This window comes from Pistacia vera, unplaced genomic scaffold (genome assembly GCF_008641045.1).
Source record: "Pistacia vera cultivar Batoury unplaced genomic scaffold, PisVer_v2 Contig345, whole genome shotgun sequence".
NCBI lineage: Eukaryota > Viridiplantae > Streptophyta > Magnoliopsida > Sapindales > Anacardiaceae > Pistacia > Pistacia vera.
Genome location: NW_022196163.1, coordinates 59,652 through 130,443, shown reverse-complemented (window position 1 = coordinate 130,443; position 70,792 = coordinate 59,652). Strand labels below are relative to the sequence as shown.

General features: G+C 35.9%; 8 protein-coding genes and 2 pseudogenes across 11 annotated transcripts; 3 read left to right on the top strand and 7 right to left on the bottom strand.

Moving 5' to 3' along the window:
* Window positions 1-511: 511 nt before the first annotated feature.
* Window positions 512-1,656, bottom strand: LOC116138954 (protein FAR1-RELATED SEQUENCE 5-like). Its single transcript, XM_031424631.1, has 2 exons — window positions 1,597-1,656; window positions 512-1,477 (listed from the first exon to the last, which is right to left on the bottom strand). The coding sequence occupies exons 1-2, from the start codon at window positions 1,654-1,656 to the stop codon at window positions 512-514; spliced, it is 1,026 nt and encodes a 341-aa protein (XP_031280491.1).
* Window positions 1,657-25,439: 23,783 nt separating this feature from the next.
* On the bottom strand, window positions 25,440-28,981 carry LOC116138989 (calcium-dependent protein kinase 26-like). Its single transcript, XM_031424666.1, has 5 exons — window positions 28,828-28,981; window positions 27,491-28,289; window positions 27,094-27,390; window positions 26,067-26,483; window positions 25,440-25,983 (listed from the first exon to the last, which is right to left on the bottom strand). Exons 2-5 carry the CDS (start codon window positions 28,077-28,079, stop codon window positions 25,712-25,714), a joined length of 1,575 nt encoding a protein of 524 aa, XP_031280526.1. The 5' UTR covers window positions 28,080-28,289; window positions 28,828-28,981; the 3' UTR covers window positions 25,440-25,711.
* Window positions 28,982-30,363: 1,382 nt separating this feature from the next.
* On the top strand, window positions 30,364-32,378 carry LOC116138979 (ycf20-like protein). 4 transcript variants are annotated; one of them, XM_031424652.1, is made up of 2 exons: window positions 30,364-30,512; window positions 30,991-32,376. In XM_031424652.1, the coding sequence occupies exon 2, from the start codon at window positions 31,032-31,034 to the stop codon at window positions 31,497-31,499; it is 468 nt and encodes a 155-aa protein (XP_031280512.1). In that variant the 5' UTR covers window positions 30,364-30,512; window positions 30,991-31,031; the 3' UTR covers window positions 31,500-32,376. The 4 variants fall into 4 exon arrangements, with proteins under 4 accessions (XP_031280512.1, XP_031280514.1, XP_031280516.1 ...); XM_031424654.1 differs by having other exon boundaries at window positions 30,368-30,512; window positions 30,996-32,377; XM_031424656.1 differs by having other exon boundaries at window positions 30,373-30,508; window positions 30,996-32,378.
* Window positions 32,379-35,342: 2,964 nt separating this feature from the next.
* LOC116138953 lies at window positions 35,343-36,208 on the bottom strand (annotated as a pseudogene).
* A 4,407-nt stretch (window positions 36,209-40,615) lies between these two features.
* On the bottom strand, window positions 40,616-42,887 carry LOC116138976 (annotated as a pseudogene).
* A 6,535-nt stretch (window positions 42,888-49,422) lies between these two features.
* Window positions 49,423-53,952, top strand: LOC116138983 (zinc finger CCCH domain-containing protein 48-like). The gene is made up of 9 exons (XM_031424660.1): window positions 49,423-50,169; window positions 50,273-50,368; window positions 50,488-50,577; window positions 50,683-50,784; window positions 51,264-51,410; window positions 51,564-51,683; window positions 51,773-51,832; window positions 53,288-53,385; window positions 53,513-53,952. The coding sequence occupies exons 1-9, from the start codon at window positions 49,789-49,791 to the stop codon at window positions 53,652-53,654; spliced, it is 1,236 nt and encodes a 411-aa protein (XP_031280520.1). The 5' UTR covers window positions 49,423-49,788; the 3' UTR covers window positions 53,655-53,952.
* A 690-nt stretch (window positions 53,953-54,642) lies between these two features.
* On the bottom strand, window positions 54,643-57,195 carry LOC116138987 (sorbitol dehydrogenase). Its single transcript, XM_031424662.1, has 6 exons — window positions 57,021-57,195; window positions 56,802-56,869; window positions 56,264-56,500; window positions 55,360-55,650; window positions 55,064-55,248; window positions 54,643-54,978 (listed from the first exon to the last, which is right to left on the bottom strand). The coding sequence occupies exons 1-6, from the start codon at window positions 57,136-57,138 to the stop codon at window positions 54,786-54,788; spliced, it is 1,092 nt and encodes a 363-aa protein (XP_031280522.1). The 5' UTR covers window positions 57,139-57,195; the 3' UTR covers window positions 54,643-54,785.
* Window positions 57,196-57,617: 422 nt separating this feature from the next.
* On the top strand, window positions 57,618-59,626 carry LOC116138984 (L-idonate 5-dehydrogenase-like). Its single transcript, XM_031424661.1, has 6 exons — window positions 57,618-58,081; window positions 58,223-58,290; window positions 58,400-58,636; window positions 58,732-59,022; window positions 59,120-59,307; window positions 59,407-59,626. Exons 1-6 carry the CDS (start codon window positions 57,964-57,966, stop codon window positions 59,597-59,599), a joined length of 1,095 nt encoding a protein of 364 aa, XP_031280521.1. The 5' UTR covers window positions 57,618-57,963; the 3' UTR covers window positions 59,600-59,626.
* Window positions 59,627-60,736: 1,110 nt separating this feature from the next.
* On the bottom strand, window positions 60,737-62,722 carry LOC116138993 (pentatricopeptide repeat-containing protein At2g22410, mitochondrial-like). Its single transcript, XM_031424670.1, has one exon. It carries the CDS (start codon window positions 62,717-62,719, stop codon window positions 60,914-60,916), a length of 1,806 nt encoding a protein of 601 aa, XP_031280530.1. The 5' UTR covers window positions 62,720-62,722; the 3' UTR covers window positions 60,737-60,913.
* Window positions 62,723-66,193: 3,471 nt separating this feature from the next.
* Window positions 66,194-67,816, bottom strand: LOC116138950 (UDP-glycosyltransferase 76B1-like). The gene is made up of 2 exons (XM_031424629.1): window positions 67,318-67,816; window positions 66,194-67,071 (listed from the first exon to the last, which is right to left on the bottom strand). The coding sequence occupies exons 1-2, from the start codon at window positions 67,814-67,816 to the stop codon at window positions 66,194-66,196; spliced, it is 1,377 nt and encodes a 458-aa protein (XP_031280489.1).
* Between the last annotated feature and the right edge of the window lie 2,976 nt (window positions 67,817-70,792).

Below are 70,792 nucleotides of genomic sequence, written 5' to 3'. Positions count from 1 at the left end.
ATATTTCACAATAGAGCTTAGCGGTAATCTCTTGTTGAAACTCTTTGAATTTCGCAATGGTAAATGCATCTTGAAATTGTTTCTCAATACCATAACTGCTTATGCAAGGGATCCATGATTTGAAAGATATAAAATTAGCCTCCGTTTCTTTCTCCACTTTATCATGCAATGCATTCTCATACTGTTCCACAAACTGTTTTAAGGTGGTTTTTGAATTGACATATCCATCAAAGAATGCATGCATATTTTCACTACGTTGAGTGGTAGACATACTTGCCCAGAAAGTATCTTTTACAAATGTTGGCACCCAACGTCGTCTTTCATTATACAATCCAAGTAACCATTCATTGGCTTGAAGGTTGTGTTCTTCAATGAACCTATTCCAGCGTTCTTCAAACTCCTCATGTGTCAATGAATCATACACTACATTTTCTAAAGAAAACTTAATAGAATCATATTGGGTATAACCTTTTAACTTTTCAGGCAATTTCTTCATTATATGCCACAAACATTATCTATGTCGTGTACCCAGGAACACAATCTCAATCGCATTTTGCATTGCCTTATCTTGATCAATGATTATTGCCTTTGGAGCACAATTCATCATACTTGCAAGCCAAGATTGAAAAAGCCATACAAATGTCTTTGTGTCCTCGTTAGAGATTAACCCACAACCAAACAATGTTGAATGTCCCTGATGATCAACACCAACAAAAGCTGCAAACGGCATATCATACTTATTGGTCAAATATGTAGTGTCGAATGTCACAACGTCACCGAATTCTTTAAATGCAGCCCCACTTCTTGCATCCACCCATAGAACATTCTTTAATCGACCCTCTTCATCTAAATCCATTATGTAGAAGAAATTTGAATTTTCATTTTGCATTTTCAAAAAATATTTTTGAATTGCAGAAGCATCTCCAACACCAAGTCGTAGCCTCCTAACTTTTTCAATGTAGTTTCTACAATCTTTCTGTAGAAAAGGAAAATTCTCAGGACCACCAGCTTCTACTACAAAGGAATTGAAATTTTTATTGGGTCTGATTCCAGCCCTATCGTTTACTTCGAGTTTCCTTTTGACGTATGGTTTTATTATTCGATTGGCCTTGAAAAATCTAGTTTTGCTAGGACTGCTGAGTTCATGGTTATGATCAAGGACAACTGAACATATTTGCCAACTTCCATCAGAACGTAAAGCTGCACCAATCCGGGCCTTACAATCAGTTTTCGTCACCGGATGCATTTTAAAGGCATTTCTAGAGATACATGTCGACTTCCCACTACAAGCACAAGAAAGTGTTACGTATTTCAACTTTCCATCATCTCCTTTGTTTGAAGATCTTATAATAGCTTCAAAACCCATTTTATTCCCATAGCTTCTATAGTATTGGAAAAGTCTATCAAATGAATCAAAATTCATTCCAGGCTTAAGCTCCAATTCCTCTTCTACATTTCTTGCATCTTCTATTTCTTCCTAATTAGATATTATAATAGCCAGAATTAGAATATAATAATACTTAACAAAAAGGTAGAAATAATACCATAAAAAAATTATTATATTAATCAATAAAAAGAGATTACAAAGAAAATTACCTCAACGGCATTGAATTGAGAAGAAGAGTTCTCTGATTTAGTTTTACTGCATTCTTCCATCTTTGGTACTATGATGTTAACAGATTACCCTAAATAAAATACAAAAAAACAAAAACTCTATGTTATAAATATGATTCATTAATTCAATTAAAAAATAATAATATTAGTACTTCATTGATCTTCTAGAGCAAAACCACATTCAACTCAATTCCTAGAGCAAAAGCAATTTTAGTTTCTAAAACATTCTACCCAATGCCACCACTTTAAACAACTTTTATTATTTTGTCCTAATTAAGATTGGATCATGTAACTTGTCCAAAATATAACTACCAATGGAGATCAATTCACCAATTTTAATGTTATCAGATACCATTTCACCAACAAGATATTCGAAAAGTTAAGAATGATTTTGATCCAAGTGAATCAATTCTTCTTGTGAAATAAAAGACATACAACATACTTAAAAAACATTCGATCTAACTTGCACAAATCTGATACAAAAAGTCCTCCGACGAATAGCTAAACTCATACATTGACTTTGCAAAAGAAAACTAGAAATTAACTACATAAACACAATGGCTTCCCCAACTATTCTGATTGAAATTCCACTACAAAAGTCTCTTTCTCGGCCTAATTTGTGGGATTTGAACTCTTTCTCTTTTTTTTTTCTTACCTAGCTGGTGTAATTAAAAAACCCCTTTGTTCATAGGAATTACAGAAAGCTTTTGAGGATTGTTCCTAGGAAGCGAAGCAACCTCTTCTTTTTGTTTTCTCCTAGGTTTCCTTTTCCCTCCTCGAATCTCTCAATCAGAAGCTGGAGAGGAGAGATGGCATATAAGAAGTGGAACTCACTCGAATAGAGAGAATGTAGGCTCACTCACAGGTCAGGGGCTAGTACAGCAAACAGGGGTTTCAATTCCCACAGAGCAAGTGGGAAATCAAAAAGACCTGCGAACTAAAGACTTTCCGTGAGCATCAAACTCCTGTATGGTCTTTACCGCTTGGGAACCTCAACCTCACCTATCCCCTCGAAGCAGCTCTATGGCTCGCTTCAGGTATTACACTCGTTGGAGTTAAATTAAGCTTTAGAATATCTTGCACACCTACATTATTCCAAATAATGGCACAGCAGTGCCTTAGGTCTAAATCAAATGCTATTTCAACCAAGGGCTAAAGACCACTTACCATCCTTAATGCAACAAAGAATCTTTCTCCATATCAACGTCCAAGTTCCAACCTCTAAGTTAAGAAATAAGTTAGCTCCAAACCAGAAAATGTCCAAAACATTTTATTGAAGGAAAATGAAGATTATCTCTCAGCAGCTTCTAGAGAACAAGGCGATGGAGAAGAGCGCGAAGATGAAGACAACGATGGAGATGGAGAAGAGCGATGAAGATGAAGAGGGTGACAGAGATGGTAAAGAGCATTGTCAACAACGGTGATGGAGAAGAGCGCGAAAGAGAAAGCGTGGAGAAGAAGATTGAAATATTCAAATAATAAAATATTTAACGATGACATGGCAAGTGATGACGTGTCAGATGATGTGGCATTGCCACGTCACCTGCCATGTCACTTTGTAAAGTCTCTTTGTATTTGCCTTTGTAAGAGTAGTGTTATTGATACTGAAATGTGATGATAATATATACTGAAAACATTCAGAATAAGAATAAGATACATTTACGTTATTATTATGAATTCAAAACCCTACAACCAACAGCCTACTCTTACCCAACCAGCAACAAATATAATAAAAACAAAACAATTGAATCAGCATACAGCTCAACTGCATTAGTCAGAAATGAACCACAACGCGAATAATATCTACTGAATACAAATGTATATGCTTTAACTGGTTAACAATATCAAATCTCTCCCAACGAAACATGTTCATCATTTACATCCTCCTGCCAAGTACATAAATTATTATTTCCTGCGAGATTCTAAACCGGACCAGTGGACAACTGTCAATGTTTAATAACCACCAGTTAACACATGTTATAAAAAACTTAAGGTTTTTTACGATTATAAAACATACATAACACATACCTGAGTAGCAACAACATCATTTGACAATACTTGAGTTCCCGGTAAACTTTTAGTAATGTTGTCTTGCTCTGTCGATGATTCTTTCCCTATAAAGTAGCACAACACATTAATAATCAAGTAAATATTATTATAAACTTCAAATAAGTAAATAATGTTTCAAAAACAAATATCATGTAAGAATAGGTGTATAACTCATACCAATTATTTGTTTTCGCAATTTTTTATTTTTTGCTCTACGTACAATTTTGTCAACCTTCGATTACTTTCTTTTGCATGGAGGATGACCTTTGCTGTGAACTACCAATGGACTAATAATTAGACTATTCCCCTCTTTGGGAGGACTGTCCCCCTCTTTACTACCAAGCCCCCCCTCACCTTCCTTCTGCTCCAACTTATTTCTCATGCTAGTCATTGATTCCATCAATATGTTACAGTCTTCCTCATTGTTTGATGTCATATCGGCTACTATCAGCATTTGATTAGACAGCTTCTCAAAATGTTGTCCTTCAACGTTTGTGCTCCATCTATTATAACTTACCTTGATTTTCATATGGCATCTTTTTATGTTTTTCCTCCAACGCCGTAGAATGTACTTATCTAATGTGTGAAATCCTTTTATGAATCAACACAATAATGGCATGTCTATATAAAATCCCTCTGAACTCAACCAATGAAAATTACAACGAATATCACATGAACTTTCTTCAAAGTATATCAAAAAGGGAACACGCCGATTACTACTCCAAACCAAACATCTTCTAAAACTTGATACTCCTCATACGAATCAGACTTTTTCATAATAGATAATTCACAATAAATCTTCCCCGCAATCTCTTCTTGAAACTCTTTAAATTTTGTAGTTGTGTATGCATTTTGAAATTGTTTCTCAATAGGGTAATTAGTTATGCATGGTATCCAAGACTTGAAAGATCTAAAATCAGCCTCCCTTTCCTTTTCCACTTTATCTCGCAATACATTATCATATTGTTCAACAAATTGTTTCAATGTTGTTTTGGAATTTACATATCTATCGAAAAATGCATGCATACTTTCACTATATTAGGTAGTAGATATATTTGCCTAGAAAGTATCTTTAAGAAATGCAGGCACCCAACGTACTCTTTCTTTATACAATCCACATAACCATTCATTCTCGTGAAGGTTATACACATCAATGAATTTGTTCCACCATTCTTCGAACTCTTCATGTGTCAATGAATCATACACAATATTTTGTATCGTAAACTTTATAGTTTCATATTCCTTATACCCTCTTAACTTCTCAGGTAGCTTCTTCATTATATGCCACAAACACCACCTATGTCTTGTACAAAGGAAAACAATCTCAATTGCATTTTGTATGGCCTTATCTTGATAAGTGATAATTCCATGAGGAGCAAAATTCATGCATTCAAGCCAAGAACAAAATAGCCATACAAATGTCTCTATGTCCTCATGTGAAATTAGCTCACAACCTAACAATGTCGCATGTCCATGATGATCAACCCCCACAGAAGCAGCAAATGGCATATCATACTTGTTCGTCAGATACGTTGTGTCAAAGGTCACAATGTCATCGAAATCTTTATATGCGGCCCTACATCTAGCATCAACCCATAGCACATTCTTTAATCGACTCTCTTCATCTACATCAATCATGTACCAAAAATTTGAATTCTCCTTTTGCATTTTCACAAAATACTCTAGTACTGCCGAAGCATCTCCAACTCCAAGTCGTAGACTTCTAACTTTTTCAATGTAGTTCCTTCAATCTTTTTGTAGAAACGTCAAATTCTCTACACCTCCTGCCTCAACTGAACATGACTGAAAATTTTTACACGGTCTAATCTCAACTTGATCATTAACTTCAAGCCTCCTTTTCACAGAAGGTTGTATCATTCGGTTTACCTTGAAATATCTTCTTTTCGTTGGACTTGTAAGATCATGGCTATGTTCAAGCACAACTGATTTAATTTCCCTTTTATATTCACCATTCAAAGCTGCGCTAATCCGATTCTTACATTCTGTTTTTTTTCAAGGTATTTCTGCATTTACTTCTCTCCTTCCTAGAATAAGAACACGCCACTGTCACGTATCTCATCTCCCTATCATCTCCTTTCTTTGACGTACGTATCATTGCTTCAAAACCCATTTTATTCCCATACCTTNATTGCAAGAAGTTTGTTGTCTCTCTTTTATTTAATGAAGTTCATCGTCCTGCAGATAATTTCCTGTCCGCTGCTTCACTGGTTGTCAGGTATCGAAGTACAGGATCAAGCCACCAATGAGCAACTTCAAAGACTATGGGCTGAAACCTTGAATTCTTTACAGAAGAGTAGGCCACCAATAATCTTCAATTCTGCCTTCCTCAAACTCCAGGCATGCCTCCTTGAGAAAGCGCTTGATCACCCAAGATATTCCATTTCAGAACCCACTGTTTCCTTTTGGAACTCCACATATGGTAAACAAGTGGAGTTGGATTACCCTCAAAACTTGCTTCACGTCTTAGACAAGCTCTCAAGAAGTGGAAGAATAAACCTCTACACAAGAAACCAACCATTGTTAAAGAGATGCCATTCTGGAATAGAAGACACTACAGCTTCACAGAAATACAAGGTGACTGCAACACATAACAGGAGCTCGAAAAGGGTAGAATTAATACAGGAAATGATAAATATAACTGACCACAGGGGTCAACTGTGCCCTAGTCCAAAAAGAAAGAGGTTGACACTCACTGAACATCAAAAGGAGGTAAGACGAGCACAACAGGGAAGGGAATGGGATTGTGGAGGACATGGTCCTGGAATTCGGACTTATACAAGTGTTGATTTTTCTCAAGGAAATGATGAATCACAAGAGACTCAAGACTATTAGAATTCTCAAAACATCATCGATGTAAATGTTCTTTTGTGGATGGTTATGCGGAAGTGTTGTATGTAAATCAGTAAATTAATAATATGAATTTTATGGCAGAATCAGGTGGCCCTACTTTCGAATGTAATGTCAGCCATAACCATCATCTTCAGTTATAGCAGGTCCCTCTGTGCATATTTTGATTATTTGAGCACTAACGTTTTGGTTGAGTTGAAGGGTCCCAAAAATTACCGGGAAAATCAATGCAAATCAAAAGCAATAACACTACTCTTACAAAGGCCAATACAAAGAAAGATTTTACAAAGTGACACGACAGGTGATGTGGCAATGCCACATCATCTGACACATCATCACTTGCCATGTCATCCATTTCAATATGTCAATCTTCTTCTCCACGCTTTCTCTTTCGCGCTCTTCTCCATCTCCTCTCTTCATCTTCATCGCTCTTCTCCATCTCCATCGTTGTCTTCATCTTCGCGCTCTTCTCCATCTCCTCTCTTCATCTTCATCGCTCTTCTCCATCTCCATCGCTGACTTCATCTTCGCGCTCTTCTCCATCTCTATCGCTCTCTTCATCTTCGCGCTCTTCTCCATCGCGTTGTTCTCTAGAAGCTGTTGAGAGGTAATCTTCATTTTCCTTCAATAAAATGTTTTGGACATTTTCTGGTTTGGAGCTAACTTATTTCTTAATCCTACCTACTCAGAGGTTGGAACTTGGACGTTGATATGGAGAAAGATTCTTTGTTGTATTAAGGACGGTAAGTGGTCTTTTGTCCTTGGTTGAAATAGCATTTGATTTAGACCTAAGGCAATGCTGTGCCATTATTTGGAATAATGTAGTTGTGCAAGATATTCTAAAGCTTGATTTAACTCCAGCGAGTGCAATACCTGAAGCGAGCCATAGAGCTGCTTCGAGGGGATAGGTGAGGTTGAGGTTCCCAAGCAGTAAAGACCATACAGAAGTTTGATGCTCACGGAAAGTTTTTAGTTCGCAGGTCTTTTTGATTTCCCACTTGCTCTGTGGGAATTGAAACCCCTGTTTGCTGTACTAGCCCCTGACCTGTGAGCGAGCCTACACTCTCTCTTATCGAGTGAGTTCCATTTCTTATATGCCATCTCTCCTCTCCAACTTCTGATTGAGAGATTTGAGGAGGGAAAAGGAAACCTAGGAGAAAAAAAAAGAAGAGGATTCTACATCCTAGGAACAATCCTCAAAAACTTTCTGTAATTCCTATGTACNCTTAAAACTCATCTTAATAACTTGTTAGAAGCAGTTTTCAGAATATCATCAACTCCTTGGCCTCTTTCATTGTCAAACCAGCCTGCACCAAGTCTTCCACATCCACTTCACTAATAAGCAGTGCTACAGGCACCGGAAATGGATATCGAAAATTTGCACCGAAACACGTGACCCTGACTCGGACGTCGCCACGTAGGAAACGATAAAAGATTTTCATAAATGGACGGGCATCCAACATTTTTGGATGGCCGTCCATACTTCGTGGATGGCCATTCATTCAGAATGGACGACGGGCCATAACAAATATTTAAAAATTAAATGGACCACCGTCCAAATACTAGGGACGAGCGTCCCTTTAATATCAACGACCATCCAAATTATATGGATGGCCATCCAAATAAGCACACTAGGTGGACATCTGTCCATCTAATGTGGACAGCTGTCCCTATAAAAGGGACGGGCGTCCATTTAGTGTTAAAATTATTAAAAAAGAAAAAGAAAAAACAATAGATGGACCCCAGTCCATCCAGTATGAACGGCTTATGGACGGCAGTCCATCTATTGTGGAAAGCCGTCCATTTTATATGGACGGTCGTCCACCATAGGTGGATTGTCGTCCATAAGAAATCCAAAATTTTGTTTTTAAAATAGAAAGAAAATTTTTTTATGGATGGACTGCCGTCCACAAAAAATCCAAAATGTTGTTTTTAAAATAAAAACCAAAAATTAGATGGACGGCAGTCTATCTGGTGTGGACGGCTGTCCATTCCACATTAGATGGACTGCCGTCCATAGTATGTTAAAAATTATAAAATTTATGTTGTATCTCCTAACTGTACATTTTGTTTAGGGATTTAAAAAAACTCGCAGAAGAAACGCCGAAGACCACCGCTGTTGAAGCCACAGTATCTGCCGCCGTTGAAGCCACAGTATCTGCCGCCGTTGAAGCCACATTATCTGCCGCCGTTATTCACTTCTTCATAGTCATCGTCTGAACTCCGATTGTGAGTATTTTCTTGTTTAGGATTATTTAAGAAATTTTTTACTTAATTTCTGATTCAATGAGGAAGAATTGAAAAATGTTTTGACATTGTGTTTACTGTGGTGTTTTATTGAGCCTATCACCTGAAAACTTGGCAATCCGTTATTTATGTTGAAGCATTGTTGGGTATTTGTCTCGGTATTGTATTGTTTCACATAAAATGGATGCTTTAGTGGGTGCTTTAGTGGCTGGTTGTTGTTGGTTTTTGTATGGTTCAGACGCTGGTGTATTGTTATTTGAAGCAGTGCTTCCAATGGTTAGATATTCTGATGTTAGAAGATAGTGTTCATAATAATATTTTCATGTTTCTTGACAATAAAAACATATGCATTTTTTGAGCCTTCAAACATATGCATTTTTTGGATGAAATAGTCAAAGAAATTGATCAAGACAACGTAAGTATTTATATGTACATTAGCCTTCAATAAGTATAGTTTACTACTTAACATTTGCTTTGCCTCTAGTCTGTTGTTTTCTTCTCATTTTAGCTTGGACTATATTTTTACCCATTGATTAAGTTGAGCCGTATAAAATTGTTAGTAAGGGAATTTTGGTGGAATATAAATTATAATTTAGGTTTAGTATTATATACGGGAATGAATTGTCGCAGCAACCCATCTTGTACATATTGTAACTTCTTACAGCCAGAAATATAGGTTTTCTGTGTTAGCTGCTAATTATTAGGTGAATAACAGATGCTTAAAAGCCAAATCATCCACTGATAAACTGCTGAGGTAAGAAGGCTAGCATGGAATGGTTTTACAATCATTGATAGGATTAGATCCTCTTATGGAAGGTTATCACATAGTTCAAGAATGTTTAACTGGGAGATATCTTTTCTCTATTAAAGTTTTGTGACTGTACTTAGATCATTTTGGTTCCTGAGATTGTTTTACTTGTGCAATATGTTTTGGTAGCAGTTGTAAGTCTTCAAAAAATAATCTTCAAAAAATAGCTCTTTGTTCTTGAATGGATGGTTATATCCTTAAAGATACATGAAGAAAAGAAAGACAAGTTGTCCTAAAGTTTCAAAAACTATAGAAGAGAAAAGTCAGCTCAAATCTATTGACATATGAAACCCTAGCCTAGAAATCAAGAAAAACCTTTTCCAATTAGGTTTTNGGATTTTTGAAGCCGAAAGAAAAAATCCCAAATGGGTTTTGAGTTTTTGTTTGAGCTTTGAAATAGATTTATCGTTTTTGTCTGTGAATGGGTCATGGGTGTTGTCTGTAATTTTAACAACTTAAAAATAAAACTTTTGAAATCTTACAAATTGACCCCCAAAGCTCGTTTAAGCTCGCGAGCTCAGCTTGGATCGAACTCGGCTCGTTACTGTTCACAAACTACTCGAGCTCGAGCTCGACTCAACTGGTTTTGAGTCGAACTCGAGCTTACGACGAGCCGAGCTCGAGTAGCTCGCGAGCTACTCGGCTCGCGTCTCATCCCTACTTGCAGCCCAACAAATATAGGTTCTTTCTCTTATTTTGTTTTGTATAGAGAGTCTTGGTGGCACTAGCGCAACATTGTTGTACATTTCCAATGCCTATTTAATAACATCTCATCACCTAATAAACTAATATTCTCATTTTTTTTCGTCTAACCTTTTTGATACATGTTGGTTCAAAGTACTAGGCAGAAGAAAACATTCCTGTAAGTCATGTCCAATTAACATAATTTTGTTGATGCATGTTGGTTCAAAGTAGTAGGTAGATTTATGAAGGCAGATTTATGTTTGGTAAAGTTGGTGATGATTGCAATAAGTTGAGTTTGGCAGAGTTAGGAATTTCATAATTGTATTCTTTGTTGCTGAGCTCACATTTGCGGGGCCTTATTGTGGGTTGTTGTGCATGTTTTGGTCTTTGGTTTCTGATCATGTGTGAGTATTGAAGCTCTGAGTTTTATGCTATTGAAACAGGCTAAAGTACTTACAGTTTGTCAATCGAGAAATGCAGATACCATATGCATTTCTCGATTGACAAACTGTAAGTACTTTAGTCTGTTTCAATAGCATAAAACTCAGAGCTTCAATAACATGAAATTGTTTGTGTCTGTTGTCATTATATTGAAAGACACAACACAAACACTTGAAATTGTAAACTCTGAAGAAGCAAACAAATATAAACTTCAAACATGATTTTTCATTATACTTGTCTTTTTTTAATATTTACAAAATTACTTATGAATATGTTTTTTCTAGGAAGTTGCTGGTTTTAGAAGAAAGTAGAAAATGGTAAGAGCAAAAAGCACAACCATTCCTCATGGAGGCACATCGTCATCTGGAGTCCAATTTCGACACGTGCAACATAAAAAGCAATACAAAGAGATGGCGAAAAGAGATATTTGTCTTGAAAGAAGTTTGGATTTAGGATTTATAACAAGTTTAGGTTTAGGTGATGAGATTAATGGTTGGATCTGTAATTTGAAATGGGACCAGTTGGTGAGTATTAGATATGACGGATATAAGCGTTTGATTTATGAGTTTTTTAGTAGTTTGGAAGTTGTGGAGACAGGTACTGATGATTTTCTGGCATATACAATGTTTTTTAGATTAAAGAATCAGAATTGTGTAGTGAGGCCACAGGACTTAGCAATCTAGATAGGGATTGATTTTGAAGGTTTGGATAACGTATCCAGAACGTGGGATTCCAAAAACTTGGACGGATGTTTCTGGAATAGGGGTTTATCATCCACATAGGTGTAAATATACAAAGTTAAAGAATCCTGCCATGAGAGTTTTTCACAGATTTCTGACATTCACATTTAATAGTAGGAAAGAGACAAATGGAAATGTGACAGTCAAGAATTTATTGTTGATGGAAGCAACAATAACAGGGAAGCAAGTAAATTTAGCAAAGTTATTGATTAAGAAGTTGGGAGAGATTAAAGCAGAAAAAGGAGAAATTTATTAGGAGATGCTTGTTACGCTATATGTGAGAAGTTGGGTTTAGAGATCACCCCTTCAGATAAAGCCAATAAGATAACATTTTCTGCAAATAATTTGTTGGGGGATGTCACATTGTGTAAAATGGGTTTGATTAAAAAGAATGTGTCAGGAGAATGGTTTCTGATTAGAGATGAAATGGAGGAAGAGGCAACGGTTCATGAAGGTGTCCCTGTTCCAGAAGGGGAAAGTGAAGAACGAGTCTATGTGCACAAAAGAAGAAGAACGAGCATTGAACCTGGATTTTCTCAGAATGTAGAAGAAATGTCTTCTCATACCTTAGATGAAATAGTAAGCAGATTTGATCGGATCGAAAGGTTTCAAGAGGAGAGTTTTTCACGTTTTGAGAGGAAAATGCAGGAACAATAGGATTAGTTGCAAAGTGATTTCAACTCGTTCGCATCAAGAATAGAAGAAACGGTTGACATCCTTGGGGAACGCATGATATAAATATCCAACATGATGAAGAAATTGTCACCAGCCTCTTCCTCCTCCAATCAGCCTCCACCCCTTATACTATGATGAAGAACTTCTCAACAACCTCCACCTTCTCATCATCCTTGGGGAACACACTATGAATGTTAATTGTCATTATGTGTAGTTCAAATACTAAACTGTATGTACGCAAATATGTTAATTAATAAAGTTTGATTTCACAAGATGTTCTCAATTAGCTGAACTTCTCTAATATCATATGAATGTTAATTCTCAGTATGAATGTTATGTACAAAGATTATATTTGCCATAGTATCATATCATTAATTATTGTTCAATAATATCTGAATGCTCATGTATATGTAATCCTAAACATACCAAAAGACATATCAAAATTAAAATCTCAAATGAAATGTAGAATAATATATACTGAAACAATAACACTACTCTTACAAAGAAGACTTTACAAAGTGACGTGGCAGGTGATGTGGGAATGCCACATAATCTGACACATCATCAATTACCACATCATCTGACACGTCATCAATTGCCACGTCATCATAAAATATTTTATCAAATATTTCAATCTTCTTTTCCACGCTTTCTCTTTCGCGCTCTTCTCCATCACCGTTTTTGGCACTGCTCTACTAACTGCTCTTCTCCATCTCCATCGCTCTTTTCATCTTCACGCTCTTCTCCGTCTTCTCTCTTCATCTTCATCGCTCTTCTCCATCTCCATCGCTGTCTTTATCTTCGTGCTCTTCTTCATCTCCATCGTTGTCTTCATCTTCGTGCTCTTCTCCATCGCCTTGTTCTCTAGAAGCTACTGAGAGGTAATCTTCATTTTCCTTCAATAAAATGTTTTGGACATTTTTTGGTGTGGAGCTAACTTATTTCTTAACTCAGAGGTTGGAACTTGGACGTTGATATGGAGAAAGATTCTTTGTTGCATTGAGGACGGTAAGTGGTCTTTTGCCCTTGGTTGAAATAGCATTTGATTTAGACCTAAGGCAGTGCTGTGCCATTATTGGGAATAATGTAGTTGTGCAAGATATTCTAGTATATTAATGTGGTATGAAAATGATTTCTGCATTGGGAAATATGATGTTATTTACCTCTCAATGACTCGAATCATTTACCATGACTGTTTGATCAATAAGTGGATTTATGCCTCTGGTAATGTTATAGGGTCCCATTGGAAAGTTGAGGAGCATTCAAGTAAAGTGGTGTGTAACCAAGAAAGGGTCTCCATTTTCCATCATGATTCTGCAGTTTTGGTTCATTACAGATTCCTGGATGACCTTTAGGTACAAGATTAGTTGCTTTAAGTTGTATTCTAGTTGTTTGGTGAGATCTATTGTATCTCAACATGATTGTTAAAGTTAAAAGTGAATTTCACTATGTGCCTACATAGAGAAGTCAAAATGCAGATATGTAATTTGGATTTTAGGCCTTGCTATGAGTATGAAACATTAACTCATTTATTGCATTGTTTTTTGGTCTTTATGTTTCATTTTTTTAGGTCTTTTGTAATTTAGCTACATCTAGTTTGATTAAAAGAAATGTCAGTTTACATTAGATGGCTTAATTATGTGGTTTCTGCAACGGTAATTGTATTGGTTGAACTTGAATGTGGTCTATTAATTGGTATTGAAATAAGATTTTTCCAACATTTTCATCAAGTCGTTGGTCCATTTTCCTGGGTTATTGCTTGTTTTGGTTGTTGTTGCGGCTTTTCATACTTGGTGTAGTGTTTTGGTTGTTGTTGGCTGTTCCTGATTGGCTGTATGAGAATGGGTGAAGTGGTTTTGAGCAGTGAAGAAACAATGGAAATGGAGTTGGAGACAGAGAAGAATGAGACTAAGAAGGATGGCTCATCTGAGGTGGTTAGGTGGGAAAGATTTCTGCCGAGGATGGTTCTTAGAGTTCTATTAGTAGAAGCAAATGATTATGCATGTCATATTATCTTTGCTCCTCTTATAAAATACAGTTACAAAGGTATTACTTTAGTGCATTCTTCATATTTAGTGATCTTAGTTTGGAATTTTATTGGTTTCTCGGATATATATTTAGCTTTTCTTGCTCCATTTCAGATTTTTGTTTTGTGGAACAGCTCATATATATGAGATGAATATATAGCTCTGTTGAATAGCTGACTCTTAATATCCTTGTTGAATGACAAGATTGAGTTATATTATTGATGCCACAACATAACTGGATTAGTAATTATCATTAGATGTGAATGTTTAAGCAACATAATGATTTAAGATTCACATGTAATGGTGATTATCTTTATGTAATTATATGATTTAAATGAAGGTAAATGATTAAAAGGTAACCCAGAAGACAAAATCAGATCTTCAATTCAATTACTGCAGGAATATTTGGTAACATATTCATAAGAAATACAAACTTCGTATACTTATTTGATAGAAACATAAATTACTAATGTACAAAAGTCTAAGTAGCTAGCTTTACAAAACTATCATGGTAATTCAAACTTCATTGAAATGGAACTGGAACACCTTGCTTTTTGTTGACAATGGCCATTGCCAAATACCGGATACCCATTCCAATAGGCGTTTGGTTATCAGGTCCTTCCCAGAAGGGAGCTTCACCGTCACCCACAAGATGCCAATATCCTGTCCTTAGAGACTCAACTTGCTCCTCTGTGCAGTTCTATAATAGTGCTTCCACTCGGAAATTTATTCCAAGAGAACCAAGAAACTGGGACTGATTAATCGGACCTTGGACAGACACATTCTCTGACAACATGTTGGAAAACAATGATAATTTATCTTCATTACTCGCTTTCATGTTTTAAGTACTTCAATAAGTAAAAATAAAATTAAGAATTTGACAAACCCAAATGACAAGGTTCTGCACCTGAGGCTTACTCATCAGAATGCTTGACGAAAGCAAAATCAACATATGCACTGAGATCAGCAGTCCCAGGATTATCAAATATGTTGACAAATTTATGTTTCCGAATTGCCTGCAATATTGGGTCATTAGGAAGAAAATTGATAAGTGGAAAAAAAAAAAAAAAAGGAACAGGACTTTATATTTGCAAGTTGTCTAACGGATCAAGATTGACACTAAAGTAAATAATCTTAACTTACAAGTTTTCAGCAGAACAATGATGAGGTTTATATTCCTCATGAAACAAGAAAGGTACACAAATATAACTATTTTCTTTTTTCTTTTTTTTTCAACACAACTATTTACCTATACCCATAATGTGATGATTTCAAAACATTTGCATGTTGTAACTGGGATTATTAATTGGTTTATTTATCATCTGGGGCAGTTAAGTCCAACATTAAAGTGCCTGTCGGCTTGCTTTCATGGGGAAAAAGATTAAAAGATAGCAACATACTTCCTGATGGAACCTACTCCAGTGCAGCATGCCATGATACAGGTGCTCCTGCCAATGTGCTAACAGTCCTCTTTTCAACATTTTCACTGGTACTATCCTCATCCATGCACTTCAAGTTCTGATGCTGAAGCTTCTATAATGTTGGACTACATTCTATCAAATGTACGTGCAATGATTCAGTAAAACTCTTAAACTTTGATGCACCCTGAAAGAAAAAGCTATTGTTAGAAAGAAGAGGAATATTAATGCAAAAGAATCCTAATCTTGTTAGAAAGAAGAGGAATAAAATAGTTAGCAATGACATGCAAGTTTCGGTCCAAAGGAAATGCTAATATGCAGTTCCAGAAGAAGCACCTTAAAATGATATATGTAACTGGTGTGGGAAATTATTCATGTGAGTCATCCAATTAATGCTAACTATTCTGACAATCAATAAATAATTAATTTGACTACTTGTGAAATTGTTCATTCTTTACCAATCCCTCTCACACAACTAGCAAGACCACCACTATGATAAGTGGCAATGATCACACCATAAAGACCTGCAAAACACTATAGAAAATGCAGCAACCAAGCTGCAATAACATAGAGAACTGCAAAAAACCAACCTCCCCTAGAAGAGCCTCATCACTAGTGCCAAATATCCCTGCAGTCACACAAACAAAAACACAAAGGTGTTGCATCACCAGACCCCTTCAGTATGCTATAACTGCTACTACGTTGCAACAGTCCTAAAACCTCCCCTGAAAACTTGTACAGAACTGAGCCAACTATAACCACATATAACAGGCCCGAGCTTGACAACAACACACAAATACAGCAGAAACAAAAAATGCAGCTTACAAGCTATAAATCCATCAAATTCTCCCAAAACTAGACTTCTCTACAAAACACTGCACATACAGCAAAAAAGGTGCAGTATTCAAGCTGCAGCAAAAACAGATATCAAAGGACACTAATCACGTATTGAAATCCCACATGCTTTGATATCCAACAATGCTACAGTTATATAACAAAAGCCATGTTATCTATCAATAAATAGAATAAAAATAAGAAAATAATCAACAAAATTGATAATTACTAAATTTTTACCTTCAACTTTTTTATCCTTTTCTTGTTTTTTATTTTACAAAGAATTTGTTCAACCTTCAACTGCTTTCTTTTTAATAGAGGACGACCTTTGCTGCGGACAGCCCGTGGACTAAGAATATTACAATTCCCTTCTTTGGAAGTACCATCAACACTTTCACAATTCATTCTACTATTAGCTGACATGTTTTCTCTTTTAACATTCCTGCCAACACCTTCATTCGACATCAATTTTTTCTTAAGATAATTGATCACTTCTATCACCATATTACAATCATCATCATTGTTTGATGCTAAGTCTGCTACAGTAGAAAATAAATTAGACAAGTGATCAAATCGTTGTCCTTCAAGATTGATGCTCAAATTATTATAACTTATTTTAACCCTGGTGTCACATCTATTTATATTTTTCCTCCATCGCCTTAAAATGTACTTTTCTGGTACATGAGAAATTTCCTTGTGAATTAACACCACAATTGCATGTCGACATAAGATTCCTTTAAACTCAAACAATTGACAATTGCAACGAACATCACAAGTTGCTTCATTAAAACATACCACAAAAGGGACACGACGATGAGTCCTGCCAACCCTAACATCTTATTTTATTATAAACTCCATATAGGAATCATTCTCTTTAAAAGAAGATATTTCACAATAGAGCTTAGCAGTAAGCTCTTGTTGAAACTCTTTGAATTTCGCAATGGTATATGCATCTTGAAATTGTTTCTCAATACCATAACTGCTTATGCAAGGGATCCATGATTTGAAAGATTTAAAATTAACCTCCGTTTCTTTCTCCACTTTATCACGCAATGCATTCTCATACTGTTCCACAAACTGTTTTAAGGTGGTTTTTGAATTGACATATCCATCAAAGAATGCATGCATACTTTCACTACGTTGAGTGGTAGACATACTTGCCTAGAAAGTATCTTTTACAAATGCTGGCACCCAAAGTTGTCTTTCATTATACAATCCAAGTAACCATTCATTGGCCTGAAGGTTGTGTTCTTCAATGAACCTATTCCAGCGTTCTTCAAACTCCTCATGTGTCAATGAATCATACACTGCATTTTCTAAAGAAAGCTTAATAGAATCATATTGGGTATAACCTTTTAACTTTTCAGGCAAAAATATGCCACAAACACCATCTAAGTCGTGTATCCAGGAACACAATCTCAATCGCATTTTGCATTGCCTTATCTTGATCAATGATTATTGCCGTTGGAGCATAATTCATCATACATGCAAGCCAAGATTGAAAAAGCCATACAAATGTCTTTGTGTCCTCGTTAGAGATTAACCCACAACCAAACAATGTTGAATGTCCATGATGATCAACACCAACAAAAGCTGCAAATGGCATATCATACTTATTGGTCAAATATGTAGTGTCGAATGTTACAACATCACCGAATTCTTTAAATGCAGCCTCACTTCTTGCATCCACCCATAGAACATTCTTTAATCGACCCTCTTCATCTAAATCCATTATGTAGAAGAAATTTGAATTCTCATTTTGCATATTCAAAAAATATTTTTGAATTGCAGAAGCATCTCCAACACCAAGTCGTAGCCTCCTAACTTTTTCAATGTAGTTTCTACAATCTTTTTGTAGAAAAGGAAAATTCTCAAGACCACCAGCTTCTACTACAAAGGAATTGAAATTTTTATTGGGTCTAATCCCAGCCCTATCGTTTACTTCGAGTTTCCTTTTGACGTATGGTTTTATTATTCGATTGGCCTTGAAAAATCTAGTTTTGCTAGGACTGCTGAGTTCATGGTTATGATCAAGGACAACTGAACATATTTGCCAACTTCCATCAGAACGTAAAGCTGCACCAATCTGGGCCTTACAATCAGTTTTCGTCACCGGATGCATTTTAAAGGCATTTCTAGAGATACAGGTCGACTTCCCACTACAAGCACAAGAAAGTGTTGCATATTTCAACTTTCCATCATCTCCTTTGTTTGAAGATCTTATAATAGCTTCAAAACCCATTTTATTCCCATAGCTTCTATAGTATTGGAAAAGTCTATCAAATGAATCAAAATTCATTCCAGGCTTAAGCTCTAATTCCTTTTTTACATTTCTTGCATCTTCTATTTCTTCCTAATTAGATATTATAATAGCCAGAATTAGAATATAATAATATTTAACAAAAAGGTAGAAATAATACCATAAAAAAATTATTATATTAATCAATAAAAAGAGATTACAAAGAAAATTACCTCAACGGTATTGAATTGAGAAGAAGGGTTCTCTGATTTAGTTCTACTGCATTCTTCCATCTTTGGTACTATGATGTTAACAAATTACCCTAAATAAAATGCAAAAAAACAAAACCTCTATGTTATAAATATGATTCATTAATTCAATTAAAAAATAATAATATTAGTACTTCATTGATCTTCTAGAGCAAAACCACATTCAACTCAATTCCTAGAGCAAAAGCAATTTCAGTTTCTAAAACATTCTATCCAATGCCACCACTTCAAACAACTTTTGTTATTCTGTCCTAATTAAGATTGAATCATGTAACTTGTCCAAAATATAACTACCAATGGAGATCAATTCACCAATTGTAATGTTATCAGATACCATTTCACCAACAAGATATTCGAAAAGTTAAGAATGATTTTGATCCAAGTGAATCAATTCTTCTTGTGAAATAAAAGACATACAACATACTTAAAAAACATTTGATCTAACTTGCACAAATCTGATACAAAAAGTCCTCCGACGAATAGCTAAACTCATACATCGACTTTGCAAAAGAAAACTAGAAATTAACTACATAAACACAATGGCTTCCCCAACTATTTTGATTGAAATTCCACTACAGAAGTCTCTTTCTCGGCCTAATTTGTGGGATTTGAACTCTTTATCTTTTTTTTTTTTACCTAGCTAGTGTAATTAAAAAACCCCTTTGTTCATAGGAATTACAAAAAGCTTTTGAGGATTGTTTGTAGGATGTAGAATCCTCTTCTTTTTGTTTTCTCCTAGGCTTCCTTTTCCCTCCTCGAATCTCTCAATCAGAAGCTAGAGAGGAGAGATGGCATATAAGATGAAATATTTCATTGAATAGAGAGAGTGTAGGCTCACTCACAGGTCACGGGCTAGTACAGCAAACAGGGGTTTCAATTCCCACAGAGCAAGTGGGAAATCAAAAAGACCTGCGAACTAAAGACTTTCCGTGAGCATCAAACTCCTGTATGGTCTTTACCGCTTGGGAACCTCAACCTTGCATATCCCCTCGAAACAGCTCTATGGCTTGCTTCAGATATTACACTCCAACGAGTTAAATCAAGCTTTAGAGTATCTTGCACAACTACATTATTCCAAATAATGGCAAAGCAGTGCCTTAGGTCTAAATCAAATGCTATTTCAACCAAGGGCAAAAGACCACTTACCATCCTTAATGCAACAAAGAATCTTTCTCCATATCAATGTCCAAGTTCTAACCTCTAAGTTAAGAAATTAGTTAGCTCCAAACCAGAAAATGTCCAAAACATTTTATTGAAGGAAAATGAAGATTATCTCTCAGCAGCTTCTAGAGAACAAGGCGATGGAGAAGAGCGCAAAGATGAAGACAGCGATGGAGATGGAGAAAAGCGATGAAGATGGAGAAGAGCAAATAGTAGAAGAGTGCGAAGACAGTGATGGAGATGGAGAAGAGCGATGAAGATGAAGAGAGGAGATGGAGAAGAGCGCGAAGATGAAGAGAGGAGATGGAGAAGAGTGCGAAGATGAAGAGAGCGATGGAGATGGAGATGGAGAAGAGCGATGAAGATGAAGAGAGTGATGGAGATGGAGAAGAGCAGTGCTAACAACAGTGATGTAGAAGAGCACGAAAGAAAAAGCATGGAGAAGAAGATTGAAATATTCAAATAATAAAATATTTAACGATGACGTGGCAAGTGATGACGTGTCAGATGATGTGGCATTGCCACGTCACCTATCACGTCATTTTGTAAAGTCTCTTTGTATTTGCCTTTGTAAGAGTAGTGTTATTGATACTGAAATGTGATGATAATATATATTGAAAACATTTAGAATAAGAATAAGATACATTTACGTTATTATTATGAATTCAAAACCCTACAACCAACAGCCTACTCTTACCTAACCAGCAACAAAAATAATAAAAACAAAACAACTGAATCAGCATACAGCTCAACTGCATTCGTCATAAATGAACCACAACGTGAAAAATATCTACCGAATACAAATGTATATGCTTTAACTGGTTAACAATATCAAATCTCTCCCAACAAAACATGTTCATCATTTACATCCTCCTGCCCAATACATAAATTATTATTTCCTGCGAGATCTGAACCGGACCAGTGGACAGCTGTCAATGTTTAATAACCACAATTTAACACATGTTATAGAAAACTTAAGGTTTTTTACAATTATACAACATACATAACACATACCTGAGTAGCAACAACATCATTTGACAACACTTGAATTCCCGGTACACTTTTAGCAATGTTGTCTTGCTCTGCCGATGATTCTTTCCCTATAAAGTAGCACAACACATTAATAATCAAGTAAATATTATTATAAACTTCAAATAAGTAAATAATGTTTCAAAAACAAATATCATGTAAGAATAGGTGTATAAGTCATACTAATTCTTTGTTTTCGCAATTTTTTATTTTTTGCCCTATGTACAATTTCGTCAACCTTCGATTGCTTTCTTTTGCATGGAGGATGACCTTTGCTATGAACTACCCGTGGACTAATAATTAGACTATTCCCCTCTTTGGGAGGATTGTCCCCCTCTTTACTACCAAGCCCTCCTTCACTTTCCTTCTGCTCCAGCTTATTTCTCATGCTAGTAATCAATTCCATCAACATGTTACAGTCTTCTTCATTGTTTAATGTCATATCGGCTACTGTCAACATTAGATTAGACAACTTCTCAAAACGTTGTCCTTCAACGTTTGTGCTCCATCTATTATAACTTACCTAGATTTTCGTATGGCATCTTTTTATGTTTTTCCTCAAACGCCGTAGAATGTACTTATCTAATGTGTGAAACCCCTTTATGAATCAACACAATAATAGCATGTCTGTATAAAATCCCTCTGAACTCAAACAAATGACAATTACAACGAATATCACATGAACTTTCTTCAAAGTATATCAGAAAGGGAACACGCCGATTATTACTCCAAACCAAACATCTTCTAAAACCTGATACTCCTCATACGAATCAGACTTTTTCATAAAAGATAATTCACAATAAATCTTCCCCGCAATCTCTTCTTGAAACTCTTTAAATTTTGCAGTTGTGTATGCATTTTGAAATTGTTTCTCAATAGGGTAATTAGTTATGCATGGTATCCAAGACTTGAAAAATCTAAAATCAGCCTTCCTTTCCTTTTCCACTTTATCTCGCAATGCATTATCATATTGTTCCACAAATTGTTTCAATGTTGTTTTGGAATTTACATATCCATCGAAAAATGCATGCATACTTTCACTACATTAGGTAGTAGACATACTTGCCTAGAAAGTATCTTTAAGAAATGCAGGCACCCAACGTACTCTTTCTTTATACAATCCAAATAACCATTCATTCTCGTGAAGGTTATACACATCAATGAATTTGTTCCACCGTTCTTCGAACTCTTCACGTGTCAACGAATCATACACAATATTTTGTAACGTAAACTTTATAGTTTCATATTCCTTATACCTTCTTAACTTCTCAGGCAGCTTCTTCATTATATACCACAAACACCACATATGTCTTATACAAAGGAAAACAATCTCAATTGCATTTTGCATGGCCTTATCTTGATAAGTGATAATTCCATTAGGAGCAAAATTCATGCATTCAAGCCAAGAACAAAATAGCCATACAAATGTCTCTGTGTCCTCATGTGAAAATAACTCACAACATAACAATGTCGAATGTCAATGATGATCAACCCCTACAAAAGCAGCAAATGGCATATCATACTTGTTCGTCAGATACGTTGTGTCAAAGGTCACAATGTCACCGAAATCTTTATATGCAGCCCTACATCTAGCATCAACCCATAGCACACTCTTTAATCGACTCTCTTCATCTACATCAATCATGTGAATTCTCCTTTTGCATTTTCATAAAATACTCTAGTACTGCTGAAGCATCTCCAACTCCAAGTCGTAGACTTCTAACTTTTTCAATGTAGTTCCTTCAATCTTTTTGTAGAAACGTCAAATTCTCTACACCTCCTGCCTCAACTGAACATGACTAAAATTTTTTACACGGTCTAATCCCAACTTGATCATTAACTTCAAGCCTCCTTTTCACAAAAGGTTGTATCGTTCGGTTTATCTTGAAATATTTTCTTTTCGTTGGACTTGTAAGATCATGGTTATGTTCAAGCACAACTGATTAAATTTCCCTTTTGTATTCACCATTCAAAGCTGCACTAATCCGACTCTTACAATCTATTTTTTTTTCAAGGTATTTCTGCATTTACTTCTCTCCTTCCCAGAATAAGAACACGCCACTATCACGTATCTCATCTCCCTATCATCTCCTTTCTTTGACGTACGTATCATTGCTTCAAAACCCATTTTATTCTCATACCTTCTGTAATACTTCACCAAACTATCAACTGAATCAAACACTATTCCAATATAAGGCTCCACTTCTTCCTCTGCACATCCCGTATCTTCTAATTCATCACATTCATTTTCCCGATTCAATGGTTTTATAATAAACAAACTTAGAATGTACTAATACAACACATCATAATAAACAATACAATACAACACATTTAAAAAAGTTTCAAACACAATTTACCTCAACATCATTGAAATGAGGCAAACTGGACTCTTCCATATTCCGTAATTTCATGCACAACTAATACCAGTTTTCGCGTTCACAAATCGCGTTCACAACAGTCACCAACAAATATTATCTATCAATTATTTTGTATTGTAACATATATTCAATCCAAAATAGAATATGAAACTAAATGAATATATAAAATAGGTCAAAAATTATTTACCTTAACAAAAAATTTAGAGCTTTAAAATGTTTGATATCCTTATTTTCGTTTCTTGGTTATCTCTATAAAAAGAGGTCTTACTGCTGCTGCTTGGCTATTGAGGAAGAAACTGGCATCGAAGCAAGAGGAACACAACACGCAGACGAACGAGAAGAGAAGAAAAACAAATAACGCAGACGAAGGAGAAGAGAAGAAAAACAAATAAAAATGAAAGTTTTTTTTCCCCTTATTATTTCACATAAAATTTTGGCGCTTATTTGTAAAACGTATTAGACAAGCTATTCATTTTTATAACAAATTTTTTTTTTTTTTTTAACAAAGTATGGATGCCAGTCCATGTAATGCAGACGATCGTCCATTTACAAGGGACGACCGTCCACACTAGATGGACTAGCATCCATTTACAAGGGAAGGCCGTCCACACTAGATGGACTAGCGTCCATATAGAAGGAACGACTGTCCACACTAGATGGACTGGCGTCCATATTATGTCCATTATATTTTAAAAATTTTTTTTTTTTTTAAATTTCACAGATGATGGACGCCAGTCCATCTCATGTGGACGGTCATCCCTGTAAGATGGACAGCCGTCCATATAATTTGGACGGCCATCCATATTAATTGGACGCCCGTCCCTAGAATTTGGATGAGAGTCCATTGTTTTTTATTTTATTTTTAAATACTTTTTATGGACCCTCGTCCATTCTCCTATGAACGGCCGTCTAGAAAGTATGGATAGTCATCCATTTATGTGAGTGTTCTATCGTCCTACATGGTAACGTCCGAGTCAGTTGTCATGTATTTCAATGCAAATGTTCGGTGGCCTACCATCTTTCGGTGGATATAGCATTTTTGAAAAAAAATTTCATGTACCAAGTCCATGACAGATGAAAAAGAAACATATATATATATATATATATAATATATATATATATATTTTTTTTTTTTTTTTTTTATGACCAAGTGTCCGGGTTAGCTTACGCACACCTCATTAATCTTGTGGGACTCTGAAACTATCGGTCGAGTAAAACTTTAATGACTATCCCTATTAACAACAAGGAGAATCGAACTTATGATCTCTTGAGTAATACACCTAAGAGTTCTTATCGAACCACTCGATCACCCCAAGATAATTAAAAAGAAAAATATTTCACAACCAAATCAGTGCCCCATTCTTTTAACAGTTTAAAAAATAATTCTTATATGCATGTAAAAAATATATAATAATAAATTAAAAGAAAGTGATCATAGAGGTAACTCAAGTTAAGTAACATCCCAGCATCCTCTACAGAAACTTTTTAAGAAGTTGATGTCAGAACATAAAATGATGGTAGAGGGCAGGGATGAAACTAACCTACTTCAGAGAGTGTCTTCGCACGGGCATAGCAGTCTTATGGTGCTTTTATTTTATGCACTCCAGCAGACAATTATAATTATTACGTGTATTGATTAAAGCATGTTAGAGATTAGTCTGGAAGAAATATTACAAGAACTGGACTCACTGTTATTCACTAAACAAAGTTTATCTCTTGGACGCATGTGAGTATATCCACCCATACAGATTTTACTTTTGGTTTCATTAATCCCAAATAATGAAATTACGTTTATAGAGGAATCTTAAATCATCAATAGCCGTTTCCATACTTGCTAAATCCCAAATGGATTTAAAAGACAAACTCTTGAGGAAAATATATGCTTAAAACGCCAACATTCAAGAACGATCAACAGTGAGAATTCCATCATCAAACTTGGAAAACTTCATTATATCAGAATCAAAATCCAGTTTTATACACGTGGCATAAGCCTATCAGACACAACTAGTTAAACACTGTTACTTATCACCAACCCAAACATCACATCACTCTCAGGCATCATATATATATATTACAAGACAACCCATTTGAAGCTAACATGAAACTGTGTGCTATTCACCGCCATGTTTACAACACAAACATAATACTACAGATTAGCTGTAAAATATTTTCATGGGTCTCTCTGTCCGAACCCTCCAATTCAACTTATGATGTTGTCTGGTTCGAACTTTCAACACACGAGTGAGGATTTCAACGATGGGGCAATTGAAATATCTGTACATGACGCCCAACGGATCACTGACTCAGACACCACGAAATCAAGTTGCTCCCTCTCACCAAGACCAATTGTTCGGTTCCTCTTACTGTGGATGCCCAACATCTTGGATCCAATGGTCCCTCCTGCTCTTTTAACTTCAGCTGTCTTATGTTCTGTTTCTCTCAACTGATGCCCAAAGCAAGGAGAAGAATCAGGCACTGTAAGAAGCTCCTCCAAGCTAGCCTCTGCATGATAGGTTAAAGATATAATTTAGATGAAAGTTCTACAAGAACACGATGGAAGGTTGAAAGATAGAAAACTCAATTACCTCCATTAGTTGCATCTAGTCTGGTTATATTGGTTGAACGATCTGCTGAAATACCTTGCTCAATAGAAGCAGTGCCAAAAAATGCAAAACTTGGCATTGAGGGTACAGCCACAGGAGAAGTGAATTCCAAGGTATTAGAATCGCTGGGACTACAGAAAGAAAACCTAGCAGAAGCAGAACAAGGTGTTGACGGCTCTGCTAAGAAAGAAGAAAATGATGTTCTGCATGTGAACGCAGGTGATCCAGCATTGGAAACAATAGGTGATTGAGTTCCACTACCAAAGCTGATGTCCTGATTCCTGATAATAAATGGGGTAGAGAATGAGCCACTTCCTAAATCCCATTCCTGAAAACCTTCAAAGTTGTTCCCATCTGATACTTCAAGATCCAGTATGTCATCCTTCATCCATGAATGATCTACAAGAGTAAGAGAATTATGTCAAAAAGGGAACATCTGCAATAAGTAAGAAGAGATAAATTTTCTCAATTATGGGCCTAACCAGCACTAGTCATGTATACAAGTAACTAGCCTCAAGTCATACAAATCCTACCACAAGCAGGGGTAAACGTAGCTACATCCAAATCAAGAAAATTGTAATACAGCAAGAATTATTAATAAAAAATAATTATAGAGTTGACAGTCTCAAAAATTATCTCCAATAACATATTTCTTGTGTCACAAACACACACATAAGGAGTGAGAGAGAGAACTACATTCTAAGATGGACAAAAAAAAGAAAGGGCCTGCTTGAATGTGATCTCCCTATCTTTGTAAACAAAAGTTCGAGAATGTGCTCATATAAATGTCCTTATGTTGACGCAATAATCTCAGACATATAATTCTCTTTTCCTTCAAAGAATCTACCATTTTTTAGTTTTTCTAACTTTAGTTTCTAATAGTGAAACAGTGAAGAAAGAAATTAAGACATCTCCCATATGTTACCAGAATCCAGAACAGGATGTTTGAACCTAAATGTTGCATATCTAAGACATGGATTTCCAGTAAAAAAGTTAGCATCCACCCTACCTAAAACCTGTTGAGCAGTGAGCCTCTGAGAAGGATTCAGAGAAAGCATTCCCCTGACTAGTCTCTTCGCAGATTCAGATATGTTATCCCAAGGATTTGATGGAAACCGTAGATCGGCTGCCCTAACAGCATCAAATATCCGTGACTTAGTGTTACCCCAGAATGGGGGCATACCACTGAGAAGAATGTATAAAATAACGCCAGCACTCCAAACATCAGCAGCTTGATTGTAGCCCCCGGTCAATACCTCAGGAGCTATATAAAATGGACTTCCAACAGTTCCATGCAGACTCTGCCCTGTTTGGCCAAAACCCAAATGCATAAATCACAAAACACCTTGAATTTTACTGGGGACAATAATTGACATGAAAAGGAAACAAAGATTACATAGCTTTACCAGGCTTGATGTAGGTAGCAAGACCAAAGTCAGCCAGTTTAATTGGTGAGGATGAGGCTTTGGTAGCCAAGAGAATGTTCTCTGGCTTCAAATCTCTATGAACAACCCCAATTTCATGACAATATAGAACAACTTGCATCAAATGCCTAAAGAGAATCCTAGCCTCTGCTTCAGAGAATCGCCCATACTTCTCTAACTGGTAGAAAAGTTCCCCTCCAGCACAAAGCTCCATCACCAGATGCACAGAGTTTTCATCCTCATAAACTGCCTTGAGGTCTACGACATTTGGGTGACCTGATAACCTAGTCATTATTTCAATCTCAAGCTTTACACTCCGTGCATCATCAGAGGTCACTAATCTATCTTTGTTAATTGATTTGCAGGCAAACACCTCTCCAGTCACTTTATCAGAGCAAACCCTAATAACACCAAACTGCCCCCAACCCAACTGCTGCCCCAGAATGAATCGGTCTTTTAAATCAGAGATCTCGTTAGCTTGCAAAATGGTTTCAGTTAAGGTTGCCGCTTTATAACAATTACAAGGTTGCCAAGATGGTTCACTGCTGCTGTTGCTCTTGGCAACAGCCATGCCAAATTCTAGTTCCCAGACCAGCCAAAGAATAACAGAAGAATCTCAATTTGCTCAGACAAATAATACTTGCAGGCAAAATCCTAGGCAAACACCCTTTTGAGAACACGTGTTGCCGTGAAGAACCCTAATAAAACATGAATGCCAAAACAACAAACCCTTTACTCCCAAAGCTAATAATTGTCCTGAATCTTGATGGATCAACCGGATCTGCAGTAAAATTAAAAAAAAAAAAAACATATACTTCAGGGTCATTGGATTGAAACAACAATAACAAACAAGAGCAATTCACCAATATATATAACATATCATTTGTTTTACAGCAAAATAGTAATTTAAACTTACAAAAGATACAGTTCAAGCTCAGTAGATAATTCAAAAAACCCCATGAGACAAAACGAAAGTTTCTCACAACACCATCCCATCTATGAACAAACAAAAGTTTCATCTTTCGCTTAGGAAAGTAAATAAAACCCTAAACATCAGAAACCAGCCCAAATCAGCATCAAAGAGTTATAAGCAAAACAACACTCATTACCATCTAAAAGCTCCTAGATTTTACAAACAAAACCAAAATCCAACACTAACCCATAAAAATTCACCAGAAAACAATGCACCTCAGATCCAAAAAAACAGACATAGAACAACATAATAATCATACCCACATTCCCAAATTCACAAACAAATACAAACCTCACATCATTATAAAAACTAAAAAAGAGAAAAAAAGGAGAAACAGAAAAAGAACCTGGATAAAAAGAAAGTGAGAGACACGGAGAAAGAGTACGTTGGAGCAGTGACTGAACTCTCCAACAAAACTCCCGTCCCGTGGGCTCTCGTTGGTCTCCTTTGGAGGAGTTTTTTTGGAATATGCTGTTTCTGTGTTTTGTAATGTAAAATTTAAAAAGCCTTTACATTTTCCTTCCTCGGACGTGAAAACTAAGTTTATTTTAGTTAAACAAGAATTTTATGTTACATAAATACATACGTTGACGTTGTTATAAACTTGTTGTAGTGGTTTAAGGTGTAGGTGTCTAAAGTCTACTCGCTTGTTTACCTAAAAAGTTTTTGTACTCGCGGATTCAACCGCGAGTACATAAACTTTAATAATTCTATTTTTTTAAGAATTAAATGATAAATATTCTGAACCTAATACAGCAAAAATTTAATTTAACCGAGACTCTTAAAGTTAACTATCATATATATTCATCTTTGATAATAGTTGTGATTATTCAAATTCAATAACTTTTGAATATATTCAAGAGTAAACGACATATTCCCACCCAAGGTTTGACGAAACCAATATTAGTATCATTGGTTTCATTTATTTCAGATTTTCACACTTAAAATAACAGTACTATAAATTTTTATGGTTTAGAGGGTGCAATTACTATAATGCCCTTAACTCTAAATTAATAAATTTTTTTAGCCCCTAGATTAATAGAATTTCAAAACTTACCATTTTATTTTCAAATTATATCGAAAACACCCTCGATCACCATACGCCCTCGTCAGAAACAACCCGATCTGGGCTGTTTCAGACGACGTCGAACCCCCTGGTCACCTCCATCACCTTCCTCGTAGTCCGTCGTCCAAAACCCCTCTGGTTCCAGACTCATTTGCCCCTCTAATCGCCGGCACCGTTAGGCTCAGGGCTTTGGTGTTCTTCACAGGATTCCGGTCAATTCCGACTGTGAAAATCTAATTGGACACCACCAATGCAACCACCGTCCTCAAATCTGTAAAACCCCTATGTCCCTAGCAACCGTTTCGTTGTCATTCGCCGGTCGAGAGTTCGTGTTCATCAACTGTTTTTCGTTGCCATGGCTGGAGATCGGTGAGTGATGAGGGGTTGTGAATGGTATGGTTTTGTAGAGGGGAGGATGAGGGTTCAAATGGTGGTGACAATGGTGATTTTGGGTGGAAGAATCACCAGAAAAGAGCAAAAAACGTCGGGAATAACAGATGCTAATGTGCGTCGGAGGACTGTTAGAGGTGGTGGTTTGCTAACGTGCGTGACCCATGTAAAATGACCAATTTACCTCTTTATCGTAACATCAAATGTTTTTCTGTCACTTTAAAGGTGAAAATAAGGAATAAATGGAACCAATGGTACTAACTTAGGATTTCGTCAAACTTTGGGTGGGAATATGTCGTTTACTCAATATTCAACCCCTTAAATACGGGGTGGGATTTATATTTCACCAACGTCACTCAAACTTTAAATTTTTCGTGGAAAAGAAAAAGAAATGATATTGACATTCCCACAAAATAGCCAAAACGGACCGTTTCGAGGATAAGACTAACATTTGAAGTCACACAAAATTTTGCCCGGCCCGATTCGCTCCGCAATTCATTTGCCCTCCATCGCTCTGCGTGATCGCCAATGCAAACCATACTTCTAATACAAGAATGGCTGGTTTCTAGTCGTAGGTATCATGCTTGAACTTCGTTTCGTTTATCATTTATAAGTTTTTTCTTCTCCTCAATTTTGAAGAGAATTTTGTGTGTAGTTTCTTGCTTGAATCTTTTTAATCGATTGAATAGTTTAGAGCATTCAGTTGATGGGTTTTACTTTAATTTCCAATTCTGACGGGTTGTTAATGGCGTGAAACATTCACTAGTTGCATTGATTTAGTGTCACTTAATATTGTTGTGAAAAGTATTTCAGATTATGAGAAAAAAATTAAAATATAAACGTGTAATTAATCAGAATTAATTTCATCCAAAGAATTTGAAGTATAAGACTTATTCGAGATTGCGGCATTTGTATCACTTTTGCAGCTAACTAATGCAATTTATATGTTTTTATATTTCGTTCTGGTTGATGTATTTTTTGCATTCTTTGTGAAAAAGGTTTCAATCTAATCTAAGGTTAACAGGGAGTTTATGTTTGGTTTCATTTGTCCAGGACAGCTGATTTGATAGCCGGTTTTGATGAGGAAATTTTAAATGGCACATTCCATGAGTTTTGTCTCTACCACAAGTCTACTTAAATTTGGGTGGGCAACTTCAACCAGAGTTTCTCATCGCAAATTCGGTTTGGTTTCACAATCTTCAACTGGATTTCTTAGCATCCGTGCTGTGCAGGAGAATGGAGGGCCACGACGACTGATTGACATTATAAGAGTTGTGCCGGAGCTCTCGAGGAATTACTTTCGGAGTCCCTCTAGGAGGGCACTTTTTGGAGGAATCTCCTTGTTGGGTGGCTTTTATGTAGCACAGACAATCTCTCTGTCATTTGGAGCTTTAGGAGTCAATGATGTGATCGCTGCAGTATTGTGTGTTCTCCTGACGGAATATGTAACAAGGTTTTATTACAGCCAGCCAAAGGTAACTTTTCCCCTTGCTCTTCTCAATAACTTTAAGATGGGTTTCACATATGGTCTTTTCATCGATGCTTTCAAGCTTGCAAGTTAATTATTACTTGAAAAGCCATTTTGTCACTTTTCTCTGGGGCAACAACATTTTATGTCTGCAAGAATACCATGGAGAATTTGTTTTTGTAAATTTCTGTGCTTGTTGTGTTCGTTAGTATAATTCATAAGGTATATGTCCTTAACTTGATGTTTCACGCTCTATTGTTTCACTTACTTGTTTGCAATTACTTGTATCGTTGTAAGAATTCTCATAGCTATATTCAGAAATCCTCTCTTGGAAGTGACATTGTGGGAGCAAAAATTCTGGTGATTGAAATTGTTATCTTTGTATGCTGTTGTTGTAATCTAAAACAGCAAATGTGTTGACATAAGTAATTTATTCTCCCCGTATGCTTGCTGACTGGTTTTTCTTTGTTCAACTTCCATCCAAGGGCTGCTTTAGTAGATTATGAAATTCCTGCTTTATACTGCATTCATTCCCTGCCTTGCTCCTCATCCTCTGCCCACTTAATGGAGGGAATGGAACTTTATTAAATGCCATTTATGATTTATATGCAAATTACTTAGAATATAATATGACTTACAATGACTCGTAATGTGTTTGGTTCATTTTGGGAATAAATCTTCCTGTGCTCTTTATGTTATTTACCTCTCAGATCCATGCAACAGCAATACTTGTCTTCATTTAGCTTTTAGTCATATGCGATTCCTGCTGTTACTGCCAGTGCCAGATCAATATTGCAAGGTGCTAAGTTGTGCAGCTTGTGGGACTAGTCAAGGGGTCTTAAGTTGCTAATTTATACATTGATTTTAGAGATTGGAGCTTGTATGAAGATTGAAATTAAGGATTACATATGTCACACCAAATTATAGGTTTTGTTGATTTTTCAAGTATTGGGAAGCTGTTGATGAAGAAGTACGTCCTATAGGATGGTCAGGCTGAAAGTCAAATTCCCAGAATGACCTGTGATTGCCCTCAAATTTTGATAGTAAAATTTTAGTTCAATTATTTTGTCGTTTAGTTATTGCACTCTTAAATCTGCAGATCTGCACTCATCTGCATATCCAAATATTTTGGTTTCAGTACACATAATAGTAATACAAGCACCAGTAAGAGGACAAAATGTTCGTTTGTATAACAAGGTTGATTGATACTAGGGCAGGTGGCTCTATTTGCACACCTAAAACTCCTCTTTACACCCCTTTTTTAATAAAAAATTATATACTAATATATATTTTGCTTAAACTTACATCTTGTTTTTCATTAACTCTTCTTTCTACAATGAACGGCTTCTTTAATCCAGATTTCCATTCTAGAAAAATAATCAATTTTGAATCAAATTCTCAAAACTAATATGTATTAAGCACCCACTTTGATAGTCGGCCCAGGGAAAAAGAAACACACACACAACACACACTATATATATATAATATATAATATATATATATAATTTTTTTTTTTTTTTTTTTATGACCAAAGTGTCCGGGTTAGCTACGCACACCTCGATTAATCTTGTGGGACTCTGAAACTATCGGTCGAGTAAAAATTTAATGACTATCCCTATTAACAACTAAGGATGAAATCGAACTAGATCTCTTGAGTAATACACCTAAGATTCTTACTAACACCTCGATCACCCCAAAGTAATTAAAAAAAAAATATTTACAACCAAATCAGTGCCCATTTCTTTAACGTTTAAAAAAAATTCTTATATGCAGTAAAAAATATATAATAAAAATTAAAAGAAAGTGATAATGAGGTAACTCAGTTAAGTAACATCCCAGCATCCTTACAGAAACTTTTTAAGAAGTTGATGTCAGAACAAATGATGGTAGAGGGCAGGGATGAAACTAACCTACTTCAGAGGTGTCTTCGCAAGGGCATAGCAGTTTATGGTGCTTTTATTTATGCACTCCAGCAGACAATTATAATTATACGTGATTGATTAAAGCATGTAGAGATTAGTCTGGAAGAAATATTACAAGAACTGACTCACTGTTTTCACTAAACAAAGTTTATCTCTTGGACGCATGTGAGTTTAACACCCATACAGATTTTACTTTGGTTTCATTAATCCCAAATATGAAATTACGTTTATAGAGGAATCTTATATCATCAATAGCCGTTTCCATACTGCTAAATCCCAAATGGATTTAAAAGACAATCTTGAGGAAATATATGCTTAAAACGCAACATTCAAGAACGATAACAGTGAGAATTCCATCATCAAACTTGGAAAAAATTCAATACAAAATCAAAATCCAGTTTATTACCGTGGCATAAGCCTATCAGACACAACTAGTTAAAACTGTTACTTATCACCAACCCAAACATCAACACTCACCAGCATCATATATATATATTACAAGACAAACCCATTTGAAGCTAACATGAAACTGGTGCTATTCACCGCCATGTTTACAACACAACATAATACTACAGATTAGCAGAAAATATTTTCATGGGTCTCTCTGTCCGAACCCTCCATCAACTATGATGTTGTCTGGTTCGAACTTTCAACACACGAGTGAGGATTTCAACGATGGGGCAATTGAAATATCTTACATGATGCCCAACGGTCAATGACCCAGACACAGCGAAATCAAGTTGCTCCTCACCAAGACCAATTGTTCGGTTCTCTTATGTGGATGCCCAACATCTTGGATCCAATGGTCCCTCCTGCTCTTTAACTTCAGGTCTTATGTTCTGTTTCTCTCAACTGATGCCCAGCAAGGAGAAGAATCAGGCACTGTAAGAAGCTCCTCCAAGCTAGCCCTTGCATGATAGGTTAAAGATATAATTTAGATGAAAGTTCTAAAGAACACGATGGAAGTTGAAAGATAGAAAACTCAATTACCTCCATTAGTTGATCTAGTCTGGTTATATTGGTTGAACGATCTGCTGAAATACCTTGCTCAAAGAGAACAGTGCCAAAAAATGCAAAACTTGGCATTGAGGGTACAGCCACAGGAGAAGTGAATTCCAAGGTATTAGAATCGTGGGACTCAGAAAGAAAACCTAGCAGAAGCAGAACAAGGTGTTGACGGCTCTGCTAGAAAGAAGAAAATGATGTTCGCATGTGAACGCAGGTGATCAGCATTGGAAACAATAGGTGATGAGTTCCACTACCAAAGCTGATGTCCTGTCCTGATATAAATGGGTAGAGAATGAGCCACTTCTAAATCCCATTCCTGACAACCTTCAAAGTTGTTCCCATCTGATACTTCAGATCCAGTATGTCATCTCATCCATGAATGTCTACAGAGTAAAGAAAATATGTCAAAAGGGAACATCTGCAATAAGTAAGAAGAGATAATTTCTCAATTATGGGCCTAACCAGCACTAGTCATGTTACAAGTAACTAGCCTCAAGTCATACAAATTACCACAGCAGGGGTAAAGTAGTACATCCAAACAAGAAAATTGTAATACAGCAAGAATTATTAATAAAAATAATTATAGAGTTGACAGTCTCAAAAATTATCTCCAATAAAATATTTTCTGTGTCACAAACACCACACTAAGGAGTGAGAGAGAGAACTACATTCTAAGATGGACAAAAAAAAGAAAGGGCCTGCTTGAATGTGATCTCCTATCTTTGTAACAAAGTTCTCATATAAATGTCCTATGTGATGCAATAATCTCAGACATATAATTCTCTTTCCTTCAAGAATCTAACCATTTTTTAGTTTTTCTAATAGTGAAACAGTGAAGAAAGAAATTAAGAATCTCCCAATTTTACCAGAATCCAGAACAGGATGTTCTAAGAAATGGATTTCCAGCATAAAAGTTAGCATCCACCTACCTAAAACCTGTGAGCAGTGAGCCTCTGAGAAGGATTCAAGAAAGCATCCCTGACTAGTTTCTTTGCAGATCAGATAGTTTATCCCAGGATTTGATGGAAACGTAGATCGGCTGCCCTAACAGCATCAAATATCCGTGACTTAGTGTTACCCCAGAATGGGGCATACCACTGAGAAGAATGTATAAAATAACGCCAGCACTCCAAACATCAGCAGCTTGATTGTAGCCCCCGGTCAATACCTCAGGAGCTATATAAAATGGACTTCCAACAGTTCCATGCAGACTCTGCCCTGTTTGGCCAAAACCAATGCATAAATCACAAAACACCTTGAATTTTACTGGGGACAAAATTGACATGAAAAGGAAACAAAGTATATATAGCTTTACCAGGCTTGATGTAGGTAGCAAGACCAAAGTCACAGTTTAATTGGTGAGGATGAGGCTTTGGTAGCCAAGAGAATGTTCTCGGCTTCAAATCTCTATGAACAAACCAATTCATGACAATATAGAACAACTTGCATCAAAGCAAAGAGAATCCTAGCTCCTGCTTCAGAGAATGCCCATACTTCTCTACACTGGTAGAAAAGTTCCCCTCCAGCACAAAACCTATACCAGATGCACGAGTTTTCATCCCTAAAACTGCCTGAGCACATTTGGGTGACCTGATAACCTAGTCATTATTAATCTCAAGCTTACACTCCGTGCATCATCAGAGTCACTAATCTATCTTTGTTAATTGATTTGCAGGCAAACACCTCTCAGTCACTTTATCAGAGCAAACCCTAATAACACAAACTCCAACCCAACTGCGCCCCAGAATGAATCGGTCTTTTAAATCAGAGATCTCGTTAGCTTGCAAAATGGTTTCAGTTAAGGTTGCCGCTTATAACAATTACAAGGTTGCCAAGATGGTTCCCTGCTGCTGTTGCTCTTGGCAACAGCCATGCCAATTTGTTCCCAGACCAGCCAAAGAATAACAGAAGAATCTCAATTTGCTCAGACAAATAATTGCAGGCAAAATCCTAGGCAAACACCCTTTGAGAACACGTGTTGTGTGTGAAGAACCAACTAATAAAGCTAAATGCGCATGTTAAAATTTAAAAAAAAAAAAAAAAAAAAAAAAAAACATATACTTCAGGGTCTGGATTGAAACAACAATTAATACAAAAATACTGCAAAATAGTAATTTAAACTTACAAAAGTACGTGTCAAGTCAGTAATAATTCAAAAAACCCCATAGACAAAACGAAAGTTTCTCACACACATCCATCTATGAACAAACAAAAGTTTCATCTTTCGCTTAGGAAAGTAATAAAACCCTAAACATCAGAAACCAGCAAATCAGCATCAAAGGTTATAAGCAAACAAAACACTCATTACCATCTAAAGCTCCTAGATTTACAAACAAAACAAAATCCAACACTAACCCATAAAAATTCACCAGAAAACAATGCACCTCAGATCCAAAAAACAGACATAGAACAACATATAAATCATACCCACATTCCCAAATTCACAACAAAACAAATTACAAAACTAAGAAAAGAGAAACAGAAAAAAGAACCTGTATAAAAGAAAGTGAGAGACACGGAGAAAGAGTACGTTGGAGCAGTGACTGAACTCTCCAACAAAACTCCCGTCCTGGGCTCTCGTTGGTCCTTACAGGAGTTTTTTGGATATGTTGTTCGGGGTTTTGTAATGTAAATTTAAAAAGCCTTTACATTTTGTTCTTCCTCGGACGTGAAAACAGTTTAATTTAGTTAAACAAGATTTTATGTTCATAAATACTAATTGACGTTGTTATAAACTTCTTGTCGTGGTTTAAGGTGTAGGTGTCTAAAGTCTACTCGCTTGTTTACCTAAAAAGTTTTTGTACTCGCGGATTCAACGCGAGTACATAAACTTTAATAATTCATTTTTTTAAGAATTAAATGATAAATATTCTGAACCTAATACAGCAAAAAATTAATTTAACCGAGACTCTTAAAGTTAACTATCAATAATATCATCTTTGATAATAGTTGTGATTATTCAAATCAATAACTTTGAATATTTCAAGAGTAAACGACATATTCCCACAAGGTTGACGAAACCAATATTAGATCATTGGTTTCATTTATTTCAGATTTTCACAATTAAAATAACAGTACTATAAATTTTTATGGTTTAGAGGGTGCAATTACTATAATGCCTTAACCTAATTAATAAATTTTTAGCCCTAGATTAATAGAATTTCAAAACTTCCATTTATTTTCAAATTATATCGAAAACACCCTCGATCACCATACGCCCTGTCAGAAACAAAACCGATCTGGGTGTTTCAGAAGACGGCGAACCCCCTGGTCACCTCCATACCTTCCTCGTAGTCCGTCGTCCAAAACCCTCTGGTTCCAGACTCATTTGCCCCTCTAATCGCCGGCACCGTTAGGCTCAGGGCTTTGGTGTCTTCACAGGATTCGGTCAATTCGCACTGTGAAAATCTAATTGGACACCACCAATGCAAACACGTCCTCAAACTGTAAAACCCTATGTCCCTAGAAACCGTTTCGTGCATTCGCCGGGTCGAGAGTTCGTGTTCATCAACTGTTTTTCGTTGCCATGGCTGGAGATCGGTGAGTGATGAGGGGTTGTGAATGGTATGGTTTTGTAGAGGGGAGGATGAGGGTTCAAATGGTGGTGACAATGGTGATTTGGGTGGAAGAATCACCAGAAAAGAGCAAAAAACGTCGGGAATAACAGATGCTAATGTGCGTCGGAGGACTGTTAGAGGTGGTGGTTTGCTAACGGGCGTGACCCATGTAAAATGACCAATTTACCTCTTTATGTAACATCAAATGTTTTTCTGTCACTTTAAAGGTGAAAATAAGGAATAAATGGAACCAATGGTACTAACTTAGGATTTCGTCAAACTTTGGGTGGGAATATGTCGTTTACTCAATATTCAACCCCTTAAATACGGGGTGGGATTATATTTCACCAACGTCACTCAAACTTAAATTTTTCGTGGAAAAGAAAAAGAAATGATATTGACATTCCCACAAAATAGCCATAGAATGTACTAATACAACACATCATAATAAACAATACAATACAGCACATTTAAAAAAGTTTCAAACACAATTTACCTCAACATCATTGAAACAAGGCAAACTGGACTCTTCCATATTCCGTAATTTCATACACAACTAATACCAGTTTTCACGTTCACGAATCTAGTTCACAACAGTCGCCAACAAATATTATCTATCAATTATTTTGTATTGTAACATATATTCAATCCAAAATAGAATATGAGACTAAATGAATATATAAAATAGGTCAAAAATTCTTTACCTTAACAAAAAATTCGGAGCTTTAAAATGTTTGATATCCTTATTTTCGTTTCTTGGTTATCTCTATAAAAAGAGGTCTTGCTGCTGCTGCTTGGCTGTTGAGGAAGAAACTAGCGTCGAAGCAAGAGGAACACAACACGCAGACGAACGAGAAGAGAAGAAAAACAAATAACGCAGACGAAGGAGAAGAGAAGAAAAACAAATAAAAATGAAAGTTTTTTTTTCCCCTTATTATTTCACGTAAAATTTTGGCGTTTATTTGTAAAACGTATTAGACAAGCTATTCATTTTTATAACAAATTTTTTTTTTTTAACAAAGTATGGATGCCAGTCCATGTAATGCAGACGGCCGTCCATTTACAAGGGACGACCGTCCACACTAGATGGACTAGTGTCCATTTACAAGGGACGACTGTCCACACTAGATAGACTAGCGTCCATATAGAAGGAACGACTGTCCACACTAGATGGACTGGCGTCCATATTATGTCCATTATATTTTAAATTTTTTTTTTTTTTTTAAATTTCACAAACGATGGACGCCAGTCCATCTCATGTGGATGGTCATCCCTATAAGATGGACAGCCATCCATATAATTTGGACGGCCATCCATATTAATTGGACGCCCGTCCCTAAAATTTGGACGAGAGTCCATTGTTTTTTATTTTATTTTTAAATACTTTTTATGAACCCTCGTCCATTCCACTATGAACGGCCGTCTAAGAAGTATGGACAGTCGTCCATTTATGTGAGTGTTCTATCGTCCTACATGACGACGTTCGAGTCAGTTGTCACGTATTTCAATGCAAATGTTCGGTACCATCTTTCGGTGGATATAGCATTTTTGAAAAAATAATTTCATGTACCAATGTCCAATGACAGGATGAAAAGAAAAACACACACACACACACCATACATATATATATATATATATATATATATATATTTTTTTTTTTTTTTTATGACCAAGTGTCCGGGTTAGCTTACGCACACCTCGATTAATCTTGTGGGACTCTGAAACTATCGGTCGAGTAAAAACTTAATGACTAATCCCTTAACAACTAAGGATGAATCGAACTTATGATCTCTTGAGTAATACACCTAAGAGTTCTATCGAACCATCGATCACCCAAGATAATTAAAAAAAAATATTTCACAACCAAATCAGTGCCCCATTCTTTTAACAGTTTAAAAAATAATTCTTATATGCATGTAAAAAAATAATAATATAATTAAAAGAAAGTGATAAGGAGGTAACTCAAGTTAAGTAACATCCCAGCATCCTCTACAGAAACTTTAAGAAGTTGATGTCAGAACATAAAATGATGGTAGAGGGCAGGGATGAAACTAACCTACTTCAGAGAGTGTCTTCGACGGGCATACAGTCTTATGGTGCTTTTATTTTATGCACTCCAGCAGACAATTATAATTATTACGTGTATTGATTAAAGCATGTTAGAGATTAGTCTGGAAGAAATATTACAAGAACTGGACTCACTGTTATTCACTAAACAAAGTTACTCTTGGACGCATGTGTGAGATCACCACATACAGATTTTACTTTTGGTTTCATTAATCCCAAATAATGAAATTACGTTATAGAGGAATCTTATATCATCAATAGCCGTTTATCCCTGCTAAATCCCAAATGGATTAAAAGACAAACTCTTGAGGAAATATAGCTTAAAACGCTAACATTCAAGAACGATCAACAGTGAGAATTCATCATCAAACTTGGAAAACTTCATTATATCAATCAAAATCAGTTTTATACAGTGGCATAAGCTATCAGACCCAACTAGTTAAACACTGTTACTTATCACCAACCCAAACATACATCACTCTCAGGCATCATATATATATATTACAAGACAACCATTTGAAGCAACATGAAACTGGTGCTATTCACCGCCATGTTTACAACACCAACATAATACTACAGATTAGCAGTAAAATATTTTCATGGGTCTCTCTGTCCGAACCTCCAATTCAACTTATGATGTTGTCTGGTTCGAACTTTCAACACACGAGTGAGGATTCAACGATGGGGCAATTGAAATATCTGTACATGATGCCCAACGGATCACTGACTCCAGACACCGCGAAATCAAGTTGCTCCCTCTCACCAAGACCAATTGTTCGGTTCCTCTTACTGTGGATGCCAACATCTTGGATCCAATGGTCCCTCCTGCTCTTTTAACTTCAGCTGTCTTATGTTCTGTTTCTCTCAACTGATGCCCAAAGCAAGGAGAAGAATCGGCACTGTAAGAAGCTCCTCCAAGCTAGCTCTGCATGATAGGTTAAAGATAATTTAGATGAAAGTTCTACAAGAACACGATGGAAGTTGAAAGATGAAAACTCAATTACCTCCATTAGTTGCATCTAGTCTGGTTATATTGGTTGAACGATCTGCTGAAATACCTTGCTCAATAGAAGCAGTGCCAAAAAATGCAAAACTTGGCATTGAGGGTACAGCCACAGGAGAAGTGAATTCCAAGGTATTAATCGCTGGACTACAGAAAGAAAACCTAGCAGAAGCAGAACAAGGTGTTGACGGCTCTGCTAAGAAAGAAGAAAATGATGTTCTGCATGTGAACCAGGTGGATCAGCATTGGAAACAATAGGTGATTGAGTTCCACTACCAAAGCTGATGTCCTGATTCCTGATCATAAATGGGGTAGAGAATGAGCCACTTCCTAAATCCCATTCCTGACAACCTTCAAAGTTGTTCCCATCTGATATTCAGAACCAGTATGTCATCCTTCACCATGAATGATCTACAAGAGTAAGAGAATATGTCAAAAGGGGAACATCTGCAATAAGTAAGAAGAGATAAATTTTCTAATTATGGGCCTAACCAGCACTAGTCATGTATACAAGTAACTAGCCTCAAGTCATACAAATCCTACAGCAGGGGTAAACGTAGCTACATCCAAATCAAGAAAATTGTAATACAGCAAGAATTATTAATAAAAAATAATTATAGGTTGACAGTCTCAAAAATTATCTCCAATAACATATTTCTTGTGTCACAACACACACATAGGAGTGAGAGAGAGAACTACATTCTAAGATGGACAAAAAAAAAAGAGGGCCTGCTTGAATGTGATCTCCCTATCTTTGTAAACAAAAGTTCCTCAATAAATGTCCTTAGTTTGATGCAATAATCTCGACATATATTCTCTTTTCCTTCAAGAATCTAACCATTTTTTAGTTTTCTAATAGTGAAACAGTGAAGAAGAAATTAAGATATCTCCCATATGTTACCAGAATCCAGAACAGGATGTTAGACATGGATTTCCAGCATAAAAGTTAGACATCCACCCTACCTAAAACCTGTGAGCAGTGAGCCTCTGAGAAGGATTCATAGAAAGCATTCCCCTGACTAGTTTCTTGCCGATTCAGTATGTTATCCCAAGGATTTGATGGAAACGTAGATCGGCTGCCCAACAGCATCAAATATCCGTGACTTAGTGTTACCCCAGAAGGAGGCATACCACTGAGAAGAATGTATAAAATACGCCAGCACTCCAAACATCAGCAGCTTGATTGTAGCCCCGGTCAATACCTAGGAGCATATAAATGGACTTCCAACAGTTCCATGCAGACTCTGCCCTGTTTGGCCAAAACCCGAATGCATAAATCACAAAACACCTTGAATTTTACTGGGGCAATAATTGACATGAAAAGGAAACAAAGATTATATAGCTTTACCAGGCTTGATGTAGGTAGCAAGACCAAGTCAGCCAGTTTAATTGGTGAGGATGAGGCTTTGGTAGCCAAGAGAATGTTCTCTGGCTTCAAATCTCTATGAACACCCCAATTTCATGACAATAAGAACAACTTGCATCAAATGCCTAAGAGAATCCTAGCCTCTGCTTCAGAGAATCGCCCATACTTCTCAACTGGTAGAAAAGTTCCCCTCCAGCACAAAGCCCATCACCAGATGCACAGAGTTTTCATCCTCATAAACTGCCTTGAGGTCTACGACATTTGGGTGACCTGATAACCAGTCATTATTTCAATCTCAAGCTTTACACTCCGTGCATCATCAGAGCTCACTAATCTATCTTTGTTAATTGATTTGCGGCAAACACCTCTCCAGTCACTTTATCAGAGCAAACCCTATAACACCAAACTGCCCCCAACCCAACTGCTGCCCCAGAATGAATCGGTCTTTTAAATCAGAGATCTCGTTAGCTTGCAAAATGGTTTCAGTTAAGGTTGCCGCTTTATAACAATACAAGGTTGCCAAGAGGTTCCTGCTGCTGTTGCTCTTGGCAACAGCCATGCCAAATTCTAGTTCCCAGACCAGCCAAAGATAACAGAAAGATCTCAATTTGCTCAGACAAATAATACTTGCAGGCAAAATCCTAGGCAAACACCCTTTGAGAACACGTGTGCTTGTGAGAACCCTAATAAACATGAATGCCAAAACAACAAACCCTTACTCCCAAAGCTAATAATTGTCCTGAATCTTGATGGATCAACCGGATCTGCAGTAAAATTAAAAAAAAAAAAAAACATATACTTCAGGGTCCTGGATTGAAACAAAATAACAAACAAGAGCAATTCACCAATATATATAAACATATCATTTGTTTTACTGCAAAATAGTAATTTAAACTTACAAAAGATACAGTTCAAGCTCAGTAGATAATTCAAAAAACCCCATGAGACAAAACGAAAGTTTCTCACACACCATCCCATCTATGAACAAACAAAGTTTCATCTTTCGCTTAGGAAAGTACATAAAACCCTAAACATCAAAACAGCCCAAATCAGCATCAAAGGGTTATAAGCAAACAACACTCATTACCATCTAAAAGCTCCTAGATTTTACAAACAAAACAAAATCCAACACTAACCCATAAAAATTCACCAGAAAACAATGCACCTCAGATCCAAAAAAACAGACATAGAACAACATATAATCATACCCACATTCCCAAATTCACAAACAAATACAAACCTCACATCATATAAAAACTAAAAAGAGAAAAAAAGGAGAAACAGAAAAAGAACCTGTATAAAAAGAAAGTGAGAGACACGGAGAAAGAGTACGTTGGAGCAGTGACTGAACTCTCCAACAAACTCCGTCCCGTGGGCTCTCGTTGGTCTCCTTACAGGAGTTTTTTCTGAATATGTTGTTTCGGTGTTTTGTAATGTGAAATTTAAAAAGCCTTACATTTCGTTCCTTCCTCGGACGTGAAAACAAGTTTAATTTAGTTAAACAAGAATTTTATGTTACAAAAATACATACATTGACGTTGTTATAAACTTCTTGTCGTGGTTTAAGGTGTTGGTGTCTAAAGTCTACTCGCTTGTTTACCTAAAAGTTTTTGTACTCGCGGATTCAACCGCGAGTACATAAACTTTAATAATTCTATTTTTTTAAGAATTAAATGATAAATATTCTGAACCTAATACAGCAAAAATTTAATTTAACCGAGACTCTAAAGTTAACTATCAATTATTCATCTTTGATAATAGTTGTGATTATTCAAATTCAATAACTTTTGAATATATTCAAGAGTAAACGACATATTCCCACCCAAGGTTTGACGAAACCAATATTATATCATTGGTTTATTTATTTCAGATTTTCACACTAAAATAACAGTACTATAAATTTTTTGGTTTAGAGGTGCAATTATATAATGCCTTAACTCTAAATTAATAAATTTTTTTAGCCTAGTTAATAGAATTTCAAAAATTACCATTTTATTTTAAATTATACGAAAAAACACCTCGATCACCATACGCCCTCGTCAGAAAAACAACCGATCTGGGCTGTTTCAGACGACGTCGAACCCCCTGGTCACCTCCACCTTCCTCGTAGTCCGTGTCCAAAACCCCTCTGGTTCCAGACTCATTTGCCCCTAATCGCCGGCACGTTAGGCTCAGGGCTTGGGTGTCTTCACAGGATTCCGGTCAATTCCGACTGTGAAAATCTAATTGGACACCACCAAGCAACACCGTCCTCAAATCTGTAAAACCCCTATGTCCCTAGCAACCGTTTCGTTGTCATTCGCCGGTCGAGATTCGTGTTCATCAACTGTTTTTCGTTGCCATGGCGGAGATCGGTGAGTGATGAGGGGTGTGAATGGTATGGTTTTGTAGAGGGGAGGATGAGGGTTAAATGGTGGTGACAATGGGTGATTTTGGGTGGAAGAATCACCAGAAAAGAGCAAAAAACGTCGGGAATAACAGATGCTAATGTGCGTCGGAGGACTGTTAGAGGTGGTGGTTTGCTAACGTGCGTGACCCAGTTAAAATGACCAATTTACCTCTTTATCGAACATCAAATGTTTTTCTGTCACTTTAAAGGTGAAAATAAGGAATAAATGGAACCAATGGTCTAACTTAGGATTTCGTCAAACTTTGGGTGGGAATATGTTGTTTACTCAATATTCAACCCCTTAAATACGGGGTGGGATTTATATTTCACCAACGTCACTCAAACTTTAAATTTTTCGTGGAAAAGAAAAGAAATGATATTGACATTCCCACAAAATAGCCAAAACGGACCGTTTCGAGGATAAGACTAACATTTGAAGTCACACAAAATTTTGCCCGGCCCGATTCGCTCCGCAATTCATTTGCCATCGCTCTGCGTGATCGCCAATGCAAACCATACTTCTAATACAAGAATGGCTGGTTTCTAGTCGTAGGTATCATGCTTGAACTTCGTTTCGTTTATCATTATAAGTTTTTTCTTTCCTCAATTTTGAATGGAATTTTGTGTGTAGTTTCTTGCTTGAATCTTTTTAATCGATTGAATAGTTTAGAGCATTCAGTTGATGGGTTTTACTTTATAGTTTCAATTCTGACGGGTTGTTAATGGCGTGAAACATTCACTAGTTGCATTGATTTAGTGTCACTTAATATTGTTGTGAAAAGTATTTCAGATTATGAGGAAAAAATTAAATATAAACGGTAATTAATCAGAATTAATTTCATCCAAAGAATTTGAAGTATAAGACTTATTCGAGATTGCGGCGTTTGTATCACTTTTGCAGCTAACTAATGCAATTTATATGTTTTTTATTTCGTTCTGGTTGATGTATTTTTTGCATTTTGTGAAAAAGGTTTCAATCTAATTAAGGTTAAAGGGAGTTTAGTTTGGTTTCATTGTCCAGGACAGCTGATTTGATAGCCGGTTTTGATGGGAAATATAAATGGCACATTCCATGAGTTTTGTCTCTACCACAAGTCTACTTAATTTGGTGGGGCAACTTCAACCAGAGTTTTCATCGCAAAATCGGTTTGGTTTCAAATCTTCAAATGGATTTCTTAGCATCCGTGCTGTGCAGGAGAATGGAGGGCCACGACGACTGATTGACATTATAAGAGTTGTGCCGGAGCTCTCGAGGAATTACTTTCGGAGTCCCTCTAGGAGGGCACTTTTTGGAGGAATCTCCTTGTTGGGTGGTGTTTATGTAGCAAGACAATCTCTTGTCATTTGGAGCTTTAGGAGTCAATGATGTGATCGCTGCAGTATTGGTGTTCTCCTGAGGAATATGTAACAAGGTTTTATTACAGCCAGCCAAGGTAACTTTTCCCCTTGCTCTTCTCAATAACTTTAAGATGGGTTTCACATATGGTTCTTTCATCGATGCTTTCAAGCTTGCAAGTTAATTATTACTTGAAAAGCCATTTTGTCACTTTTCTCTGGGCAACAACATTTTATGTCTGCAAGAATACCATGGAGAATTTGTTTTGTAAATTTCTGTGCTTGTTGGTCGTTAGTATAATCATAAGGTATATATCCTTAACTTGATGTTTCACACTCTATTGTTTTACTTACTTGTTGCAATTACTTGTATCGTTGTAAGAATTCTCATAGCTATATTCAGAAATCCTCTCTTGGAAGTGACATTGTGGGAGCAAAAATTCTGGTGATTGAAATGTTATCTGTGATGCTGTTGTTGTAATCTAAAACAGCAAAAGTGTTGACTAAGTAATTTATTCTCCCAGTATGCTTGCTGACTGGTTTTCTTTGTTCAACTTCCATCCAAGGGCTGCTTTAGTAGATTATGGAATTCCTGCTTTACTGCATTCATTCCCTGCCTTGCCTCATCCTCTGCCCACTTAATGGAGGGAATGGAACTTTATTAAATGCCATTTATGATTTATATGCAATTACTTAGAATATAATATGACTTACAATGACTCGTAATGTGTTTGGTTCATTTTGGGAATAAATCTTCTGTGCTCTTTATGTTTACCTCTCAGATCCATGCAACAGCAATACTTGTCTTCATTTAGCTTTAGTCATATGCGATTCCTGCTGTTATGCCAGTGCCAGATCAATTTGCAAGGTGCTAAGTTGTGCAGCTGTGGGGACTAGTCAGGGGTCTTAAGTTGCTAATTTAACATTGATTTTAGAGATTGGAGCTTGTATGAAGATTGATATTAAGGATTACATATGTCACACCAAATTATAGGTTTTGTGATTTTCAAGTATTGGGAAGCTGTATTGAAAGTACGTCCTATAGGATGGTCAGGCTGAAAGTCAAATTCCCAGAATGACCTGTGATTGCCCTCAAATTTTGAAGTAAAATTTAGTTAATTATTTTGTAGTTAGGTATTGCACTCTTAAATCTGCTATCCAAAGTTTTGGTTCAGTACACATAATAGTAATACAAGCACCAGTAAGAGGACAAAATGTTCGTTTGTATAACAAGGTTGATTGATACTAGGCAGGTGGCTCATTTGCACACCTAAAACCCTCTTTACACCCCTTTTAATAAAAAATTATTACTAACATATATTTTGCTTAAACACATCTTGTTTCATAACTCTTCTTTTCCAGTGAACAGCTTCTTTAATCCGATTTCCATTCTAGAAAAATAATCAATTTTGAATCAAATTCTCAAAACTAATATGTATTAAGCACCCACTTTGATGTCGGCCCAATGTTTTGAAAACCGGACGGACCGGCCTGCAGTCTCTCCGAGGTTGAGGGTCTAGGGGGGTATTGTTATATTTAAAAAATAGGGGTTAATATAATTTTACAGGGCTGTTTTTGCAATATTTAATATTAAGGACTAATAAATTTTTGGGCATAAATATATGAATTTTTGGGGATAATTTAATTTAAGGGGTATTTTTAAATACTAAATTTAAAAGACCAATTTGCAAAATTTTAAAAAAATTTGGAAAGCTGATGTTGTCGATCACCTGGTCACCGGTTAAATCGTTCGAGCCCTTGACTGGTCAAGGCCCAGTTCGGTTTTCAAAATTATAGTCCTTGTTGTTTTTACTTTGATTAACCAAATTATGGTATTAAATTTATACTTGTCCTTTTTCTTTTAATAAAACTTGTAGAAAGTTTAAGCATAAATTGTTTTTGTTAACAGTAAAACTAATACACAAAAGGCTTTAACAAAACAACTTCCGTGTGAGAGGGCTTCTATTTCTTAGTGCTTTAGTCTCACAGTGGCTTCTTCTTCTTCTTTTTTGTTTTTGGGATGATGGGGGTGTCCAAGTTAGTTTACGTGTACCTCAACTAATCTCTGAGCCTTGAAGTTGATAGTCAGGTTATCAGGTAAATCTCTATTAGCAACTTATGTGGATCGAACTCAAAACCTCTTAAGTAATACACTCAAGTAGGGGTGTTCAAAAGAACCGGTGGGGAACCCGGGGTTTGGTTTCGGTTCCTACCCATAAACAATCGTCAATGGGTAGGTTCCGGTTCCAAATTTTTAGAATCGTTACTGTGCGGTTTCGATTCCCGTTCCTATAGTTAGGAATCGGAACCGGAACCAGAACCAAGAATCGAGAATAATATAAAATTAAGTTAAATATTATGGGGTTAATAAAACTTTATAGAAAAAGTAATGTGAATAATTATATTTATATTTCATAACATTTAAAATAAGTTGGTTTGATTTTGAGAATCTACCTTTACAAAGTAATGGAGTTTGTAATTTTGAATTTATAATTTGCAATTTTATTTTCATTAACAAGTGCCAGGTGGGGGGGTATTTGTAAGTTTTTAAGAGTTTTTTGCCATTTTAAAAACTTTTGGGGGGGTCATGTAATTTTATAGGGTACCCAGAACTGGAACCGGAACCGCCGGTTCTGATTGTGGTTTCAAATTTCAAGGAACTGTTAGTTCCGGTTCCTTCAAAAGGTGTAGGGTACTCGGAACCGAATATCTATACTCAAGAGTCCTAGTTGACCACTGGGTCACCCAAGTAGTGCCAGTAGTGGTTTGCCATCTTCTATTATTCACTCTTGTTTGTATTTACAAATTATATTGTTTGATTAATGCTCGGAGTTTTGAAATATTTCCTTTAGAAAATGAAATTAAACTAGATACAATCCACACAAATACTATTGCTTCCTTTTATAATATATACAAATATATACTTATGAAATTTATTACTTTAATAAATATATCTAATTTCAATGTTTAAGAGTGGAACGATTAACTTAGTATACAATATATATATATATATATATTTTTGGCATTTAAAAATAGATATCATATGATAAAAAAGTAAAAAATATTAAATCATAAATCATAAATGCTAAACACACTAGTAATTATTTTTTATATCAGTTTATAGGACTTATATAAAATATAAAAAGGTATTGAAGATTATAAAGAACTTGCCAACTTGGAATGTTTTCTTTCAAATTTTTGTTTAAAAGCATTTTATTATAAAAATTAATTTATACATTTTTTAATAAGTATTTTTATAATAAAAATATTGGGTATATTATTAATTAACCTATCCGTTCCACAATCAAAATCAGCACTGACGAACCATTAACAGCACGTGCGTTCAATATCTTCTTACCTTCTTGGATGGTAATATCGTAAACTCCCAATTCATCTGTATCTTAATTTATACAGCTGATGCGATCTGCCCCAACCCCAACCCCTTCTCCTTCTCTTACTTCAATTCTACTTTCCACATAGAGCTCTGAGAAAGACGTATTAATTACATACACACTCCCCTCAATCGAATTCAAACACTTATATTATTAGATTAGGGTTTTTTACTTTAACAAATTTTAATTAAAACGATATACGAAATTACGATTGAAAGATTTTCATTATCACTACCATTAGGGTTTTTGTTATGATCAGATTGGGTTCAATCGGGCAAGTGTCAGATTCGAGCAAGTTTGTGATTGTACGGAACTATTCGTATTTCTGCCGTTAATAATTGGTTATGGATTTAGACGCGCACGGAGGGAACAAGCGCGTATTCCAGCGCTTGGGAGTTGGGCCTTCAACGACCGACACAAAGCAGAAAGTTTGTTTCCATTGGCGGGCGGGAAAGTGTAACCGATTTCCATGTCCGTTCTTGCACAGAGAATTGCCGCTTCCGCCGCAGACGACGGGGCCGGCCAACGGAACCACCACGAAGAGGTTTGCGAATTCGTCATGGGGTAGGGTTGGGAATAATAGTCGGCCGGTGAGGAAGATGGAGAAAGTATGTACTTATTGGGTTGGAGGGAAGTGTGGATATGGAGAGAAGTGTAAGTTTTTGCATTCCTGGTTTTTGGGTGAGGGTTTTAGCTTGTTGACGCAGCTTGAAGGCCACCAGAAGGTACACTTTTATTATATTTAAGATCTTTTTTTTTTTTTTTTAATTTTGCTGATTTTGGGTGGTTTTTTATTGATTGAATTAATGGGTTTATTGATTTGAACAGGTTGTGAGTGGGATTGCATTGCCATCGGGATCCGATAAACTTTATTCCGGAAGTCAAGATGAGACTGTGAGGGTTTGGGATTGTGCGTCTGGCCAGGTTTGTTCTTCTTCTGATTGATTGGTTTTTGACTTCTTGGTAAAAAGAAGAATTTCTTAATTCATCGATTTACAAAATATTTGGTGGTAAGAGAACTGATGCTGATGTTTTCTGTGTAGTGTATGGGTGTGGTTAATCTTGGTGGTGAAGTTGGTTGTATGATTAATGAAGGTCCTTGGATTTTTGTGGGTCTACCAAATATTGTCAAGGTAAATGCTTTTTTTTTTGTTTTTTAATGTAAAATTTACAAGGCAAGCTTAAGGTAGTGCTACTGAATGATACTTTCCTTCTTGGGACTTGCGCTGTCACTGCAGGCATGGAATACCCAAACTAATGCTGACCTCAGTCTTAGTGGACCTGTAGGACAAGTTTATGCTATAGCTGTGGGCAATGATTTGCTCTTGGCTGGTACACAGGTAATAATTTCTTTTAAAAGTAGATTATTCCTAGCTAAAGTAGATTATTCTTGTTTCTGTTTTCTCTGAATCTCATTTTACTTTACTTACTCCCATCTTGGCAAATATCTTTTTTTGGGCTTCTGTTAATTTGTTTTATGAGGTGGAGCAGACGTGTTTGAATGATCCACTGTATGTTTGAGGGAGGAAAATTGTGATATTCAATGTTTCTACAATTTTTAAAAGGATTTGTAATTGCTATGATATGTACTATGTAAAATTTGATGCAACCATTTTTTATTGTATTTTTGGCTTATATGTTGAATGCTTTTTTTCATCCTTGAAAATCCTTTCCAGTCATACAAGTATTTTCTGTTCCCTTTAGAGAAAAGGTAGTGCACTACAAAGGCCCTTGCATAAGTGGATGTGTTTGCTTCATCTCTCCCTTTTGGGAAATCAGCATATATTAATTGTTTTCAAATAAAAATCCCTTGGTGCAGGATGGGTCTATATTGGCATGGAAATTTAATGCTGCCACCAACGGCTTTGACCCGGCAGCATCACTTAAAAGTCACAATCTTGCTGTTGTTTCTTTAGTGGTTGGAGCTAATAGACTTTACTCCGGTTCTATGGACAATTCTATACGAGTAAGTTGGTTTTACCATCATGTGAATTTTTCTGTAATTGTCTACTCTTTTTAGTGGATAAACTTTGGTGATTCTCCAAAGCGCCATAATAGTAGTTTTTGATATGCTATTCATTCTCTCTTGTTTATCATGTTTTATTGTGGTTTCTTTCAGGTCTGGAGTCTTGAAACTTTACAGTGCATACAAACTTTAACTGAGCATACTTCAGTTGTGATGTCCCTTCTTTGTTGGGATCAGTTTCTCTTATCATGTTCATTGGACAAAACAATAAAGGTTTGTGCCATTACAATACTCATTTTGTTCTTTTTTCTTTTGGCACGAGTCATAGATTGTACCAATTTTAATTTATTTCTTTGGTGTAGGTTTGGGTTGCTACAGAAAGTGGAAACCTGGAAGTAACGTTTACTCACAATGAAGAACATGTATGTTACTTTCTCCAAATCTGGTTTTCCTGTGTTATGCATACCGGCTTTTGTATTTTAATTATGATAAAGTCAAAATCTAAAGTGGACTTTTGGTCGTGTCCGTGAATTTAGCTGTGTAGCCTTGAACCCAAATCTCATATTGATGTTATTGAGTAAACTCTCTTGGAATTCTTAAATATTTAGTCATGCTCATTGGAGTCTGCTTGATCAAATAATAAAAGAGCAGAGGTGGAATTTTGATTATTTAAAGATGTATAAAAAGATTTTATTGCACTTTTCCTATGCCCATGACACCTGATATTACGAGATTGGTTGCAACGTTCTGCAAATTTGCTCTACATGTTTACTCTGTGCACATGAGGGTTGTATTAGTTAGCAATCCAGATTTTCCTATTGTACGGAATCCACATAACTTGATTTTGTAATTTTATTTGATTTCTGCAATTGATTTCATTTATGAAGTTCTCATATAGAACCTTTATTTGTACAGTTGTAGTGTGTGCATTATCAAGTTAAAGCATGGATTGATTTAGATGTTGGAAAATTTGTTGGGCATAATAAGTTGAGGCATTTATTGACAGGGATGTGTGAAAGAACTTGGCTCTGGGCCTTGGCTCAGGTGATACTGTGGTTTCGGTAGATTTTAGGTTTGAATCCTGCTCAGCAGGATAGGGACAAGTATGATGTAAGGTTGGGATTAATTTCTCTCTACATCCTTATATCCGGAGATTTCTCTAATTTGAAATATGTATGTATTATATCCTTTCTGATTTTTCTTAAAAGAAGAGTATTTCATATATTGAGAAGAGTGACAAATTGTTAGGATGGTTCTTTTCGAAAATATATTTAGCCTGAAACATGGGATAGGTGTTTGAAGTTCCATTTAGAGGCAGAACTTTTTGATCTTTATGGGGTCGTCGGCTGCTAATTGTGGAAAGGAAGCAGCAAGACATGGGTCTTGGTCTCTGCTAGTGATGGATTATAGGTGTTCATGAATTCATAATTTTCAAGGAGTTGATGTACATTGAGCTTGTGATACTTTGGTAGTTGTAGGCCTTGATGTGCTATCTACTAACCTGTTTTGTTCTTATGTGGTCTGAATGATGAAAGTGACAGAGAGAAGTTATTTGTGTTGCGTGTATTGTATTGCTCCTGGGTGCACCTAGGAGTAAGCTCTTCATTTGGAAAATTAAGCTCAGTTATAATGTGAAAGCATGCTATTTTGGTCTCTGGCGGTACTTGTCTGTAAAGAAAACACCATCACCCATTTGTTTTTTTTCCTTCTTAATGTATGAATTAACTATGAATGGTTTGCACTTACATCTTTACATCTTTTCATATGATGATACTTGTTAATTCCTTCTCTTTTTTTCTCTTTAAAAAACTGTTCCAGGGAAAATTCAGGAATATTTATAGTGCTATTAGTTGATGATTATTAATTGCCTGGTGCAGGGGGTGCTTACTATGTGTGGAATGCCTGATTCGGAAGGCAAGCCAGTCTTGCTGTGCTCTTGCAATGATAACTCTGTTCGCCTCTATGATTTGCCATCGTGAGTTTTCTATTTAGCACTTTGTTATTTTTTTCTGAATTCCGGTCCTCCCCTTCCATCTTTCAAATCATTACCCCGCAAAATTGCTGCTCATCTTAACAGTTATCTTTATTGTATTCTGGTCTAGGTTCTCTGAAAGGGGTAAAATTTTTGCCAAGCAGGAGATTCGATCCATTCAACTGGGTCCTGGTGGTCTGTTTTTTACTGGTGATGGAACTGGTCAAGTGAAAGTGTGGCAATGGTGCAATGGACCAGCTGCCACGTCTTGATGACCTGCGACATTATATTTGTGGTCATGTATTTTTAATCTTCATTATTTTATTTTATATGTTGGGTTTCTTCTGATATGTAAGTTTGCGGTAGTAATTATAAGTTGAGATGTCATTCATGTCGTCCTAGCTGTAGGTATTTAGAAGCAACAACAGAACAGACCCCTCATCACCTTACTACTGTGTCATTATTTTTTAAGTAGCTGTTATAAGTTGTAACACTACCAGAACTCTACATATGGAGAACTTCTTACGGATAGCATTTCCGGCCTTTCATCAAATGTGCATTGTTTCAAAATTCGAGTGGTTTTTTGCTGAGAGACGCCTTGAATTTTCAGATGGCTTCCTCGAGTGATCATCATCACCTGTATGTAACAATTTGTTATGTATACGATAACTCAATGGAGACAATAATTTTGAGTTATTATATTTTGGTATTCATATTTTGCCAACTCCTTACCATTTTAAGATCAGCTGGAGGTTAGGATCTTCTTTGTCTTCATCTATTTATTATAAACGTAAATATTGCTCTTCTGTTTTCCTTTCTGATCCTTTGATCAGTTAGATAAAGTCCATTGTGCTTTATTAATTTATCATATGTCAATCAAAATGATATTTGGTCGTTAGTCAGAGAGTCGATTTGNTTTTGGTATTCATATTTTGCCAACTCCTTACCATTTTAAGATCAGCTGGAGGTTAGGATCTTCTTTGTCTTCATCTATTTATTATAAACGTAAATATTGCTCTTCTGTTTTCCTTTCTGATCCTTTGATCAGTTAGATAAAGTCCATTGTGCTTTATTAATTTATCATATGTCAATCAAAATGCTATTTGGTCGTTAGTCAGAGAGTCGATTTGAATGACATGACATGAAATTATCTTATGTTAATAAAGAAACGGTTGAGATTGTCTCTATCAAATACAGACCCTATATCTACATGTACATAATCTGTGAAGAGATACGTGCAATACAAAGTACAAACATTGAGAAACAAGAAAATTACAGAACTTCCAAAGCTTATCTTATAACAGAAAGCAACAAAGATATGAGCCCAGTTTATTCTATATTTGGCTCTAGTGTTCCCATAAAAGCAACTGAACTTCTCTGAGGCCTCTAAGCCATATCAGTATTTACAGATTAAACATGACCTTAATGGCAGTACCACCACGGGCACTAGTTTCAAAGGCTTCTTCCACCTCCTTCTGAGAGAACCCAAACCTATGTGTTATCAGTGGCTTAACGTCGATTTTACCACTTCTTATGAACTCCAAACACAGTGGCCATGTATTCTTGTATCGAAAGATCCCGATCACGTCGACCTCCCTGCGTTTCACAGAAGACTCAACTGACTTTAAAAGCAGAATAACTAAAATATTGTCAAATGTAATTTAAACATTAAATAAAGTACCTTGCAGCTGCTGGAGTTAGTGGAACGGTCATCTCAAGATGGCCCATCCCCACGAGGCACACTTTGCCGCCCGCATGAGTGGCACTCAAAGCTGTTGACATGGTTTTGTTAAAGCCTGCACAATCAAAGCTCACATCCACTCTCCCCATAGCTTTATGTATCTGTGCCACTTCTTCAGCTACATCCTGCAAAATACTTGAGTTAAAACATAGCAATATAATTCCTCAAGAAAGATCATAACCGTTATGCTACTTATTTGTTGGAACTTTAGTGAAGCGATATGAGTACTTGCATACCTGCAAATTTATTGAAACTTTGACAATATCATCTGCACCAAGATCCTTGGCAACAGATAAACGATAGTTATCCACGTCCACAATGACAATTCTTGGAGCTCCAAAAGCACGAGCTGCTAGCAGCGTGACAAGCCCTATGGGCCCTGCTCCCATGATCAATACATTTGTCTCTGGACCAATATTAGCTCGGCGGCAAGCATGGACACCAACACTTAAGGGCTCACACATAGCCCCTTCCTCCAAACTCACATTTTCAGGCAGTTTAAAACATAAGTCTGCAGGATGCACCACCTGTTATGCACAAGAATGCATCTTAAAAGTAGCCTCTAGTTTGTCAAAAAGAAACAATTTGATCACACCCAGGCCAAATAACTCTGATCTCTACTGTAGGTATCAAAGAAGAATGAAACAAAGCACAAAAAAGAGATAGCATTTAAACAAATGAAATCAATAATCAGAGCTATGCGTACAATAAGCCAGAAATGAACAGAATAGTCATCACATAGAACCCATATGCAGAATGCAAAGGCTACTGTCTTTACCTTATAGCCTTGCCAACATGAATGTCCTACAAAATCGCACATCACCTAGAGCCTATACACCCTGCAGTTAACACGACTATATACAGAAGCATAAGAACATTTTACTCCACAGGATCAATCCCAAATTTGTCAAAAACTATGCTACCTTTGCTAAAGGTCAAATTAGAGTAACACAATTGAACTGACCAGTATGTTTTGAAGAAGACTATGTATATTGACACAACTATACACACATTACAACCTTTCAAATGATTGTCTACCATATTTCTAATTGCTGAATGCACAATTCTTAAGGTAATAGTTAATTTCTAAAAGCACAGAGTCCAACAGACTATAGTTAGAAATGTAGCATTTTCGTTAACCTGGTTGGCAAGAGAACCATGAACCGGTGGAGTTGCAAAGAACTTCATCTCAGGACATAGATTGTATCGACCTTCTTTGCACAAATTGCATCGCCAGCAGCTGATCCCTGGTTCCAGGGCCACACGATCACCGGGCACTAAAGTCTTCACTTCACTTCCCACCTCCTCTATGATCCCAGCACACTCATGACCAATCACCATAGGCTCTTTCACAACAAAATCTGCACATCTCATGGTCTGAAACATACACAATATTCATAGAGTTCTCAGTTAAGAATCTCAAAATGAAAAGAAATCTGATTTGAGTCTTGCATACGACTTCATATGTTTAAAGGGATAAAAAACAAAAACTTAAAACTGAATCCAGTCTAATTCATGTAAAAATCCAAGACACAGAATTTGTCTCATAGTTAATAAATCCTAAGCCATTTAACAGAGGTTATAGGAAATAATTCTCATATAAGAAATCAAAATGAATTGATATTGATTTCATTTAACCAGATTCAAGAAGAGACATAAAAGAGCGATATATGTAGACCTTGAGATAGTGAACATCACTTCCACATATGCCAACAGCTTTCATTCTAACTCTGACATCATACGGTCCTAAAAGTTTACGAAGATTTAATCAGTTTCAAAGATAATATATTCGCCAAAAACACTCTTAAATAAACTCAAAAGTAGTGATAAGGTAGCAATACAAAACTTGAGGAGACTACTAGAAAATAACAAAAGAGAAAGAAACATAAAAAATTACCCAGAGGAGGGAGGTTGAAAGGTTGAATCTTGAGGGTGTTGAGACTCATAAGCCAAGCAGCCATGTTCACCTCTTCTCCATCCTTCATTTCTCCCAGTGACATTCCTCCTTTCCCCATATTTGCTTTGCTTCTCCAGAGACGGTGTTGAGACCAAGCTCTTAATCTTGAAGCCACAGAGTTTGATGATTTATAGTGGAGGATATTATTTGTTTAAAGTTTCAATTTTTATCCTACAAAAATGTGAAGAAGAATAGTTTATGGGATATTATTACAAATTTAATAGTGACATGTCTAGGTGGGGCATAAGCTCTCACTATTTTGTACATATATATATGTGGAGATGATTGGTTTAATGGTTTTAGTGTTTGTCTGACTCATAAACTTTTATCTTTTTGTTATTAATTTTTTAAGGTAAATCCATTAAAAATATTATATTTATAGTAATTGTAATAATACGCTTCCATGTTTTTTCTAAGAGTAACTGTCAACTGCGAACAACTCATCGTATGTGGACACAGATGGAAAAACAAGGATGGTTTGTTGATTTGAAGTTTCAACAGCAACAGATGATGTTATGAAAAACTGATCCATCTCAGTTTATCTTCTTTGTCTCTATCCATCTCTAATTTCTTGAAGATGAATAGTCAATGTCTATCCATTTACTTGATCAGTAAATTAATTTTTAACGGTTAAATTGCAATATACCTGCTAGATATTGAACATAAAAATCAGGATATTACTCTACGAAATTCATAAAGATTGGTGGGAGGGAGACCCTTTTTAAAAGTGATCACTAAATCGTTTGTTGGGTAAGCATAAAACATACAAGACAAAGGAAAGGAGGACTTTTTAATCAGAATCCACTCAGCTACAGTGCTTCACTTCTGAGAGAATAAGATACAAACACTACTCAGAGAGAGAGAGCGAGAAGGAAAGAGAGAGATGGGTCATAATGATGATGAAATTAAGATAAGCAGGGATGAAGAAGAGGAGAACATGGCTGCTTGGCTCCTTGGAATCAAAACTCTTAAAATTCAGCCATACCGATTGCCTTCTCTTGGTATATAATTTGCTCTTCTTCTTGTTAATTTTTATGCAGAGATACACATTCCAGTTCAAGTTAATAACAGGGAAATTTCTTAACTGACGTCTTAAGTTAGAGGTCTTACTTTCATGTTGAATAAATTATGTGTTGTCTTAGGCCCTCAAGATGTAAAAGTGCGGATTAAAGCTCTTGGTATATGTGGAAGTGATGTTCATCACTTCAAGGTTAGATGCTCTTCTTTAATTCTGCAACTCGTTGTTTATATAAAAAAAAAAAAAAAATTAGCACGATTTTAGAACTTAATGCCTACTTAATAACAATGCTGTTTAACAGACAATGAGATGTGCAAATTTCATAGTGAAAAAGCCAATGGTAATAGGGCATGAATGTGCTGGTATCATAGAAGAAATTGGCAGTGAAGTTAAGTCCCTAGAGGTGGGTGATCGTGTAGCACTGGAGCCTGGTATCAGTTGCAGGCGTTGCAATCTTTGCAAAAATGGTAGCTACAATCTTTGTCCTGAAATGAAGTTCTTTGGATCTCCTCCAACTAATGGTTCTCTTGCCCATAAGGTGATCTTGTGTCTTCGCTTTCTCAAATTGATAAATTTCAGTATACTTCAGCAAATTGAGAAAATGAAAACATGTTTGTTTTTCCATCCTACCAGGTGGTGCATCCAGCAAACTTATGTTTCAAGCTGCCGGAAAATGTGAGCTTGGAGGAAGGGGCGATGTGTGAACCTCTGAGTGTTGGGGTCCATGCATGTCGCCGCGCAACCGTTGGTCCTGAAACTAATGTATTGATCATGGGATCAGGACCGATTGGCCTTGTTACCTTGTTGGCTGCTCGTGCATTTGGTGCCCCTAGAATCGTGATTGTTGATGTTGATGGCCACCGTCTATCCATTGCTGAGAATCTTGGGGCAGATGCAACTGTTCAAGTTTCAACACTCGAAGAGGTTAATTCTATTGTAAAGCATTTGAGGCTAAAATGAAAATCCTCGAGCTTTAAATGGACGATACTGTTTTTACTTTTGTTTTGATTTTATTTTACAGGATGCGGTTGCTGAGGTGGTAAAGATACAAAATGCGATGGGTTCAGGCATTGATGTGAGCTTTGATTGTGTTGGGTTCAACAAGACGATGTCAACGGCTTTGGCCGCCACTCGTTCGGGCGGCAAAGTTTGCCTCATTGGGCTGGCTAAGAGTGAGATGACTGTTCCTCTTACTCCAGCTGCTGCAAGGTGAGCTATTGCAACTGTTAGAGATTGAATGTGGGAAATATATTTCAAAAGAATTTGAAATTTGCATAGTTGTAATTATGGGTTTTTATTGGTTGATAGGGAGGTGGATGTAATTGGTATATTCCGGTATAGGAATACATGGCCGCTCTGCCTTGAATTTCTGAGAACGGGCAAGATTGACGTTAAGCCATTGATAACCCACCGGTTTGGCTTCTCACAGAAAGAGGTAGAAGATGCCTTCGAAACTAGTGCTCAAGGTGGCAATGCCATCAAGGTCATGTTTAATCTGTAAAAATAAGTAGCTCAAGCGGGAGAGAAACTAATGATATTATGTACCAAGTAATTAATAAATGATGACTGTCAACAGGCTAACAGCAGCTTGCTTATCAATAAATCATCAATCCAATAAAGAAGAAATGGTTTTGCTCCCAATTTTACATCTCAAATCTTGTCAATAGTTATCTCATTAGTAATACTCTTCTCAAATTAGCAAGAATCGCATGTCGCAATGAAGACTGCTGCCTACTTCCTATCAAATAACCTCATTCCATGCAAATATTGCATTTTCACGAGCCTCCCTAAGATCTAGAAAACAGTATTGATAGACACAAAAAGATCTTCACATCCAAGCACATGGAGAACAATCGGAGCATTCAAACCTCTGAAGGAAGAATCCATCTTTCACTCTCCAGCCAGCTGAAAAAAGAAATGATAAGTTTTCTGTCAGCATTTCAGGTTTTATTTTCTTTTTCATAGTCTCCATACCAACCAAATGGAACAAATATCCAGGTGTCTTCACAAAATTAATGGTTTCACTCTTCACCAATTCATATGAAACCATAAATTTATAAAAAGGAATCTACAAATGGCATTTGATATTCATTATAAAAGTTGTGGTATCACTACCATATGTAAAAAGCATTTCTATGGTAGTTGCAAATGTTATTCTTCAGCTTAAAATGCATTCACATGATCCAAACGAAGACCTCATTAAGAAAATTATTCTCCACAACAACAGGACCTCAAATGGACAAGGGCCTTGAACTTATCACTGACCCTTTTTTTGGGCATCCACGCACAAAATTTATATCTTAGCATCTAGACAAAATATGATGTGGCCCCCTGGCCCAAGAACTGCTAGTATTCCATGACCATGTACATTGTGCCTTGCTTTTGGTGTGTTACCCTCACCATCCAAGAAATCCTCGAAGAAATTGTAAGAGACTTTTTTTTGTCACAGCTTTTCAAGTAATAGAACTGTCCCCTCATATAACTCTTGAGCTGATTCATCACAACACTTGAGCAGTAATCTATTGTAAAACCATCCTACTTTCAAGCTGGATGAGCAGCTCTATCAAAATTTATTCTCTCAAGGATTCCAATATAAAACTCCCAAGTGTTCTTCAATAACATGACTTCTGACCTCCAACTTCCTGAACTTTTGGAACAAAACCATAAACAAATCATCCATGGGCCAATACCTATCCGGTTGATGTGAAGGTAAAGCTCATTTCAGTATTTTCAGGACTGTTGCCCATTCACTAAATTATCAGTTACAGTTGTCGAACAACTCCTCTTCAGTTTAGATAGACACAGTTCCTTAATATTATGTTGTGATGCCATTTACTTCAATGGAACTCCAACCAGATGGCTTCAGCACATCAATCTCCTTCATCAACTCTCTAATGTTTTGAGCATCATCCCATCTATCTGAACCTGCATAAGTATTTGACAAGAGAATATAATTCCCACTGTTGGAAGGATCCAATTCAAGAAGCTTGTTTGTAGCAATCTCAGCAAGGACCAAATTTCCGTGAAGCTTACAAGCACTCAGCAATATTCTCCATACTACAACATCTGGATCTATTGGCATTGCCTTCATAAACTCATAAGCTCTCTCTAGATTGCCAGAGCGGCTCAAAAGGTCCACAACACACCCATAGTGTTTCATTTCTGGTGTTAGTCCATAAACAGTTTTCATACTTCCAAAAAATTTCAATCCCTCATCGACCATTCCAGCATGAGAGCAAGCTAGCAAAATCCCAACAAAAGTTCCATGAGTTGGCCGCACACCTTCTCTCAACATTTGTGTGAAAAGCTCAATTGCATAATCAGCAAAACCATTCACAGCAAGGCCTGAGATAACTGAAGTCCATGAAACAGAATCCTTCTTTTTCATTTCATGGAACACCACTAATGCCTTCTCAACCACCCCGCATTTGCAATACATATCAATAAGTGAATTCCCCACATATATATCTGATTTTATACCATGCCTTTGTATATATTCATGAATTGCCTCTCCCACATCCAGTGAGCCCAAATGAGCACAAGCAGAAAGAACGCTTGCCACTGTGATTTCATCAGGCTTCACCTTGGCGAACATCATTTCCCTGAAAAGCTTAATTGCCTCAGCAAATTGGTTAGCTTGAGAGTATCCTGTGATCATAGAAGTCCAAGATATCACATCCCTTCTAGGCATCATATCAAAAAGTTTCTGCGCTTCAACTAAACGCATTACTTTCACATAACCCTTGATCACAGCATTCCAAGAAACTACATTTTTATAACGCATTTGATTAAAAGTCTCCCGAGCCAAATCCACCAGACCACGCCGTCCGTACATATCTATCAAAGTATTTCCCAAGTAAACATCAATCTCTATATTGTTTTCCTCAATATACTTAACCATAGAATCTGCAGTACACCAGCTGCCTAAATAAATACAAGCTAAAATTACTTTCACCATTGTCACTGCATCAGCCTTTATATTAGCTTCTTGCATTGAATTAAATAAACCCAATACCTCTTCAAACTTATTGCACTGACTATAACCACAAATTAAAGAATTCCACGAAACCAAATCTCTGTTACACATCTGATCGAACAGTTTATGTGCAAAACCTAAATCAGCACATAATGCATACGTGTGAATCAAAGCATTCGAAACAAAGAGATAGGATTCAACCCCAAGTTTCGTAGCATGGGCATGGAACTTCTGACCATGAAAAACATCCTTAACACGAGCGCAAGCCTTGAATACAAATATAAAGGTCAAATTATCACCAGCCAAACCTTGGTGATACATATTATTGTACATATCTATTGCTTTATTCGGCTGGTCACTTTGAGAGAAACCACGGATCATATGATTAAAAACCAACAATGTGGGTCGTTCAAGTTGATTGAAAACTAAATGTGCTTTGTGTAAATAAGAGGGAGATTCTGATAAAGCGTATGATTTGATAACATGAGATACAGAAAATGGGTCTTTGTGGAGTCGGGTTCTGATGAGCTGTGCGTGAAGCTCTTTAACGGAGTTGATGGAGACTATTTTCTTGCTTATTCGCTCTAATTTCGGGTTCGTTGAAGAGGTGGTGAATTGACGCTTTATGTGTCTCGCGAGTTTCATGAAGATTGGCAATGGCTAGAGAAGAAATTTTGAAGTTTTCGGACGAAGACCAAAGTTCGTTAATTGTTTTGCGTAGCTTTATCTTCAACACGGATCGGGTGGCCCACGAAGCCCAAGTTTTTGCTAGGAGTGGGTTAGTAGGATGAGCTAAGCTGGGCTGGGCTATCTAACATAGCATTATTCTTGAGTAAATGTTATTTAATAAATATAAATATAAATAACACTAAATTTATTAAACACCCTAAAAGTCCGATAAATCAAATAAGTCAAAAATATGAAAGGTGATCACTTTATAGGACTAAAAAAAAAAACATATAGGTAACCCACCCAAATTGTTAAAGTCTTATATTACAGCCACAAGACTGGTGACTTAGGGTGTGATTTAGGAAAATATTTTTGAAGAGGTGGAAGATGGATTCGAACAATGAAAATATAATAATATTGAATATTCTCATTAATCGTTCTTGCTTATGGTGTGATTTAGGAAATTTAGTTTAAGTAACCCTATTTAAACTACTTTAAGTTTTAGATATACAAGACAACGATAAAGAAGAAAAAATATTTTAACATTCATCTCACGCTAAATTGATATGCCAAGTAAAAAGATATTTTCTTATTTCTCATTGAAGTTTATAAGAATTTGAATAGGAAATAAGTTGTCTAAGAAAAAAAGAACTTGAGGTTTTATTAAAAAAATGGAAATGGTGACTGAAATTAAAAAAAATAGGGATGATGGGAAAAATATTAGAGGAGGGCAATTATGAAATGAAATTTAAGATATTTATAAATTCAATTTTTAAAATGATTTTAAATATTATTGGGGCTTATAAAGAGATTCAAGAGGCTTAAATAACACCACTCTTATTCTTTTCCCACAGAGTTGAAAACCTAAGGATATTGATTATCTGAATTTTTATTAAAAAAAAATATAAATTAGGATTGAGATTGAGATTGAGATTAACCATTGAAAATTTAAAAAAAAAAAAAAAATTATCATACAATTGAATAAGAGTTACATCTCATTTTAGGGTTTGGTGATCAAAGGTTTGACACCTTTTGAATTATAAATAATGTAGGTGACTAGATCTTGTACCATTTGAATTAGAGTAAAGAACTGTTTCCCACCCAAGGTTTGCCTGAATAACCTCTTCCCCCCAAAAAGTTTTAAAATACGACTTTCGCACCCAAAGTTTATATTTCGCTACTACCCAAAGCCAATTCCGGTCAATTTTGATGGTTAAAACTCTCTCCATCACCACCATTTGAACATCTTACCTCTTTTCTACAAAACCTCTCTTACTTTAGTACCTGATTTCTCGCATATTATCAGTCACTGCAAAGCTAGGATTTTTTATTCTTAGTTGATTTTCGGTGGCAATTTTTCAATAGGTCACCACCATTCGATTCACTAGCTTCCACTTTACAAATCCCCTCTTACCCTGGCTCTTACTAAATCACCAAACGCCAGTTAAGAAAGTAAAGTATATTTTAAGTATTAATGGGATATAAACTTTGGGTAGAAAAGTGGTATTTTGAAAAAATTTAGTAGAAAAGTGTCATCATTAAGGCAAACCTTGGGTGGGAAAAAGTCGTTTCTCTTTGAATTATGTGCAGCAATGCAACTAACTTGTCACAATAAGGCATCTCCAACCCAGCGCTATTTTAGTGTAAAAACACCAAAATAGCATGAATCTTACCTCCAAACCAGCGCCAATTTTTGCACCAATTTGGTGCCCATCTACAGTGTCATGCCAAATTTGGTGTAATACTGTTTATGCACACCAATTTTGGAGTGGCACTGTTCAAATAGTAACAAAAATATTTTTTTATTTTTTGTTATTTGTATTTAAGTTAATTTGATTATTATTTATATAAATATTTATAATAATTATATAATTCAAAAAATGATGAAAAATTAAAAACAAAACTTTATTCAATACAAATATTAAACTACAATAACTCAAAATAAAAATTAACACTAATTTAAAAACACTAAAATTAAAATAAAATACATCATAAACTAAAATAACAATTTAGTATTCTGGTAGATTAGCTCTGGATCCTCTAAGATCATCAAAATATTATAAAGAACTAGAGTTATTTTGNTAAATATTATTGGGGCTTATAAAGAGATTCAAGAGGCTTAAATAACACCACTCTTATTATTTTCCCACAGAGTTGAAAACCTACGGATATTGATTATCTGGATTTTTATAAAAAAAAATATATATAAATTAGGATTGAGATTGAGATTAACCATTGAAAATTAAAAAAAAATATATATATCATACAATTGAATAAGAGTTACATCTCATTTTAGGGTTTGGAGATCACAGGTTTGACACCTTATGAATTATAAATAATGTAGGTGACTAGATCTTGTACCATTTGGATTAGAGTAAAGGACTTTTTCCCACCCAAGGTTTGCCTTAATGACCTCTTCCACACAAAAAGTTTCAATATACCATTTTCGCACTCAAGGTTCATATTTCGCTACTACCCAAAGCTGATTCCAGTCAATTCTGACGGCTAAAATTCTCTCCATCACCATCATTTGAACATCTAATCTCCTCTTTACAAAACCCCTCTTACTCTAGTACCTGATTTCTTGCCTATTATCAATCATTGCAAAGCTAGGGTTTCTTATTCTTAGTCGATTTTCAGTTGATTTCGATAGTGAATATTCAATCGGTCACCACCATTCAATTCACCGGCTTCCACTCTACAAATCCCCTCTTACCCTGGCTCTTGGTAACTCGTCGAACGCCAGTTAAAAAAGTAAAATGTATTTTAGGTATTAACGGGATATAAACTTTGGGTTGAAAAGTGGTATTTCAAAAATTTTTTTGTAGAAAAGTGTTATTAAGGCAAACCTTGGGTGGGAAAACGTTGTTTCTCTTTGAATTATGTGCAGCAATGCAACTAACTTGTCACAATAATGGAATGGTAGTTGGAGATAATATCTTTGCCAATTCCCAAGGCAAGATATTTTATCTATTTTCATATAATTTCAGTTTGCATCAAGTACATGCACAACTTGCTCTCTATGTATATAGTCTTTTTCCTAAATTAACTTAATAGTAAGAGACGCAACTCTTACCCAATAGGAGATTTGAAAGTACCAATTTCTTGATAATGAAATCGACATTCATTCAGTGGAGCTGGAAGAAGAATGGTTCTTTGTCTTGTGATAATACAAGCACATCATTATCATGCTTTAGCCTATAGTTTCCCGGGTTCAATTATATATGAAAACCAAATGTCTTTATCTTATCTAGTAAGTGAAAATTCAGTTCTAAAAGTTCATCATTTCAGAAACCAGTTTTTACTTAAGCCAGAAACAATGATATGGCAATTACATATAGATATCACCTAATGTTGAACTCCAGAACATGCTAAGTCCTTTAAAGTATATAAGAACAAGAGTTCACTAAATTGAATCTGGAGTATGTTATCTAAATAAGTTTGGAATGCCTAGAATGACAATATGTAATTGATCAAGTTTTCTAGAGATTGATATGAAGACCCTCCTTGCTTTAGACAAAGATCAACTTTCTCCTTCAAATACACAATTCTTTCTCTCATTTCCTGGCCCTCTGCTTCCAGCATTACTGTTCTAATTGCCTTTTCTATCTCCCCTCTCTCCAGCTTCCTCTCCAGGTGCAACCCAACTTTCCAAACGTGACTAACATATCTTGCATTCACCATTTGGTCACCAAAACAAGGTTGGCAAATCATGGGGACAGCTTCACATATACTCTCCAATGTGGAGTTCCAGCCATTATGAGTCCAAAAAACTCCTGTCGCAGGATGAGCTAGAACTTCTTGTTGGGGAGCCCATTTCACAATATGCCCCCTTCCATCCAGCATTTCTAGGAACCCTTTTGGCAATGGTTCAATCCATTCAGCTCCGCGGACTAATCCTGGTCGAACCACCCACAAGAAGGGCAACCTGCAATTGGCTAATCCCCAGGCTATCTCCAACAGTTCAGTCTCGTTAATAGCAGCAATGCTTCCAAAGCTCACGTAAATTACGGATTTAGGCGGTTGCTTGTCTAACCAGGGAATGGAGCTTTGGTCCTGTGATAGCAAGCTGCTTGAGGAAGCAGGAAAGTACTTGTGCAATGGACCTACTGGGAACATTGGGATTGGAAATTCCTTGTGTAATGTTGCCAGAGAAATTTGTTCAAGGTCCTGAAAAGAGTTCCATATGCATCCTGAAGAGACCTTGGTCTGATTAGTCATGCCTAATACCACTTGGTGAAGAGTCTCGGGAATACGTGTTTCGAACACTGGAATATCTTTGACTCTTAGGGGTGGGAGCTCTGGCACTGGTGCATCCGGTTCACAACCTGAGGGATAAAAAGATGCAGAAAAGCAGAAATAAGAAATAAATCACTTCAAAGATTGTACCTAAATCTCTTTCGAGCTTCAATGGAATATTAATTCTTGATTGCATACTAGAAAGAAGAACGACACAACCATCATTTCTACTGTACTGCATGTAGTTTCAAGTATATATCAATCAAGCTACAGCTTACCCTGGAAGAAATAGTAACAAAAAGAGAACAAATAGGGATAGAAACAAAAGTTTTCACCTTCTGCGGGCATATAACCCTTTTCCCGTAGAAGTGGAAAGGCAGCAAAAACAAGAAAGAAAGAGACGCTATTTGTCCGTAACACTAGTCTTGGGATCTTAAGGCTTTGAGCAACAGCTTGGGTGAAGTACCAGCCGGCATCCGTGATTAAGCAAGCAATACTTTCCCCCTCAACAATATTTGACAGCAACTTAGCCAAACAATCCTGAAATGGCGCCGCACACTTAACATTGAGGAGTGAAAGAAGAGATACTATATCCGCAAAGGAGGCTTCACTTTGCGACAAGCCATCGGGGATTGAATGGAAAGAAAAGTGAGGGTAGTTAGAAGAGTTTAGAGAGTTGAAGTTTGTATGAATTATAGATATAGAAAAGCCTTTGTTATAGAGAATGCTTGCAAGCTGAAGCATAGGATTGATGTGGCCTTGTAAAGGCAAGGGAAAGAGTATAACTCTTCGTCCCTTTCTTTGTTGCAGATGAAACTCTCTTTGGCTCCCCATAGCTAGAAAATTAAGTTTGTTTTTCCTGCTTTGGTTTTCAGTCTTTTATGTATGCAGCGATGTGGATAGTGGAATGAAGATAACATTAACTGTTTTGCCTAGAAAACTTGAAAGTCGTCAGAGTAGGTTTTCCGGAGCATGCATTGAATAGTAGCAAATTGCATGTGAAATTTTTTTCTTGCTGATTGAAACATCTCCATCACTTCATGAAACAACTCTGGGAAGACAACAAAAGCCACCCCATACTCACGAAATCAAAACTAAAGGATATTTTAATTATATTAATCTAATTTGATGATATAATAAAATATTTTATTTTATTTATTTTAATGAGGAAGTGTTTGTCAAATGTCTATTTATAATACTTGAATAAAACTGTGAACTTGGACTGTTGGACACTTGACAATTTGGTAATACTGGATGGGAGTTACAGTTCAGTTTGGCCTTGATATTAGGCCAGTATAGAAACAAATGTAATATAAAAAGAGTGTATTTAACAGCAAGGGTTGTACAGTGGATTAATTTTGAAGGGCGACAGGATTAGGGTGGTTCCAACTTCCACCGAGAACCGCCCACAGGTTCACGGGAAAAATTGCTAAGAACAATAAGTCAAGAGAGTGGATGGGAGCAACATTTCAAAAGCCATAATAATTACTATTAGAATCTGCGTCTGTTAACTCTTTTGATCTTTCGTCACAATTTTGACAGTTTTACGTTTACTTTTTTATTAAACAACCGATCACATTTTTAATCTGAAAGTTGAAGAGACTGAATGTATTTATTTATTTTTATTGTCTAATTATAATTGTTGTATTATTTATTTTTATCAATATTTTGACACATATATTCTTATGAAGTTAATTTTATATTTTTACTTGCATGATAATTATATTATTATAAATTATGAAAATCAAAATAAAATACAGACAATTATATTAATGGTAACTATGTTATTACATTGTGTTTATATAGTAAGTAAAAATTTATTATAACCAAAAAAAAAAAAAAAATTTAAAAACAATTAAATTAATTAGATCCTTGAATCTCGCAATTGTTATATGAACATGTGATCAATTGTTCTAAACAAGTTGATTACATAATTGGTTTTGATTTTTGGGCTATGATAAATAAAGAAGAAAAAAATATATGCAAAGGTTTTGATAAAAATGGAATTATATAAATTTGATAAGGATATAATTGACAAATAAAAATGTTATCAATTTAGATGTTCTAGTATTAAGATAAAAGTCAAGTTTTTTGGTTTTTTTGGCTTTATCTAATGTTCTGAAACCCAGATCAATCTGATCGGGAACCAGCAGCCTCTCTAGTCCAATTTAGGTTTCAGGGGTGTTTATGCTAGATTTCAAACTTGTAAGGAAAAATGATAGTTTTCTAGGGATGTTTTCCAATATTTTTAAATTTTTATGGATTAATTCATAATTTTTAGGGGTATTTTGCAATATATTAAAATTTTAAGAACTAATTTCAATTTTTTAAAATATTTTTGTTCTTGACGTCACTGGTTCGTCCAACCAATCTAATTGGTCGGATAGATCAACCCAAAAACCAGGCCCTTGAACAGGTCAAGGCTCGGTCTGGTTTTAAGAACCTTGGTTTTAACTTGTTATCAAATAAAAGTTAAACAACAAACAAACCTAAAATATCTTAATCAAGTAAAATTAGATTTATTCAGACTTAAAACTAGGAAACAATCAAACCCTTGGTTTATATTTAGTAAATGAATGTTAAATATGCAAACTTATTAAACAAATTAATTCATGCAAATTGATGTACATATTTGTCATAAGATTAATTTTTTAAAAATATGCAAACTTATTTTAATTTTTACGTATATTATTATTATTATTGTTAGTAAAATTCTGAAAACTTTGCAGTCTGCAGTAAGACAATTGCCGTATTAGTGAAGCAGCTCACAGTTTAAGCACTCAGCTGTTCAAGGGTCAACCATGAGCTGCGTCATACCCATCAAATCACGGGCCAAAGTGGGCTTTACTTTTATCTTTTAGGTTTTCATTCAATTTTCGATTAAATTTGACCAATTCAATTCAAATTCATTCATTTTGATTACGATGGATTGAATCGAATCTATTCAGTAAAAACTACACCGTATTATTTAGTTGACAAATTCCACGCCCAATTCAATCAAAATTTGGATTATATTATTCTGATTTAGATCAAATATGCACGTTGTTTAATAATTAATTTTGAAAAAATAAACAAATAAAGTTTAATAAGAGAAAATTTGATGGGTTTGGTTGATTTTTTACAGAGAAATACTATAGACTGATTGACTATTACGTATGGGCATTTGAATGTGGTAGTTTTTGGTCACTTTGTTTGAGGAAAAATATTCATCCATGACCATGAATTAATTAATTTAATTTATTTGAAAGTCACTTTCTAATTGTTTCCGCCATTGAAAATATGGTGGAAAACCTTCATGATCGAGATTGATAAAACTTAAAACTTAAAACAATAGCCACTAATTTTATTAGTGATGGTTAATCGAATTCAATGCTGTCAATCACTTCGGTCTGATACTCCAATAGAATAAAATGCAATTAAGGTCATTAATTAATTATCTTCAATTTGACCAAATTAATTTTGAGCATTAATCTATTTTCTGTTTTTAATTTTTAGGTCCCAAAGAACCCGTTTGATGATACTAGGATGAATTAAGTGCTAATTCTATTTCTAAATTAACTAACTCGGATGGTCGAGTAGTTCGATAGGAATTCTTAGATGTTTTATTCAAAAGATTTTAAGTTCAAATCCCTCTTCGACTGTTAATAAAGATGGACACTAAAATTTTTATTAGTCGATAGTTCTTCAGTGTTTAAAGAGATTAGTTAAAGTACATGTAAGCTGATTTGACCATCCACAATTATTAAAAAAAAAAAAAAATCTATTTTTAAATGATGAAGAAATTAACTGGTACTTTGAACACCAAATACA

Coding starts and splice junctions, on each gene's coding strand:
- LOC116138954 (XM_031424631.1), bottom strand. CDS start 1,656: ATGGAAGAATGCAGTAAAACTAAATCAGAGAACTCTTCTTCTCAATTC. Junction 1,478..1,596: donor CTCAATTCAATGCCGTTGAG/GTAATTTTCTTT, acceptor ATATCTAATTAG/GAAGAAATAGAAGATGCAAG.
- LOC116138989 (XM_031424666.1), bottom strand. CDS start 28,079: ATGGCTGTTGCCAAGAGCAACAGCAGCAGTGAACCATCTTGGCAACCT. Junction 27,391..27,490: donor TGCTACCTACATCAAGCCTG/GTAAAGCTATGT, acceptor TTGGCCAAACAG/GGCAGAGTCTGCATGGAACT. Junction 26,484..27,093: donor CACTGCTCAACAGGTTTTAG/GTAGGGTGGATG, acceptor TTACTCTTGTAG/ATCATTCATGGATGAAGGAT.
- LOC116138979 (XM_031424656.1), top strand. CDS start 31,032: ATGGCACATTCCATGAGTTTTGTCTCTACCACAAGTCTACTTAAATTT.
- LOC116138983 (XM_031424660.1), top strand. CDS start 49,789: ATGGATTTAGACGCGCACGGAGGGAACAAGCGCGTATTCCAGCGCTTG. Junction 51,684..51,772: donor CATTGGACAAAACAATAAAG/GTTTGTGCCATT, acceptor TCTTTGGTGTAG/GTTTGGGTTGCTACAGAAAG. Junction 53,386..53,512: donor CGCCTCTATGATTTGCCATC/GTGAGTTTTCTA, acceptor ATTCTGGTCTAG/GTTCTCTGAAAGGGGTAAAA.
- LOC116138987 (XM_031424662.1), bottom strand. CDS start 57,138: ATGGGGAAAGGAGGAATGTCACTGGGAGAAATGAAGGATGGAGAAGAG. Junction 55,651..56,263: donor ATGGTTCTCTTGCCAACCAG/GTTAACGAAAAT, acceptor TGTGCATAACAG/GTGGTGCATCCTGCAGACTT. Junction 55,249..55,359: donor AAGTTTCAATAAATTTGCAG/GTATGCAAGTAC, acceptor AGTATTTTGCAG/GATGTAGCTGAAGAAGTGGC.
- LOC116138984 (XM_031424661.1), top strand. CDS start 57,964: ATGGGTCATAATGATGATGAAATTAAGATAAGCAGGGATGAAGAAGAG. Junction 58,637..58,731: donor ATGGTTCTCTTGCCCATAAG/GTGATCTTGTGT, acceptor CCATCCTACCAG/GTGGTGCATCCAGCAAACTT. Junction 59,023..59,119: donor AAGTTTCAACACTCGAAGAG/GTTAATTCTATT, acceptor TTTATTTTACAG/GATGCGGTTGCTGAGGTGGT.
- LOC116138993 (XM_031424670.1), bottom strand. CDS start 62,719: ATGAAACTCGCGAGACACATAAAGCGTCAATTCACCACCTCTTCAACG.
- LOC116138950 (XM_031424629.1), bottom strand. CDS start 67,816: ATGGGGAGCCAAAGAGAGTTTCATCTGCAACAAAGAAAGGGACGAAGA. Junction 67,072..67,317: donor GGGTTATATGCCCGCAGAAG/GTGAAAACTTTT, acceptor TTTATCCCTCAG/GTTGTGAACCGGATGCACCA.